At 39.4% G+C, this 72,089-nt stretch overlaps 1 protein-coding gene across 1 annotated transcript; it reads left to right on the top strand.

The window, feature by feature from the left end:
- The first annotated feature begins 20,398 nt into the window (after positions 1–20,398).
- Positions 20,399–61,769, top strand: OTOL1 (otolin 1). Its single transcript, XM_019967897.2, has 5 exons — positions 20,399–20,518; positions 50,079–50,447; positions 56,361–56,450; positions 59,417–59,488; positions 60,682–61,769. The coding sequence occupies exons 2-5, from the start codon at positions 50,087–50,089 to the stop codon at positions 61,578–61,580; spliced, it is 1,422 nt and encodes a 473-aa protein (XP_019823456.2). The 5' UTR covers positions 20,399–20,518; positions 50,079–50,086; the 3' UTR covers positions 61,581–61,769.
- Positions 61,770–72,089: the final 10,320 nt, after the last annotated feature.

Below are 72,089 nucleotides of genomic sequence, written 5' to 3'. Positions count from 1 at the left end.
TTACTGTCCAGTATAATAAAGATGCCCCTTTTTGGCTCAAATGTGACACATGTTTACTTCCCGTTATAAAAGACTTGGTATCCTTATGCTGAGGCTATTGCCCTGGTAATGCACTATACTTCACATGTAGGTATCATTTCATCTTCTGGATATCACATTGCAGGAATTGAGGCTTGGGGAACTAGCACAAATGATAGTACTCTGGCTGTTGCTATCACTCTGAGCAGTAGACGGTCCTTTGTCTCTGGCCTAGGAGTCTCATGTCTTCTACAACGTTCATCAGACTGTGAGAGACTAAGTATTAATTTATAGGTAGGTTAAAATCTCAGGCCCTTCTTGACACTATACATACTTTTTGCACTGAAGTGCATAATCTCAGGAAAGCTTTAAAGAAATGGGATAAATAACCAGCTGTATTGGATAAGGAAAACAAATAACTAAGCAAAATCTAACCAAAATACAACTTTCCCACCTTGCAAAACTGAGCTATTGTTAAGGGAAAAACAGATACGAGCCACTTGATGGTAACATCAAACAATTTATAGGGACCTGAATAAAATACAGAAATTGGAACACAATAGAATCATAACACATGGAAAGTTAAAAATTAAGAATTTGACTCAGTAAACTCCCAAAGAAATTTATGCCATTATACAGGCATCAATTCCTCTGCAGCCTCTGGAAAGAATAAAAAATGTATATTGTTAAGAGTGGTTGTTTCTGAAAGGGTGAATTAAGGTGGGAGAGAGATCTACTTTGTATGCTTTGAATTTTGTACCATCTTCAGGTAGTACTTATTTTTAAAATGTGTAAAATTTAATTTGAAAAGCTTTTAAAATGCTTTTTTAAGTAAGAAAGTATAAATTGTTTTTAGATTAAAAAAAAACCAACTAATTTTGCACAGCAAGTACTTTACCTTTTAAAAGATTTACTGAGGAAGCTATTTTTTTTCCAGGTTGGCTGGCAATTTGGTTTATGGAGATAAAAACGTCTTTACCAAAAAAAGACGTTTTATTGGAATGCTACTTTTGTTAAGAAAATTCTTCAGAATAGGCTCTTTCATTTCAGATTTGTAAGGGGAAAAAAAAAAAAAAAAAAAAAGCAACCCACCCATTGCTCTGCAGTAGCGGTATGAGGTTTCCTTAATCTGAGAATGCATGCATTGTGTTCTGTTTGGTAATGTCAATTAGATGTACGTATTTTACTTTTAAAAGAAGGAACAGAAATAGTTTTCCTAAAAGATATTCAGTCGGGACTATTAGTGCCCTCTATTTGGGTTTGTTAAGGATTGAATAACTCTGAATTTGAGATGGTCTCTTAAGGAGCATAGAGCTTGCTTTTTAGTTGTACTTCTGGGAAGTCTAGAGGGGGAATTCTGGTCAAGCTTGTAGCAATTGTGAGAGAGGTTGTTTTGGCCACAAATGTGGCTCATGCTTGACTGTCTCCAGCCCAACACCAGCAGAAGAACTACAGTAGGAGTAGCGAAGTGGGCATTTTTCTGGGTGGCCCCACTGCCACTGGCAGAAGCTGCAGGGGCTGCTGGACTGTCTGAGGAGCTCAGATAGTCATAACTGGGAATACACTCTTTAAGTAAACAATCCCAGGAGGGCCTAAGGAATATCTCAGGAATAGAATCCTGGGTTAAAGATAGGCCTCTTGCAATTGTAGAACACGAATTCTACCAGTAGTGTAAAGACCTTCCTTGTTACTCTAAAATGCTGAAATGAAAAATTTTGATTTGATTATTTACTTAAAACATGTTTAAATATGTTCAACATTTATTTTTTATTTTATTTTTAGACAAAATAGACATTTTTTACTTTATATTTTAGATTGGACTATAGTTGATTTACAACGTCGTGTTACTTTCAGGTGTATAGCAAGATTATTCAGTTATACATATAAATATATCTATTGTTTTTCAAACTTGTTTCCCATTTAGATTATTATAGAACATTGAGCAGAAATCCCTGTGCTATACAGTAGGTCTTTGTTGGTTACCAGCTCAATCTTTGGTAGTTTAATCATTGACAATATTGATAAAGTAGGAACTCTAGCTTGGGTCTAAGTGGGATTTGCCCAAAGTGACACTGAGGATTGGGAAAGAATGAGACAATTTTTCTGAAAACACTCAGTGAACAAAACGTAGGACATACTCTGCACTGACTGTAGTCGCTATTGAATTCATATTTGAGTCCCAAGTAATTCAGAAAGGCTGTGAGAAACATAGGAAGAGTAGTTTCAGTGAAAATTTCAAAAAATATTGAGGCCAATCCTGGGACTGCTTTGGAATCCTGCCAACAAAGGCAAATGGTAAGGAAGGACTGTTTCTGCCCCACTCTGCCTTAGACCCCTGCATAGTAAGTCTCCGAGAAAGCCAGTCAGCTCTGCTGTAAGCCTTACCAGTGTGTTCGTCTGTGTTCAGAACTTCCTCAAGTTGCTCACTTCTAAACTGAAGCTTCATTGAGTAATTTTCGGTAGAGTGTAAGTCATGTGTCTGAGTTTTCTGGTTTCTACCTTGAAGATGCAGGACTCTTAAGCCTAAAAATTTACAAAAAAAAAAAAAAAAAAGATAGACTCTTGTCAGAAAGCCTGTGTGTCCACTACAGCATGTACCCCCAAAATTAAGCTATGAGAGTTGAGTATTCTTATTTTAACATGCAAATAGAAATAGTTTTAAAAATGTTTTTGTGATAGCTACACATTACTTTAATGCATGCAGATAATCACCTGGACCAGGGGTTTTAAATTTAAAGCAGGATCCAAATATTTCTGGGGCTGTGTGGAAAATGTTGCGTTAGCACTAAGGAAAAGAAAATTGATGTGTCTAAGTATTTTGCTGAAAGTTTTAGCTTTTGTTTTAGGTTCAAGGGATTCGTTAACTAAGGAAATCACTCATTATACTCAGATAAACAATTCCAATATTTAATGGAGAATTATCTAACTTAGTTTCAATATATAATCATTAAAAGAGAATCAATATCTAATGGAAAATTATTGATTTTACTTTCAATAAGCAATCTTTAAAAGGAAAGAGAAATAGAACAGTACATACATCACCTAATTGGGGTGAGCTAACATCCAGACTTCAAACAGCACTGGGAAGTCCCATGTAACAGCAATCTGGAATCCCAGTTGGGAAAAGTTCCTGGGCAGCACATCTGCTCCTCGGGTGAGACTTCAAATTACAATTTTTGGGGTTCCAGTTTATAATTCCTGGCCACAAACTGATATCATCATTGATTTATGAGCAAATAGCAGCTCTGGTGTTACCTTAACCTGTTTGTTGTTTGTTTTACAATGCTGTTTGTTTTATCTTGTGAGTCATAGGGTTTTGTTAAGTCCTGGGTGTGGTTGGCCAGACCTCCTCCAAGGGCTTAACAATTCCAAGACCTGCTCCTTATCTTATCTGTAGTACCCTATGGCTTCCTGGTAACAACAGGTGTGCTCAGGGGCAGACGAGTTGTTAGGGCAGTGTCCAGGCAGGTCAGAAGCAAGGTCAGAGGCCTGCTTTGCTTTCTTGTCTCTGAAGCCTGAACAAGACTACTTCCATTTAATTTCCCTAAAAGCAAGGACTAAAAACTCTCTTGGGGGAGGAATTCATTCTTGAGATAAAAGTTGCCACTGACCATATATCCAGAGAAAACTCTAATTCAAAAAGATACATGTACCTCAATGTTCATAGCAGCACTATTTACAATACCTAACTTATATGCAGAGTACATCATGAGAAATGCTGGGCTGGAAGAAGCACAAGCTGGAATCAAGATTGCAGGGAGAAATATCAATAACCTCAGAAATGCAGATGACACCACTCTTATGGCAGAAAGTGAAGAGGAACTAAAAAGCCTCTTGATGAAAGTGAAAGAGGAGAGTGAAAAAGTTGGCTTAAAGCTCAACATTCAGAAAACAAAGATCATGGCATCTGGTCCCATCACTTCATGGGAAATAGATGGGGAAACAGTGTCAGGCTTTATCTTTTTGGGCTCCAAGATCACTGTAGATGGTGACTGCAGCCATGAAATTAAAAGACGCTTACTCCTGGGAAGAAAAGTTATGACCAACCTAGATAGCATATTGAAAAGCAGAGACATTACTTTGCCAACACAGGTCCGTTTAGTCAAGGCTATGGTTTTTCCTGTGGTCATGTATGGATGTGAGAGTTGGACTGTGAAGAAGGCTGAGCGCCGAAGAATTGATGCTTTTGAACTGTGGTGTTGGAGAAGACTCTTGAGAGTCCCTTGGATTGCAAGGAGATCCAACCAGTCCATTCTAAAGGAGATCAGCCCTGGATGTTCTTTGGAAGGAATGATGCTAAAGCTGAAACTCCAGTACTTTGGCCACCTCATGCGAAGAGTTGACTCATTGGAAAAGACTCTGATGCTGGGAGGGATTAGGGGCAAGAGGAAAAGGGGACAACAGAGGATGAGATGGCTGGATGGCATCACCGGCTTGATGGACATGAGTTTGAGTGAACTCTGGGAGCTGGTGATGGACAGGGAGGCCTGGCGTGCTGCGATTCATGGGGTCGCAAAGAGTCGGACACGACTGAGCGACTGAACTGAACTGAACTGAAGACATAGAAGCAACCTAAGTGTCCATCAATAGATGAATGGATAAGATATGCTACATATATATACAATAGAATATTAGTCAGTCATGAAAAGAATGAAATATTGCCATTTGCAGCAACATGGAAGACCTAGAGATCATCATACTAAGTAAAATAAGTCAGACAGAGAAAGACAAGTATCATATATTACTTAATTTAACAAAATAATATGAATGGACTTATTTACAAAACTTAAATAGACTCACAGACATAGAAAGTTGTGGTTAAAGAGTTTGAGATTAACATATATACACTACTATGTATAAAATAGGTAAACAACAAGAACCTATTGTGTAGCACAGTAGAGAGCTATCCTCAATATACTATAATAACCTATGACTGGAAAAAAGCTGAAAAAGAATACATATATATACACATATGTGTGTGTGTGTGTGTGTGTGTGCTAAGTCACTTTAGTTGTGTCCGACTCTTTGTGACCCTGTGGATTATAGCCTGCCGGGCTCCTTTGTCCCTGGGATTCTCCAGGCAAGTGAGTTGCCATTTCCTCCTCCAGGGGATCTTGCCAGCCCAGGGATCAAACCCATATCTCTTATGTCTCCTGCATTGGCAGGCAAGTTCTTTACCACTAGCACCACCTGAGAATAGACACACACATGCACACATGACTGAGTCACTTTGCTATGCACTTGAAACTAGTACAACATTGTAAATTAACTATACGTCAGTTAAAAAAATTTGCCATTGAGAAAGGAGAATTCTAATGCAACTTGTCTACATATTTAGATTTATCCCTCAGGCTAGTCCTCTTTGAGCTCATGTTTGAGTTCTGCATGGAGCAATAAAGAGAAACAGAAAATGTTTTACACTTAAATCTCTCTAAGACATCCAAGTGCGTGTACACAGCAGGGAACAGTATCTCCCCCACCTCACAATGCACCATCACCTCTGTGGCTGGAGGGCGAGCAGAGATGGGGTCCTTAGAGACTTGAAGATGGGGCACAGTGGGCCATGTAGGGCCCATAGGGCCACCTGGAAAGACATCCATGAGGAATCTTAGAAAAACTTAGGGGAGGGTTGTAGGACATAGATATGAAAGTAAGTAAAATATGAGTAACTACTTTTAGGAAGCTGGAGAAAAATCAGGTAATACACATTTCATTTTTGATTTGTCAGTATATTGTTGGGGTTGTGTTGCGGGTAACCAGGACTGTTTCCATATGCACACAGTCACTGCCCTGGTAGAATTCAAATAACTGAAAAAGATTTTCACTTTAATTGGTACCTTACAGAGATCAAATTGCCAACATCCGCTGGATCATCGAAAAAGCAAGAAAGTTCCAGAAAAACATCTATTTCTGCTTTATTGACTACTGCAAAACCTTTGACTGTGTGGATCACAATAAACTGTGGAAAATTCTGAAAGAGATGGGAATACCAGACAACCTGATCTGCCTCTTGACAAACCTATATGCAGGTCAGAAAACAACAGTTAGAACTAGACATGGAACAACAGACTGGTTCCAAATAGGAAAAGGAGTACATCAAGGCTGTATGTTGTCACCCTGCTTATTTAACTTATATGCAGAGTACATCATGAGAAACACTGGGCTGGAAGAAGCACAAACTGGAATCAAGATTGCCAGGAGAAATATTGATGACATCAGATATGCAGATGACACCACCCTTATGGCAGAAAGTGAAGAGGAACTAAAAAGCCTCTTGATGAAAGTGAAAGAGGAGAGTGAAAAAGTTGGCTTAAAGCTCAACATTCAGAAAACTAAGATCATGGCATCTGGTCCCATCACTTCATGGGAAATAGATGGGGAAACAGTGGAAACAGTGTCAGACTTTATTTTCTTGGGCTCCAAAATCACTGTAGATGGTGACTGCAGCCATAAAATTAAAAGACGCTTACTCCTTGGAAGGAAAGTTATGACCAACCTGGACAGCATACTGAAAGCAGAGACATTACTTTGCCAAGAAGGGGATGACAGAGGATGCGATGGCTGGATGGCATCACTGACTCGATGGACGTGAGTCTGAGTGAACTCTGGGAGTTGGTGATGGACAGGAAGGCCTGGCGTCCTGTAATTCATGGGGTCTCAAAGAGTCGGACATGACTGAGCGACTGAACTGAACTGAACCATGTATTTAAAACAAACACTTAGACATAAATGTATATTCATGATGGATGCATATTAGCAAAAATTAATTGATTTTATGGAGGGAAATTATAGATCTGTCAGATCTTAAGAAAATGTATGATATAAAAGAAACTGTTTTTAGTGTTTAAATTGAATTGCTGATATATTGCAATATTTCAAAAGTCCCTGGTGAGAGATTTGCCTATATACTTGAACTCCACTTTATTGAAAAAAATTCCAATGTTATAAAACTTGAATATTTTCAGGAAGCAAAAGCATTTTCAAATATAAGTTGTTCAAGGAACATTAGGTCTCTTATTGCTTGAATCAATGAGACAGAAGCTAAATGGCTTTAGAAAAAGGTCTGAAGCAACCAAAAAGATAATCTTTCTTTTTTTTCTGGTAGTCAATTTGAATGATTAACAAGTATAGTGAAATGTCTAGCTGTTAAAATTTGACTTTATTTACACATTAAATTACAAAATAGAAGGAAGCTCTCTACCATTTATATTTTCCACTATAAGGTTTATAATTTTACCAGAGTTGAAAACAAATGAATATTTTTGCAATGAGATTTTCAATAAGAGGGAGGATGAAACAAAACTTCATAGCAATTGAAATCTTATAAAGTATGAAATTAATTTCAAACTGGGAGTTTCAGAGCTCCATGCTACTGAGAAAACTTTAATTTTTAAATAGGTAAGTTTAAGAAAAGATTATTTTATTAAAAACAAAAGGCTCTGAAATCTGAAGATTTTCGGCTGTCCACTTACCAAGGGAAACTTTCTCCTTGAACTCCTTTCCTTTTGTGTTCACTCAAAAGAGTCAAGGTCACGTGTACAGACCTGTTACATGAGATACACATCTGAGAAGTAAAGGTCAGAGAGAGATACAGAGAACTAAAGCAGAAAGACTTTCTGGACTGGAGCCCAGCAGGGCAGATTTACTTGGAAAGAAAGAAAGCTGACAAGCTCCTTCAGGTCAGGGTCAGGAATATAATCTGTTTGGTGATGTAGCTGTTTTATAAAAGGAGCTTTATTCTAGGCCTTCATTGTTTTCCGCCTAATAAATTATTTTGAGTACAAATGTACCCCAAAGAGGAACTTAAAACATTTTATGAAGTCACTTGGTTTTATGTGTATCTATATATGGGGCTTCCCAGGTGGCACTAGTGGTAAAGAATCTGCCTGTCAATATAGGAGACACGAGAGACACGGGCTCAGTCCCTAGGTTGGGAAGATCCCCTGGAGTAGGAAATGGCATCCCACTCCAATATTCTTGCCTAGAGAATCCCATGGACAGGGGAATCTTGCGGGCTACAGTCGACGGGGTAGCAAAGAATCAACATGACAGTGATTTCGAGCTGCCTAGCCCACTCGTAAACCTGCGAATGAGAAATAAAGTAATGTTTTTGTCATAAAGCCACTGAGATTTTAGTGATGTTTGTTGTATACCTATATCATAGCTGACTTTTTAGTTTTCAAAGTTTGAAACCTACAGAAAAACAAAAGAAGGGCAGAATGAGCACCTGTGAGCTCTTCACTTAGACTCAACAGTTGTTAACATTTTATCATTTTTGTTTTTATCTTTCTTACTACAAGTTTTTGGGAACCATTGAAAATAAGTTGTAGGTATCATGATGCTTCACTAAAGCTAAATATTTTAACTTAGAGCTCTAAGAATAGGGACATTCTTGCAGTCAACTAAATTTGAACTAGATTATAAATGATTAAAAATCCTAATAATTTTATGTTGTGCATACTCACTTGCTTAGTTATATCTGATTCTTTGTGACCATATGGACCATAGCCTGCCAGGCTCTTCTGTCTGGGAATTTCTCCAGGCAAGAATACTGAAGTGGGTTGCCATTTTTTCCTCTGAAGGATCCTCACAACCCAGGGTTGGAACTCATGTCTCTGGTGTCTCCTGCATTGGCAGGTGGATTCTTTACCACTGAGCCACTGGGAAACCTAATTTTATCTTTAAAATTGCATAAAAAATAACCCAAATAAAGTAATCTTATACTATTGTCTGGTACTATAATACTATTGTCTTGGTCAGTTTGGGCTGCCATAACAAAATATCATGGACTGGGTAGCTTAAACAACAGAAATTAATTTTCTGGAGGTTGAAAATCTGAGAATAGGGTTCTGATGAGAGCTCTTTTCCTCATTTGCAGACAGCTGCCTTCTTGTGTCTTCACAGGGCAGAGAGAGAGTAAGCTCTCTGGTGTTTCTTCTCATATGAACACTAGTCCCATCCTGAGGGCCCCATCCTCATGATCTCATCTCAACTTAATTATTAATACTTCCCAAAGGTCCCAACTCCAGATAGCATCACATTGAGAGGTAGAGCTTCAATATATGAATTTGGCAGGAGAGAAGCATAATTCATTTCATAGTAACTACATAAGAAGTGATAAGAGTATTATAAGGGTTTGGTACATTAAAAGCAATCACAGCCAGTCCATAGTAAGTTGAAACTGTCCAACAACTTCTTGGAAAACATTATTTTCAATTTTTTAAATGTGAGTAAACATAATGATTTATAAATGCAGCTACATATATTTTATCAGCACTATTGAGGGCTTAGGCAATGAGATATTTTAAGCTATTTGAGTTTAGTGGTTCATAAATCCATCCAGTGCCAGCATGCCAGAAAGGGTGAAGAATTATAGGCTGGCATGGATTCCTAATGTGAGTCAGCATAATGCATGATGCCTACTGAACACTTTTAAATGAACTGGTGAAGACTTCTATGGTCCATGCTCCTATAAACTTCATGATCAAGGTTGCTTCTTGTACTTCAACAGTAATTATTTTGTTTACTCAGTCATGTCTGATTTTTTTGTGACCCCATGGACATTCTCCTCTGTCTATGGGATTTTTCAGGCAAGAATACTAGAGCAGGTTCCTTCCCCAGGAGATCTTCCTTATCCAGGGATAAAACCCATGTCTCCTGTTTGGCAGGCGGATTCTTTACCACTAGCCACCAGGGAAGCCCTCAACAATAAAGTCCTGCACAAATGTCAAGAAAAGAGGAAGGATAAAATGCACAGGTACATGTAGACTAGAAATGGAAAATAGTATAAAACAGGCTTATGAGCTGGGCTTTGGCACCACACAGAGCTGGGTTTGAATGCTGGATCTACCTCTCCCTGGCTGGTTCTCTTGGGCAAATTTCTTAACTTCTCTGTGCTCAGTTTTCTCATTTATAAAATGGGTATAACAGTACTTCCTCACAAGGTTTTACTTACTAGTAAATTAATAATTAAATACAGTGATTAATGTGTTAATATTTACAGCTTTCTATATAACCTTCTAACCACAGCAAACATGGGTCATTGCTCATTTAGTGTCTCTTCTGCTTTCTAAGGAGAAAGGCTGCTCAGGCAGATTTGGTAATAATAGAAGAAAAATAATAGAAAACCAATCAGAGCAGCAGGCCAATTACACTCCAGTAGGGGAATATTAGGCAACAATTAAAGAGATGAAGAGAAAAGTTATGTGTTCTTATGTGGAAAAATCTACATTTACTTTCATATACTTTATAAGGAAAACATCTACATCTACAAAGGATCAAACCTGCATCTCTTTTGTCTCCTACATAGGCGGGCAGGTTCTTTCCCACTAGTGGCCATCTGGGAAACCGCAAAACACCTACTTCTATATTTACTTAGTAGATCTAAACAAAACTATTACAATTTTGTTAGGTAAAGATATTTTAGAAGTATAATGATTTTAGGTATTTAGAGAGAAAAAGAAGTCTAAGTAACCCAAGAAACTACCTTTGTGACAGTCATGGTACCATTACTTCAACTTTAAACCATCTTCTACTGTTATTCATACACTGCCTATGAAGATGAGTCCAATTCCAAGGTATATTGCTTAGTGAAAGTAAGTTACAGAGAAAGATGTACCATGTGGGACTATTTATTAAGCATAAAGCAAACACAATTTTTTTTTATGAGTGGATATATGTATGTTCAGTTCAGTTCAGTTCAGTCACTCAGTTGTGTCCAACTCTTTGTGACCCCATGAACCGCAGCACACCAGGCCTCCCTGTCCATAACCAACTCCTGGAGTCCACCCAAACCCATGTCCATTGAGTTGATGAAGCCATCCAACCATCTCATCCTCTGTCGTCCCCTTCTCCTCCTGCCCTCAATCTTTCCTAGCATCAGGGTATTTTCAAATGAGTCAGCTCTTTGCATGAGGTGGTCAAAGTATTGGAATTTCAGCTTCAATATCAGTTCTTCCAATGAATACCCAGGACTGATCTCCTTTAGTATGGACTGGTTGGATCTCCTTGCAGTCCAAGGGACTCTCAAGAGTCTTCTCCAACACCACAGTTCAAATGTAGACATAGGATATAAATGCTTTAAAAGGTTGAAAGGATTCATATGTGATAACGGTGTTCCTCCTAGGGCAGTGGGAACAGCAGACAACAACTGAGGTGTTGTCTTCTGTAATGTTTTATGCATTTACAGGGCAAGTGTATTGATATATTACTGGTGTAATTAAAAATCTATGGAAAAAACACCTAGAGGAGACCAAGTCTTCCATTTTATAGAGAGGAAACAGATATTAATATTTGCTTGCCAAGGCTCTCAGAGAGCCTGATAAACTCAAAGGGAGACTTCCATGTGCTTGACTGCTTATTTCAGGGCAGTTTAGCTTTCCTCATCATGCCCAGTTGAACTCATCAGGCATTTTAGATGAGGTCAGGTGGTGCAGTGGTAAAGTGTCCACCTGCTAATGCGGGAGACACAAGAGACACAGGTTCGATCCCTGGGTTGTCAAGATGACCTGGAGTAGGAAATGGCAATTCACTCCAATATTCTTTCCTGGAAAATCCCATGGACAGAGAAGCCTGGTGAGCTACAGTCCATGGGGTCACAAAGAATCAGACACAACTGAGTGCACCCACATGCCTGTGGTCAGTCAGTTCAGTTGCTCAGCCATGTCCAACTCTTTGAGACCCCATGGACTGCAGCACACCAGGCTTTCCTGTCCATCACCAACTCCCGAAGCCTGCTCAAACTCATGTCCATCTAGTCGGTGATGCCATCCAACCATCTCATCCTCTGTCCTCCCCTTCTCCTCCCACCTTCAATCTTTCCCAGCATCAGGGTCTTTTCCAATGAGTCAGTTCTTTGCATCAGGTGACCAAAGTATTGGAGTTTCAGCTTCAGCATCAGCCCTTCGAATGAATATTCAGGACTGATTTCCTTTAGGATGGACAGGTTGGATCTCCTTGCAGTCCAAGGGACTCTCAAGAGTCTTCTCCAACACCACAGTTTAAAACATCAATTCTTTGGTGCTCAGCTTTCTTTATGGTCCAACTCTCACATCCATACATGACTACTGGAAAAACCATAACTTTGACTAGATGTGCCTTTGTTGGCAAAGTAATGTCTCTGCTTTTTAATATGATGTCTAGGTTGGTCATAGCTTTTCTTCCAAGGAGCAAGTGTCTTTAATTTCATTGCTGTAGTCATCATCTGCAGTGATTTTGGAGCCCCTCAAAATAGTCTGTCACTCTTTCCATTGTTTCCCCATCTATTTGCCATGAAGTGATGGGATCAGATACCATGATTTTAGTTTTCTGAATGTTAAGCTTTAAGCCAACTTTTTCACTCTTCTCTTTACTTTCATCAAGAATCTCTTTAAAATGCTGTGCTAAAGAATTAAAATGACCAAATGAACAAAAAAAAAAAAAGCTTTTTAGTTCCTCTTTGCTTTCTGCCGTAAAGATGGTGTCATCTGCATATCTGAGGTTATTGATATTTCTCCCAGCAATCTTGTTTCCAGATTGTGCTTCATCCAGCCTGGCATTTCGCATGTGGTGAAAGAAAGAAAGTGAAGTTGCTTAGTCCTGTCTAACTCTTTGCGACCCTATGGACTGTAGCCTACCAGGCTCCTCCATCCATGGGATTTTCTAGGCAAGAGTACTGGGGTGGAATGCCATTTCCTTCTCCAGGGGATCTTCCCAATCCAGGGATCGAACTCATGTCTCCTGCATTGTAGGCAGACGCTTTACTGTCTGAGCCACCAGGGAAGTGACAATGTGGTAGCCATAGGTATGTACATCCTCAAGCATCAGGAGTCAGTGGTTATGAAGAAAAGGCCAGCTGGGCCTGGGCTGGGATTCTCCAGGTAGTGGCTTGATTAAATTTGCAATATTAAATTTGTCAAAATTAAATTTGATTAAATTTGTCAATACCCAGGAGTAATCAAGACACCAGAAACTCTAAAATGAGGGACAGATAGCTTTAAGAATTCCTATTAATTTATAATGAGAAATGTAACCATCTGGGCTGCTGGGATTTGTATCAGCCTGACCACAGTCTACTCTCCAAGCCAGCAGGCTACAGGGGAAGCCAAATGATAATTAGAAACCCACTCTGTAACTTACCACGAGTGATCACTATGTCAGATTACTTTAAGCATTAGGGTCAACCCATTCTCTCTGAGGGCAGAATGAGGAAAGACTAAAGAAGCCACTCAGTCCCCATCGTTTGAATGTGGTGAGTGTGGAATCAGAAGGAGAGGATTCATATTAATCAAACATTTCCTGGCTCCTGGTTATGCTAACCAGCTGCATCCAGCTCATAATGGGGATCAGGTTATTAAAGGGACTGGAGTACTGAAGTCCCATTGACTTAGGCTCCTTGGACTTGCCTGGATGGGATCCCAATTCTGCTTGTGCCTTACAAACTCCTTTTTCTATGTTCTGATGGTAGATCATTGCTCTTCTGTAGCACCTGTCTTAAATGTATTAGTGCATTCAATCATATCACCATTCTGCTGATCTGGGATTTAGTTTGGTTTTCTTTGTATCTCTGTTCTGATCTGTTTTGTATTGCTCCCATGGTCTCAGAGTTTCTGTACTTGGGATGCTCTTGGATTATTCTCTGATGTCCTCCTTCTCCACATTCCAACTGCAGCAGCTTAAAAGTCAGCCTGTTAGAAGGACCTTCCCTGAGCACTCATTCTAAAGAAGCCACTCAGTCCCCATCATTTCACTTTATTTTAGCTTGTGCATAATGCTCAAGGGCTTACTACTATATGATATTTACTGTTTCTAGCTTTGTGTTTTAATTTTTGGTTGTCTCTCCCATTAGAAAATAAACTCCATGAACGTAGAAACCTTGTCAGTCTTTCTCTCTCTCTATTCCCAGCATCTGGAACAGGATCTGGCAAATAATAGGTTCTCATGAAAGCTTGCCTGCTTCTTTGCTGAATGAATGATCTCTCATGAGACCACTATTGCTTTTGTAATTTGTAAGTTCTCAGGAACATCTTATTGCAGTCTCAAACAACATGACACAGTTATCTTCTTAGAAATGAACTTGGCCAAGAATCTACAAGTCTTGGTCAATCCTCAGTGGGTGTGAGGCTCATGCAGTAAAGGGGAAGGTTGGAGAGAATGTTCAGAAATGTCACCCAAGTGATCATTCTCCTGCAGTGAAGGCTCACTCAACAGTGGAAGTAGATGTCTCTAAATACTCAAATAATGGATAAGAGATTCTCCAGAAAACTATGGCATTTACTAAGCAAGAGAATAGTTTGACACATTGGTGCCATGGCCTTAAAGTATTAGGATGAAAGATAATCCTGTAAACAAAGGGGAATGGCAGACAAGGTCAGTCCAGTGAAGAGCTAAGGCTTTAATAGTCCCAAGATATTTGCATTTCATCAGATTTCAGAGCCTTTCTTCAGAGTCAGAAAACGCCACCCCTCCCCTCATCATAGGGTACTCGTCTCTCATTGGGTAGGGGCAAATCTCAAAAGGAATAAAACAGACCCCTGTATAATGGTGAGGGAGACTGATTTTCTAATGGGCTGTCCAGGAGAGAGGTTACTGATAAGGAACCCATAAGGTAGGTGACGATTATAAACATTGATTTATTTTATCTTTATCGGCCTTTTGTGGTAAGATTCCAGGCATAAACAGTCATGCTGACATAATTTGCTTCATGGAAATTAGAACATGAATAGACATGATAAAAGCGTGCAATTGGTAGAAGGCAGTCTTTCCTCTGCTGTCTCAAATGCAATTTTTGTATTGATTTTTGAAGTGTGGAAGGTTGTGGTATGGAGTATAAAATCATTCTTAATTTTAAAGTCACTAAGTTTGTCAGTATCTGTGAGATAAGTATAATAAGTAAATTCTAAATGGAGATGATAATATATTGATATTACTGGGGTTAAGCTACATATTTTTTGTTCCATGTGATATTTAACTCCCTTTCAGAGATGAAGGTCTTAAAAATCAGGTTTTGTTTATATTACCATTCTGTAGTATATCTTCAGTTAAAATGATGTAGGAAGTTGTATCAAAAATGTGGTTTCTATCATAACAATTGTATGGTGAGGAGAAAAGATAGCTTGCTTTTAAAAATATGTTTTGCCTGTTGTATTTTAGGGAACAATTATGAATAGTAATAAAAACTTCATACACATTTAACTCTTCTGATAGAATTAGTGGAACATTGTATTTCTAGATCTGCTGGTCATTTTATTTTCACTCCCTCTGTAAAGGATTTATAATTCATGAATAAGAGTTAACTGCCAGCTTAAACTTGACTTGAGGGTTTTTAGGACAGAAACTAATTTTTATATATTATGTTTTTCCTAGCACTGTTTTAGGTAAATCATTGTGGCCATCTGTTTGGATATTAAATATTATTTGCATTTTTGAAATTACATAAAGATCTCTGTCATTTATTTTTCTAATTTGAAGAAGCCAATTTTTCTAATAACATATCTGCATTAAAAAAAGAAATACTATGCTTCTGTGAAAATGAAGTCAGGCAAGTCATTAAACAGAAGAAATCTTAACTGAAGATCTTTCTAAGAAATAATTTTGTCTCTGAAATTCATATTTAATCATTCCTCTTCTTTTCTTTCTCCTTAAGTCCACTGGCAGAAGTCTAAAATGAAACAAATTGCTTTATGTTTTAATCTTTAAAAATACAATTAACTAGAGATATACAAAATAGATACAAAATACTTAAAAAAGCCAAAGATAGGAAAGAAGATATTCAATTCAAACATCACATCCTTTATCCCATATCTTTTGTTGAATGAAAACTGGACACTTGTCTGCTTTTTTCAACTTCTAGGATTGATGAGATATTAAGTAAGAGTCCATACTAAAAAAGAAACTTTATTTTCATTTGTGTGATACCTACTGTAGTGATATGACATTTACTATAATTTAGTCTTGCTGGATCGCTTATAAGATTGAAATCTAAGGGCTTTGTATAATCTCCTTCCGAGTGTTTTAATTGACATTCTGCTATAATGAACCCCACAGACCGTTACCTGGCTAATTGCTTGAGTTACAGTGCTTATACAATGCCATTCTTTGTCCTTGGTCTTTTGGGGTATTAAATAGCATGGCTGTCCTGAAAGAGGAAGTGACTGCTGGTGTGCATGTGAAGCATTAACTTCTTGGTAGCTTTTTCAGGGACAGACTCTCTTCTGTTCTTCTCTGGGCTGATACCAAACCTGATGATTATCAGAGATCCCTGTTATTCTGGGATTCTCAGCTCTTCCTAGGAGAGTCCTTGACCTCTAAAGGGTCTTCCAGAGCCACTACCACAGGCAGAGCTTTCCATGACCTGCCTCTCAAGTCCTGGATCAGGTGACAAAATAAGGATGAAACAGTGTTTAGTGGTATGATTAGACAGGATTTGTTAGGAAAATAGTTTTAATACTTTAGAACTAGGGCTTCCCAGGTGACTCAGTGGTAAAGAATCTGCCTACAAATGCAGGAGATGTGGGTTCAGTCCGTGGGTCAGGAAGATACCCTGGAGGAGGAAATAGCAACCCAGTTCAGTATTCTTGCCTGGAGAATCCCATGAACAGAGAAGCCTGGTGGGCTACTGTCTCAAAAGAGTCAGACACAACTTGGCAATGAAACAACAACAACTTTAGAATTAGAAAAGTGTTGATCACCGGCTCATCTAGTCCAAACTCATTGTCTTTTATTTATTTAATTTTTAAAAGCAGCTTTATTTAGATATAAATCACATACCATAACACTCATCTTTTAATGAACACAATTCAGTGATTTTTAGTGTATTCAAAGTTGTGCATTCATTTACCACTGTAAACTTTTTAAAAAATTTACTTATTTTTTAATTGAAGGATAATTGCTTTACAGAATTTTGTTGGTTTCTGCCAAACATCAATATGAATCAGCCACAGGTATACATATGTCCCCTGCCTCTAGAACCTCTCTCCCATCTCCCTCCCTATCCCACCCCTCTAGGTTTTTACAGAGCCCCTGTTTGAATTCTCCAAGTCATACAGCAAATTCCCATTGGCTATATTTTACATATGGTAATGTAAGTTTCCATGTTACTCTCTCCATACATCTCATCTTCTCCTTCCTTCCCCTCCTGCCTTGTGTCTGTAAGTCTGTTGTCTATGTCTGTGTGGTAGACTGACTTGCCCCCAGTCTCTCACAGTTGTTAGTGACCTAGGTTCTTGGCTCCATTTTGTGGAATTAACAGGATCCAGATCCATGATAAAGTCTTAGAAACTAATGCCAAATTGTGGAGTTAGAGCAGAGCAGGAAAGTGCTAGTATGAACATGTCAGTATGATCTGGAAGGATGTAATGTGGCTAATATCCTTGTTTCCTGCCTTTATTTGGCCAATGGTGTGGGCCAGTGACAATGGCCTTATGAGTGATGAGGAGTAATTAAGGGTTTTTCAAGAATTTTTGGAACTGTTTCGGAAGCAGAGTAAGAACCATTACCTACAGGCCTAGATTGACTTCTCCTGGTAACTTCTGATTACAATGTTTCTATGAGGCCCATGCTAGCCTTGATCTAAGAGGCTAGGCAGCTCTAATACTAGTTCAGATTCTAGTTGGCATCATAGAGACTGATACCTTTGGTTATAGATGTAATGTCTGTTGGCATGCACAAACTTCTGGCTTTCCTAATGTTGTTTGTAAGACAATCAGAACACTGGAATAGGTTTGGAATTCTGGATTTAAAACATAAAAAAGGAGATCTGAAGCCCTGCAATTTCTTCAGAAATTGGAGACAAATGGAAGTTTTGCAACTGGAAATCTTTTTTTTTTTTTTATAATAAAGCATTTATTTCATGCCATATCATTCATGCCAAATATATTTACTTTCAGATTTGAGTTCCCTACATATGAGCATGTGAGTAAGCTGATAAAAAGATTAACACAGATCTTTTAAGACTGAGAAGCAAGGCAATCAGTAGAAGGTAATCTACTACTGATGAAAAATTTAATCTATCCTGTTATCTGAAAAACACCTTTTGCTTCAAAGACAAATTCCTTTTCTTTCTTTCTTTTTAAATTGAAGTATAGTTGATTTACAATGTTTCAGATGTACAGCAAAGTGATTCAGTTACATATACATATATGTTTTAAGATACTTTGTCATTACAGGTTATTACAAACTCCTTTTAAATCCTTCAATCTGCTAGATTCTGTATCATGAAGCTTCCCTAGAACCTCCTCTAAGGGAACCTCTGGCTAATTTTCAGGCATACCTGATGCAGCAGGAGTGAGTTGACTCCCACACCTTTCCACAATTCCCTACTGAAGAACATTCCACAACAGACATTCTGCTTGGTCTCCAGAAAGGGGAAGTGGTTTGCTTAGGTTTGGTTATACTGATTTAAATGGGTGTCTAAATAACTCATGTTAAGGATGTGGAAACATTTAAGTGAAATCTCTACTTCGTGAAGAAAGTTTCTAACATGGAACCCCTTTTGGCTCCACCACAAATTTTGGTTAACATCTCAGAACTTATGGGCATGGGTAAACTTTAAGTTCAGTTTTTCAGTAGCAACTTTGATAGAATTATTAACTGCCAGCAGGACCAACTCATAAACAAGTAAGTGAACAAATCAATCATATTTGGACCCCATTGCTTTTTTAAAAAAGAATCAATGGACTTTAAAAAAAATAAATGAACTTTATCTTTTCTAGTAGTTCCAGTTTTACAGAAAATTGAGCAGCAAAAGTACAGGGTCCCATGTACTCATCTCCTCACCCCCATACACTGTCATTGTTGTTCAGTCACTTAGTTGTGTCTGACTATTTGCAACCCCATGGACTGCAGCACGCCAGGCTTCCCTGTCCTTCACCATCTTGCTTGCTGTTGGAGCTTGCTCAAACTCATGTCCATTGACTCAGTGATGCCTTCCAATGATCTCATCCTCTGTCATTCCCTTCTCCTCCTGCTTTCAATCTTTCCCAGCATCAGGGTCTTTCCAATGAGTCAGCTCTTCGCATCAGGTGGCCAAAGTACTGGAGGTTCAGCTTTGATTTCCTTTAGGATTGATTGGTTTGATTTTGCAGTCCAAGGGACTCTCAAGAGTCTTCTCCAACACCATAGTTCAAAAGCAACAATTCTTTGGTGCTCAGCCTTCTTTATGGTCCAACTCTCACATTCATACATGACTACTGGAAAAACCGTAGCTTTGACTAGACAGACCTTTGTTGGCAAAGTAATGTCTGCTTTTTAATGTGCTGTCTAGGTTTGTCACACACTGTAACTCACTGCCTTTTACAATTAGTGGAAAGTATCTGTCTGCAAAGCTGGCTCATTGTCACCCATCCAGTCACATTGTCCCTTTTCTTACCTCCTTTCTCTTTCTCCATAAAATAGGAAAACCACTATAGCAGACACACTCATAACCAATTGAGTTTGTTTAATTTGAAAAATTTTTGTTGAAAGGCATCAGTATACAATAAATATAATTACCAGGACAATTATCAATGTTATAGCACCAGACCCAATATTATGAGTAATATTTTGGAACCATCTTTGAGGGCCTAGTCTAGATAATTGATCAGCTAGCTGTTTAGTTAAAGTTTTCAAATTATTGGAAGAGGGCAGACTTTTAGAGAAGGTTTTAAAGACCTTTTTTTTTTTTTTTTTGGTTAACAATTGTATATTTAGGGAAGCATCATCATGTATGTCTTGTAAATGAAATTGGATTTGTTTCTAGTTGTAGGCACTGTAGTTAAATCGAACAGGAGTAATACAGAATTGAGTAGAATTTTAATCACATTTTAGTGTTACTTTTTTTTGTAAATCTATTCATTGATTTCTGACCCATTTGATGGCTGTTTTTAGTTCCTGTATTTTATCTTGAATTTTCTCATCTATCTGAGCCTGAGTGGCCCACATAGTATGAGCATCTTTGGTCCAATTTTGAACACAATTTTGTGTTTGAATTGAGGTTTGTAAAGCAGTGTGTGTGACATGGCAGTAGTGCAGATGGCTGTCAATCCTAAAATGCCAGGAATTAACCAACCAGTGAATTGTTTAGATCGCCTGAGTAATTTAGTGAGTCGTTAGGAGGCAAGTCCTGCCATGGGATCCTCCTCCCAGGGTCGCTGGAGATTTACTGGTAACCACAGATTATGTCGAGACTGAAGAATCAAAAGGGACTCATTTTTCAAAGAAATAGAGGAATTAAGACAAGTATACAATTTGCAATCTATATAAGTCACAGAACGTAAAGTCTTATTAAATTGCAAGTTCCCTACAGCAATAACAAAAGGAAGGGGAACACAAGCTTGTATGAAATATGAATGATTATAACAAAAGGAATAGTTACTATGACTATGGCTGGTCTCCACGAAACATCCAGTCTAAGTTCCAAGTTCTTCGGTGTTTGTAGCAAGTTTCTAGATGTCCCATTGTTCAAGCCCAATCTGTTTATCAGGATGATTTGAGGGCAAGGAGGTGCCATTTCACGGTCAAGCCAGCCAAGAAGTCCTTTGTCATGGTAATGTTTCATTGTAGTATTAGTAACCTTTTATATTACTTGAGTAGCATAATCATCTACAGTGTTGTTAATATCATCTGAGCAGTTAAATAACCACATACCATGGGGTCCCCAATCAACAATGGTGTAATTGGCCATAAACATTAATTTTCCTGATTTAGCTTGACATCTGTCCCAATGAACAGGAGTATATTTAAAGTTCTTATATGTAAGCCCTTTGTATAATGATTTTTGTATTTTTCCTAGAGTTTCAGTATTGCTGACATGGTTCTCATAGAAAGAAAGGGCAGTAAACAGTCCAAGAATGTCCAAAAATTCTTTTTTGGAGGCAGAACGAAAGCCCATGTTTGTCAACTGACATTAAGGCATAGTTCTGCTGGACCTATGCATAGAAGAAGGACTTCATAACCTAGAGAAATATTAATTAGTCTCCCTTCTTCCTCAGGATGAGAGGGCCCCTCCAAGCTCCAAGGAGGAGGCATATATAGTGAATCATTGGTGGATATGATAGGTCCTTTATCTGTCCATTCTACAACCTGCAGTAAAGGAGGGTTAGGTATATAGGCCCAATAAGTATGATTAATTAATTTAGCTTGAGTAGGAGAGCAAAAGCAAGCAAAGCAGCATAGCAACAAAAATATTTTCCAGATTCCGAGGCATTTCCTGTTGAGAAATCAGATTTTCAGCTTGATTAGTAAGGGTTTTTATTTGCCCCCAAGTAGGGAGATCATGAGGTCGGTAACGTCGAAGGTGGTGTTTCTTGGAGATTTTCAGAGCCGCCATGGCCTGTATTGAAATTTCTTCCTCCCAGGGGTTTTTTGGTTTCATCTTTATTTTGAACACCGGAGGCTCCCTTGGGGTGGATCTTCTGAAGAGAGAGCCAGGGGAGTTCGTTGTATCCATCTTGAGAAATACAAGCATACCCCTTTCCCTGTAAGATTAATTTTCCAGATTTCCATTGTTTAGTTAGCCTGTCTTGATACCAAATGGGCAGAGGAAGAGAAGTGTCCTTTAATACCTCGAAATGTTTTTCTGCTCTTGTCAAGATATCTCCTTCTGGTAAGTTTAAAAAATTTAAAACAAATAAAGGTATATTAACAATAGTTATAGGATTAAAGAATATCTTGCCAGCCTCCAATTAAAAATAAATAAATAAATAAAAAATAGCCTCCAATAAAAAAAAAAAAAGAATATCTTGCGTTGGAATCTAGTAAAGTCTGCTCTGGATAGGGAAGATAGAATAGTTTCTGTGTATTCCCCCTTTTTAAATTTTTTAATTTGTAGTTTTAGTGTGTGATGTGTTTGTCTATGTCTTGTGTTTGTGGATTATAAGTAATGTCTGTAATGTTTGATAGAAAAAAGATTGTAAAAATTGTTTGAATTTTTTAGAAGTATAAGCAGGGCCATTGTCTGTTTTTATGGAACTAGGTGTTTTTATTATTGTAAAGTAAGCTAACAGGTGGAGAAGGCAACGGCACCCCACTCCAGTACTGTTGCCTGTAAAATCCCATGGGTGGAGGAGCCTGGTAGGCTGCAGTCCATGGGGTCGCTAAGTTGGACACGACTTCACTTTCACTTTCACTTTTCACTTTCATGCATTGGGGAAGGAAATGGCAACCCACTCCAGTGTTCTTGCCTGGAGAATCCCAGGGACGGGGGAGCCTGGTGGGCTGCCATCTATGGGGTCGCACAGAGTTGGACACGACTGAAGCGACTTAGCAGCAGCAGCAGCAGCAAGCTAACAGGTGGGTTATAAGGTGTTGTGTAGCTTTACCTCGAAGAGGTGTGGCCCATGTGAAAGAAGAATTTGTATCAATACAGACATGTAAAAAAGAAGATGGAGAAAGTTTAAGGAAATGAGTCACATCTATTTGTCATAATTTATCGGGTTGTAATCTTTGAGGATTGATATCTTGTGTAATGGGTCGAAGATGTAGGGGTCTACAAGTAGAGTAATTGTTAATGATTTTTTTAGCATGCCGGTATGGAATTTTAAAAATCTGGTGTAAGGAGCCAGCATTATCATGTAATAGAGTATGTTGTTTTTTGGGAGTAGCAAAAGAAACAAGTTTATCAGCTTGTTTATTACCATGAGTTATTGGACCAGGAAGGCCAGAATGTGTTTGAATATGAGTAACATAAATGGGGAAAGTGTGGTCCCTAATAATGGATTGTAATTCATGAAAAAGTTGTTGGACAATAGATTGATTGGAATTTATGGTAGAAGTTTTTATATTTTTTAATAAAAAAAACTGAATATGAGGAGTCAGAATCTATATTAAAAGGGTAAGGATATAGGTGAATAACCTGAATAAGAGCATATAACTTATTTTGTTGAGCATAATTAAATTTAGTAAAAGACTTTATATTTTTTTGAAAGACCAAAATGAAGCTTTAATGTTTTTAGTCCCAAGGCTATGGTCTTTCCTGTGGTCATGTATGGATGTGAGAGTTGTACTGTGAAGAAGGCTGAGCGCCGAAGAATTGATGCTTTTGAACTGTGGTGTTGGAGAAGACTCTTGAGAGTCCCTTGGACTGCAAGGAGATCCAACCAGTCCATTCTGAAGGAGATCAGTCCTGGGTGTTCATTGGAAGGAATGATGCTAAAGCTGAAACTCCAGTACTTTGGCCACCTCATGCAAAGAGTTGACTCACTGGAAAAGACTCGGATGCTGGGAGGGATTGGGGGCAGGAGGAGAAGGGGACGTCAGAGGATGAGATGGCTGGATGGCATCACCGACTTGATGGACGTGAGTCTCAGTGAACTCCGGGAGTTGGTGATGGACAGGGAGGCCTGGCGTGCTGCGATTCATGGGGTCGCAAAGAGTTGGACACAACTGAGCGACTGATCTGATCTGATCTGATATAGAAAACATCAGCTTGAGGTATAGGTTGTGATGTAACAATGTGAGAGATAATAAATTTAGTATTTTTGAAGAAAGTTTGAAGTTTATTAGAAGGATAATGAAATGATATTAAAAAAAGTAGTCTAAGAAGTCTATTTAAAAATCAGTAGAAGTTTGTAATGTATTTTCTAATTGAGCTTTATTAATAGGTAATACAATTTTATGGGGATTGGAGTCAAAGTCTTAGTTTTATTTTTTTCATTGATAATTATTAGAACAATTAAATCAAGATAGGGTGTAAGTGACTTCGTCTCTCTAAAATGGGTATAGATCCATTTTATTGGGTGTTCTTGTTGGGCAAGAAGTCTGGTAGGGGAATGGAAAGAGGGGAGTATAAACAACTCTAAAGGCAATTTAAGTCTAATACGAGTAAGAAATTGTTTTTGTAATTTATTTTGTACTAAATAGAGTTTATCTCATGTCTTTTGTGAAAGTGAATGAGGGCTATTTAAATCAGAATCTCCTTTCAAAGTATTAAATAAATTATTCAGTTGATAATTTGTAATGTCCAAAGAGGGTATAATCTAGTTGATATCACCTAAAAGTTTTTGAAAATCATTTAAGGTTGATAATTTATCAACACGAATTTGTGTTAGTTGGGGAGTAATATGTTGTCTATTAACAATAGATCTTAAGTAATGATAAGATGTAGAGGTTTAAATTTTTTTAGGGGCAATAATTAATCTAGAGTCTTTTAAGCATCGTTGAGCTATATCAAACAGATATTCTAAAACAGATGGAGCCGAAAACAATATATCATCTATATAATGAATAACAAGAAAGTCAGGAAATTGTTTTCTCATAGGTTCAAGGGCTTGGCTATATAATATTGACATATGGTGGGAGAATTTATCATTTCTTGAGGCAATACAGTCTATTGATATCACTTATGAGGCCCGATATGATTAGGAAAAGGAAGAGAGAAGGCAAATCTTTTTTAGCCTACAGAGTGTAAAGGTATAGTAAAAAAGCAGTCTTGTAAATCTATAATAATAATATGTCAGTTTTGAGGAATAGTGGTAGGTGATGGAATTTCTGGTTGTAATGTACCCATAGGTTTTATAGATGTATTAACTTTTTAAAGGCCTATTAAGAGATATCATTTGTTAGATTTTTTTTTAATTACAAAAATGGGAGAATTTTAAGGGGAACAAGATTTTCCAATATGTTTTCATTTTAATTGTTTATCAATAAGTTCCTTAGCAGCCTTTAGTTTCTCTTTTATAAGGGGCCACTGCTCTGTCTAAATAGGCTCATCACTTTTTCAAATTACTTTAATAACTGTATTGTTTGTTAAGTGAGCAGTGACCCCTAGGAAAAATGTGGAATACATATTTGAGCTTGTCATTGTATAAGTAAATCTCTTTTTATTAAATTAAGGGGTGCATCTATCACATAAGGTTGTAATGTTGTGGGCTGGCCTTCTGGTCCCTCACATGGATATATTTGGACACTTTGATAAACTTCTTGTGTTTTGGTTTGAGAAACTGCTGTAATCTGGCAAGAAATTTTCTGTATAGGCCAAGAATTGGGCCATAAATGTTTGGAGATAATAGTAATATCAGATCCAGTATCAAGAGGACCAGAAAATTTTTTGCCATTAATTTTGATATTTATATTTGGTCTTATTTGATATAATTGATTCAGAAAACTAAGATCATGGCATCTGGTTCCATCACTTCATGGCAAATAGACGGGAAACAGTGGAAACAGTGTCAGACTTTATCTTTTTGGGGGGCTCCAAAATCACTGCAGATGGTGATTGCAGCCATGAAATTAAAAGATGCTTACTCCTTGGAGGGAAAGTTATGACCAACCTAGATAGCATATTGAAAAGCAGAGACATTACTTTGCCAACAAAGGTCCATCTAGTCAAGGCTATGGTTTTTCCAGTGGTCATGTATGGATGTGAAAGCTGGACTGTGAAGAAAGCTGAGTGCTGAAGAATTGATGCTTTTGAACTGTGGTGTTGGAGAAGACTCTTGAGAGTCCCTTGGACTGCAAGGAGATCCAACCAGTCCATTCTAAAGGAGATCAGTCCTGGGTGTTCATTGGAAGGACTGATGCTGAAGCTGAAACTCCAATACTTTGGCCACCTCATGTGAAGAGTTGACTCATTGGAAAAGACTTGGATGCTGGGAGGTATTGGGGGCAGGAGGAGAAGGGGACGCTAGAGGATGAGATGGCTGGATGGCATCACTGACTTGATGGACATGAGTTTGGGTGAACTCTGGAAGATAGTGATGGACAGGGAGGCCTGGCGTGCTGCAATTCATGGGGTCGCAAAGAGTCGGACACGACTGAGTGAACTGAACTGAACTGATGTCTATAAGGATTGTTTTTGATCTGTACTGTCAAATCCATCTGTCTGCATATCATCAGAGAAGTTAATAGAAATGTAAGGTAAAAGAAGTAATTGAGCAATTTTATCCCCCTTATTAAATTGTCATAATATCTGAGATGACATCATAATTTAAATTTTTCTCTTATAATGTGAATCAATTACTCCAGGGTGAACAGTAATTTCTTTAGAAGTCAGACTGGATCCGCCAAGTAAAAGACTGAAGGTTTGTGGGGTAGGGGTCCAAAAAGTCTGGTAGGTATTTTAAAAGGGACTGTTTGAGGAAAAAGGAGAAAATCATTTACAGCTGGTATATTGACAGTAGCACTGTTGGATGTTGAGGATTTGAGGGAAAAGATGGAGTTTGTCCCTGGTTTTTGTTGATGGGGACCTGGGGAATCCCCAGTTTGGAGTTGCCAGAAATAGGCTTTTCTTCAACATCATATTTAGACTGGCATTTTCTGGCTCATTGTACCCCCTTATGGCAACAAGGGCAAATTCTTGGAGGTTTTTTAACAGTTTTAATTTTTGTATGTGTGTTTTTTAGGACAATCTTTTTTAAAATGTGTTTTATCTCCACATGTAAAACATCTTTCATTTTTCTTTTTAAAGGCAGCAGCTATTGTTTTAGCTAGTATTTGCATTTTTTGAGTTTTTGATCTTAAATTGTGACAAGCCTTTAAATAGTCAATAACAGTCTCAGTCTCATGAATTGGAGTGATAGCTCTTTGACATTTTTGATTTGTATTCTCATAAGCAAGCAGTTTTTTTTTTTAGTTGTCTTTTGGCTTTTTCTCTGATAACACTATGGGAAATAGCAATTTTCAATATAGCTAAAAAATCAGCATAGGCTTCATTAGGTCCTTGAAATATTTTTGTGTAGTTGCCTTTAGGTTTTTCCTAAGGAGTAATTTGACCCCAAGCTTCAAGGGCAACTTTTAAAAATTGTTCATGTAATAAGGGAGGGCATTGTATTTGGGCTTCCACCTCATCAAACTGTCTTGTACTGGTTAACATTTCAAAAGTAATTTGGTTTTGGGGAGCACCAGCTCAAGCATTAGAATTTGCACGATCTTGGGCTACATCCTGAAGCCATATTGTCCACTGAAGATATTTTTCTGGCTTAAGAAGAGCATTTATCAAAAGTCGTCAATCATAAGGAACAAAATTTCCAATAGAAGATGTCCTAGTGTTTAAAAGATATTTAGTAAAGGGCGAATGAGGGCTGTACATGGTTACAGCTTTTTTCATTTGTTGTATGTGAGAAAAATAAATGTCTTCTTATTGAGGTATAATTTGTCCTTGAGCGTTAGGATTTCTTAAAACAGGAAACGTGGAAAAGCCATCAGCCTCAGAGACTTGAGATTGTAAAGCCAACAATTCAGAAAGCCTTTGTCATGAAGGAGAATGAGTAGATAGTGGTTTTTCATAAATACGAGTGTGAGCTAAAGGCTTATCATTGTCATCAAGGAAAGTACTGTCAGCCTCAGAAGAGTTATTATCAGAGTCATTTCGTCTTAGAGTTAAGAGGACTTTTGGTTTGGCGCCCATTGTAAGAAGAGGAGGAGCACTTGGGGCAACCGGAGCAGTGTTGGTGGGAAAATTTTGAAATATTTTATGTTGTTCTAATTGGGACTTTTGTAAAGTTTCATCATCTAATTTATATTCATGTAACAAGTGTTTTGCCTGTTGTCAAATATTGGAGGGGGGGGGCGGCTAGAATTTCCTTGAAATGGCAAGATTACAGCCTTAATGAGGGCCCATAAGGGCTAGAGATCTATTGGAATATTTTTTTCCCATCTTGTGGCTCATTTAACACTTTTTAAAAAACCTGGTTCCAGGGATTATGTTCGATTACCATTTGGAGACAAGCCTCTATCCGCTGATGTGAAAATGAGAGTCCTTGAACTTTAAATAAATGATGAAGCAAAGTAGAAAAGCGGTGGGGCTTTCCAACCATTTGTCCCATAACCTCACACTTACCGACCTTAGTAGGTCCACAGTCACTCCGTCCGCTTGTCAAGGGTGTACTCCAGGTCCCTGTTCGGGCGCCACTTGTTATGGCGTTCTTGACAGACCAGAACTTAGGGACAGGAGTTGACAAAAAGAAGGTGAAGAAAAGAAGGATGTGGGGGACCCAAGTCTCTAGTGGAACAAGTCATATATATAAGCACACGCCGCTTTAATCATAGTGGTGTGTGCTCTTGTATATGGTTATACAAGGAAGGAAGTCATATATAAGCACACGCCACTTTAATCATGGCGGCGTGTGCGAATATACGGTTATACAAGGAAGCTTTATGCAGAAAAATAAAGTTGAGCAAAAACACCAAAACCAAATGCATAACAACAGTAACTAAGGGAATAACAATCGTTATAGGGCCATAACAACAGCAACTAGGGGAATAACAATCGTCACAGGGCCAGAAGACAATCCATGTATTGGAAATAGGAACATGAATAAGTAGTTTCACAGAAAAGTAAAAGGTTACTGAAAGGAATCTATGAATGCATTCCATCTCATGACCTCAGTCCTGAGAATTGTGTGCAGCTCTGCTCATTCCAAATAGGAAAAGGAGTATGTCAAGGCTGTATACTGTCACCCTGCTTATTTAATTTATATGCAGAGTACATCATGAGAAACGCTGGACTGGAAGAAACACAAGCTAGAATCAAGATTGCTGGGAGAAATATCAATAACCTCAGATATGCAGATGACACCACCCTTATGGCAGAAAGTGAAGAGGAAATAAAAAGCCTCTTGATGAAAGTGAAAGTGGAGAGTGAAAAAGTTGGCTTAAAGCTCAACATTCAGAAAACTAAGATCATGGCATCCGGTCCCATCACTTCATGGGAAATAGATGGGGAAACAGTAGAAACAGTGTCAGACTTTATTTTGGGGGGCTCCAAAATCACTGCAGATGGTGACTTCAGCCATGACATTAAAAGATGCTTACTCCTTGGAAGAAAAGTGATGACCAACCTAGATAGCATATTCAAAAGCAGAGACATTACTTTGCCAACAAAGGTCCGTTTAGTCAAGGCTATGGTATTTCCAGTGGTCATATATGGATGTGAGAGTTGGACTGTGAAGAAAGCTGAGCGCCGAAGAATTGATGCTTTTGAACTGTGGTGTTGGAGAAGACTCTTGAGAGTCCCTTGAACTGCAAAGAGATCTAATCAGTCCATTCTAAAGGAGATCAGCCCTGGATGTTCTTTGGAAGGAATGATGCTAAAGCTGAAACTCCAGTACTTTGGCCACCTCATGTGAAGAGTTGACTCATTGGAAAAGACTCGGATGCTGGGAGGGATTGGGGGCAGGAGGAGAAGGGGACGACAGAGGATGAGATGGCTGGATGGCATCACCGGCTTGATGGACGTGAGTTTGAGTGAACTCCGGGAGTTGGTGATGGACAGGAAGGCCTGGCGTGCTGTGATTCATGGGGTCGCAAAGAGTCGGACACGACTGAGTGACTGAACTGAACTGATGTCTATAAGGATTGTTTTTGATCTGTACTGTCAAATCCATCTGTCTGCATATCATCAGAGAAGTTAATAGAAATGTAAGGTAAAAGAAGTAATTGAGCAATTTTATCCCCCTTATTAAATTGTCATAATATCTGAGATGACATCATAATTTAAATTTTTCTCTTATAATGTGAATCAATTACTCCAGGGTGAACAGTAATTTCTTTAGAAGTCAGACTGGATCCGCCAAGTAAAAGACTGAAGGTTTGTGGGGTAGGGGTCCAAAAAGTCTGGTAGGTATTTTAAAAGGGACTGTTTGAGGAAAAAGGAGAAAATCATTTACAGCTGGTATATTGACAGTAGCACTGTTGGATGTTGAGGATTTGAGGGAAAAGATGGAGTTTGTCCCTGGTTTTTGTTGATGGGGACCTGGGGAATCCCCAGTTTGGAGTTGCCAGAAATAGGCTTTTCTTCAACATCATATTTAGACTGGCATTTTCTGGCTCATTGTACCCCCTTATGGCAACAAGGGCAAATTCTTGGAGGTTTTTTAACAGTTTTAATTTTTGTATGTGTGTTTTTTAGGACAATCTTTTTTAAAATGTGTTTTATCTCCACATGTAAAACATCTTTCATTTTTCTTTTTAAAGGCAGCAGCTATTGTTTTAGCTAGTATTTGCATTTTTTGAGTTTTTGATCTTAAATTGTGACAAGCCTTTAAATAGTCAATAACAGTCTCAGTCTCATGAATTGGAGTGATAGCTCTTTGACATTTTTGATTTGTATTCTCATAAGCAAGCAGTTTTTTTTTTTAGTTGTCTTTTGGCTTTTTCTCTGATAACACTATGGGAAATAGCAATTTTCAATATAGCTAAAAAATCAGCATAGGCTTCATTAGGTCCTTGAAATATTTTTGTGTAGTTGCCTTTAGGTTTTTCCTAAGGAGTAATTTGACCCCAAGCTTCAAGGGCAACTTTTAAAAATTGTTCATGTAATAAGGGAGGGCATTGTATTTGGGCTTCCACCTCATCAAACTGTCTTGTACTGGTTAACATTTCAAAAGTAATTTGGTTTTGGGGAGCACCAGCTCAAGCATTAGAATTTGCACGATCTTGGGCTACATCCTGAAGCCATATTGTCCACTGAAGATATTTTTCTGGCTTAAGAAGAGCATTTATCAAAAGTCGTCAATCATAAGGAACAAAATTTCCAATAGAAGATGTCCTAGTGTTTAAAAGATATTTAGTAAAGGGCGAATGAGGGCTGTACATGGTTACAGCTTTTTTCATTTGTTGTATGTGAGAAAAATAAATGTCTTCTTATTGAGGTATAATTTGTCCTTGAGCGTTAGGATTTCTTAAAACAGGAAACGTGGAAAAGCCATCAGCCTCAGAGACTTGAGATTGTAAAGCCAACAATTCAGAAAGCCTTTGTCATGAAGGAGAATGAGTAGATAGTGGTTTTTCATAAATACGAGTGTGAGCTAAAGGCTTATCATTGTCATCAAGGAAAGTACTGTCAGCCTCAGAAGAGTTATTATCAGAGTCATTTCGTCTTAGAGTTAAGAGGACTTTTGGTTTGGCGCCCATTGTAAGAAGAGGAGGAGCACTTGGGGCAACCGGAGCAGTGTTGGTGGGAAAATTTTGAAATATTTTATGTTGTTCTAATTGGGACTTTTGTAAAGTTTCATCATCTAATTTATATTCATGTAACAAGTGTTTTGCCTGTTGTCAAATATTGGAGGGGGGGGGCGGCTAGAATTTCCTTGAAATGGCAAGATTACAGCCTTAATGAGGGCCCATAAGGGCTAGAGATCTATTGGAATATTTTTTTCCCATCTTGTGGCTCATTTAACACTTTTTAAAAAACCTGGTTCCAGGGATTATGTTCGATTACCATTTGGAGACAAGCCTCTATCCGCTGATGTGAAAATGAGAGTCCTTGAACTTTAAATAAATGATGAAGCAAAGTAGAAAAGCGGTGGGGCTTTCCAACCATTTGTCCCATAACCTCACACTTACCGACCTTAGTAGGTCCACAGTCACTCCGTCCGCTTGTCAAGGGTGTACTCCAGGTCCCTGTTCGGGCGCCACTTGTTATGGCGTTCTTGACAGACCAGAACTTAGGGACAGGAGTTGACAAAAAGAAGGTGAAGAAAAGAAGGATGTGGGGGACCCAAGTCTCTAGTGGAACAAGTCATATATATAAGCACACGCCGCTTTAATCATAGTGGTGTGTGCTCTTGTATATGGTTATACAAGGAAGGAAGTCATATATAAGCACACGCCACTTTAATCATGGCGGCGTGTGCGAATATACGGTTATACAAGGAAGCTTTATGCAGAAAAATAAAGTTGAGCAAAAACACCAAAACCAAATGCATAACAACAGTAACTAAGGGAATAACAATCGTTATAGGGCCATAACAACAGCAACTAGGGGAATAACAATCGTCACAGGGCCAGAAGACAATCCATGTATTGGAAATAGGAACATGAATAAGTAGTTTCACAGAAAAGTAAAAGGTTACTGAAAGGAATCTATGAATGCATTCCATCTCATGACCTCAGTCCTGAGAATTGTGTGCAGCTCTGCTCATTCCAAATAGGAAAAGGAGTATGTCAAGGCTGTATACTGTCACCCTGCTTATTTAATTTATATGCAGAGTACATCATGAGAAACGCTGGACTGGAAGAAACACAAGCTAGAATCAAGATTGCTGGGAGAAATATCAATAACCTCAGATATGCAGATGACACCACCCTTATGGCAGAAAGTGAAGAGGAAATAAAAAGCCTCTTGATGAAAGTGAAAGTGGAGAGTGAAAAAGTTGGCTTAAAGCTCAACATTCAGAAAACTAAGATCATGGCATCCGGTCCCATCACTTCATGGGAAATAGATGGGGAAACAGTAGAAACAGTGTCAGACTTTATTTTGGGGGGCTCCAAAATCACTGCAGATGGTGACTTCAGCCATGACATTAAAAGATGCTTACTCCTTGGAAGAAAAGTGATGACCAACCTAGATAGCATATTCAAAAGCAGAGACATTACTTTGCCAACAAAGGTCCGTTTAGTCAAGGCTATGGTATTTCCAGTGGTCATATATGGATGTGAGAGTTGGACTGTGAAGAAAGCTGAGCGCCGAAGAATTGATGCTTTTGAACTGTGGTGTTGGAGAAGACTCTTGAGAGTCCCTTGAACTGCAAAGAGATCTAATCAGTCCATTCTAAAGGAGATCAGCCCTGGATGTTCTTTGGAAGGAATGATGCTAAAGCTGAAACTCCAGTACTTTGGCCACCTCATGTGAAGAGTTGACTCATTGGAAAAGACTCGGATGCTGGGAGGGATTGGGGGCAGGAGGAGAAGGGGACGACAGAGGATGAGATGGCTGGATGGCATCACCGGCTTGATGGACGTGAGTTTGAGTGAACTCCGGGAGTTGGTGATGGACAGGAAGGCCTGGCGTGCTGTGATTCATGGGGTCGCAAAGAGTCGGACACGACTGAGTGACTGAACTGAACTGATGTCTATAAGGATTGTTTTTGATCTGTACTGTCAAATCCATCTGTCTGCATATCATCAGAGAAGTTAATAGAAATGTAAGGTAAAAGAAGTAATTGAGCAATTTTATCCCCCTTATTAAATTGTCATAATATCTGAGATGACATCATAATTTAAATTTTTCTCTTATAATGTGAATCAATTACTCCAGGGTGAACAGTAATTTCTTTAGAAGTCAGACTGGATCCGCCAAGTAAAAGACTGAAGGTTTGTGGGGTAGGGGTCCAAAAAGTCTGGTAGGTATTTTAAAAGGGACTGTTTGAGGAAAAAGGAGAAAATCATTTACAGCTGGTATATTGACAGTAGCACTGTTGGATGTTGAGGATTTGAGGGAAAAGATGGAGTTTGTCCCTGGTTTTTGTTGATGGGGACCTGGGGAATCCCCAGTTTGGAGTTGCCAGAAATAGGCTTTTCTTCAACATCATATTTAGACTGGCATTTTCTGGCTCATTGTACCCCCTTATGGCAACAAGGGCAAATTCTTGGAGGTTTTTTAACAGTTTTAATTTTTGTATGTGTGTTTTTTAGGACAATCTTTTTTAAAATGTGTTTTATCTCCACATGTAAAACATCTTTCATTTTTCTTTTTAAAGGCAGCAGCTATTGTTTTAGCTAGTATTTGCATTTTTTGAGTTTTTGATCTTAAATTGTGACAAGCCTTTAAATAGTCAATAACAGTCTCAGTCTCATGAATTGGAGTGATAGCTCTTTGACATTTTTGATTTGTATTCTCATAAGCAAGCAGTTTTTTTTTTTAGTTGTCTTTTGGCTTTTTCTCTGATAACACTATGGGAAATAGCAATTTTCAATATAGCTAAAAAATCAGCATAGGCTTCATTAGGTCCTTGAAATATTTTTGTGTAGTTGCCTTTAGGTTTTTCCTAAGGAGTAATTTGACCCCAAGCTTCAAGGGCAACTTTTAAAAATTGTTCATGTAATAAGGGAGGGCATTGTATTTGGGCTTCCACCTCATCAAACTGTCTTGTACTGGTTAACATTTCAAAAGTAATTTGGTTTTGGGGAGCACCAGCTCAAGCATTAGAATTTGCACGATCTTGGGCTACATCCTGAAGCCATATTGTCCACTGAAGATATTTTTCTGGCTTAAGAAGAGCATTTATCAAAAGTCGTCAATCATAAGGAACAAAATTTCCAATAGAAGATGTCCTAGTGTTTAAAAGATATTTAGTAAAGGGCGAATGAGGGCTGTACATGGTTACAGCTTTTTTCATTTGTTGTATGTGAGAAAAATAAATGTCTTCTTATTGAGGTATAATTTGTCCTTGAGCGTTAGGATTTCTTAAAACAGGAAACGTGGAAAAGCCATCAGCCTCAGAGACTTGAGATTGTAAAGCCAACAATTCAGAAAGCCTTTGTCATGAAGGAGAATGAGTAGATAGTGGTTTTTCATAAATACGAGTGTGAGCTAAAGGCTTATCATTGTCATCAAGGAAAGTACTGTCAGCCTCAGAAGAGTTATTATCAGAGTCATTTCGTCTTAGAGTTAAGAGGACTTTTGGTTTGGCGCCCATTGTAAGAAGAGGAGGAGCACTTGGGGCAACCGGAGCAGTGTTGGTGGGAAAACTTTGAAATATTTTATGTTGTTCTAATTGGGACTTTTGTAAAGTTTCATCATCTAATTTATATTCATGTAACAAGTGTTTTGCCTGTTGTCAAATATTGGAGGGGGGGGGGCGGCTAGAATTTCCTTGAAATGGCAAGATTACAGCCTTAATGAGGGCCCATAAGGGCTAGAAATCTATTGGAATATTTTTTTCCCATCTTGTGGCTCATTTAACACTTTTTAAAAAACCTGGTTCCAGGGATTATGTTCGATTACCATTTGGAGACAAGCCTCTATCCGCTGATGTGAAAATGAGAGTCCTTGAACTTTAAATAAATGATGAAGCAAAGTAGAAAAGCGGTGGGGCTTTCCAACCATTTGTCCCATAACCTCACACTTACCGACCTTAGTAGGTCCACAGTCACTCCGTCCGCTTGTCAAGGGTGTACTCCAGGTCCCTGTTCGGGCGCCACTTGTTATGGCGTTCTTGACAGACCAGAACTTAGGGACAGGAGTTGACAAAAAGAAGGTGAAGAAAAGAAGGATGTGGGGGACCCAAGTCTCTAGTGGAACAAGTCATATATATAAGCACACGCCGCTTTAATCATAGTGGTGTGTGCTCTTGTATATGGTTATACAAGGAAGGAAGTCATATATAAGCACACGCCACTTTAATCATGGCGGCGTGTGCGAATATACGGTTATACAAGGAAGCTTTATGCAGAAAAATAAAGTTGAGCAAAAACACCAAAACCAAATGCATAACAACAGTAACTAAGGGAATAACAATCGTTATAGGGCCATAACAACAGCAACTAGGGGAATAACAATCGTCACAGGGCCAGAAGACAATCCATGTATTGGAAATAGGAACATGAATAAGTAGTTTCACAGAAAAGTAAAAGGTTACTGAAAGGAATCTATGAATGCATTCCATCTCATGACCTCAGTCCTGAGAATTGTGTGCAGCTCTGCTCATTCCAAATAGGAAAAGGAGTATGTCAAGGCTGTATACTGTCACCCTGCTTATTTAATTTATATGCAGAGTACATCATGAGAAACGCTGGACTGGAAGAAACACAAGCTGGAATCAAGATTGCTGGGAGAAATATCAATAACCTCAGATATGCAGATGACACCACCCTTATGGCAGAAAGTGAAGAGGAAATAAAAAGCCTCTTGATGAAAGTGAAAGTGGAGAGTGAAAAAGTTGGCTTAAAGCTCAACATTCAGAAAACTAAGATCATGGCATCCGGTCCCATCACTTCATGGGAAATAGATGGGGAAACAGTAGAAACAGTGTCAGACTTTATTTTGGGGGGCTCCAAAATCACTGCAGATGGTGACTTCAGCCATGACATTAAAAGATGCTTACTCCTTGGAAGAAAAGTGATGACCAACCTAGATAGCATATTCAAAAGCAGAGACATTACTTTGCCAACAAAGGTCCGTTTAGTCAAGGCTATGGTATTTCCAGTGGTCATATATGGATGTGAGAGTTGGACTGTGAAGAAAGCTGAGCGCCGAAGAATTGATGCTTTTGAACTGTGGTGTTGGAGAAGACTCTTGAGAGTCCCTTGAACTGCAAAGAGATCTAATCAGTCCATTCTAAAGGAGATCAGCCCTGGATGTTCTTTGGAAGGAATGATGCTAAAGCTGAAACTCCAGTACTTTGGCCACCTCATGTGAAGAGTTGACTCATTGGAAAAGACTCGGATGCTGGGAGGGATTGGGGGCAGGAGGAGAAGGGGACGACAGAGGATGAGATGGCTGGATGGCATCACCGGCTTGATGGACGTGAGTTTGAGTGAACTCCGGGAGTTGGTGATGGACAGGAAGGCCTGGCGTGCTGTGATTCATGGGGTCGCAAAGAGTCGGACACGACTGAGTGACTGAACTGAACTGATATCTATAAGGATTGTTTTTGATCTGTACTGTCAAATCCATCTGTCTGCATATCATCAGAGAAGTTAATAGAAATGTAAGGTAAAAGAAGTAATTGAGCAATTTTATCCCCCTTATTAAATTGTCATAATATCTGAGATGACATCATAATTTAAATTTTTCTCTTATAATGTGAATCAATTACTCCAGGGTGAACAGTAATTTCTTTAGAAGTCAGACTGGATCCGCCAAGTAAAAGACTGAAGGTTTGTGGGGTAGGGGTCCAAAAAGTCTGGTAGGTATTTTAAAAGGGACTGTTTGAGGAAAAAGGAGAAAATCATTTACAGCTGGTATATTGACAGTAGCACTGTTGGATGTTGAGGATTTGAGGGAAAAGATGGAGTTTGTCCCTGGTTTTTGTTGATGGGGACCTGGGGAATCCCCAGTTTGGAGTTGCCAGAAATAGGCTTTTCTTCAACATCATATTTAGACTGGCATTTTCTGGCTCATTGTACCCCCTTATGGCAACAAGGGCAAATTCTTGGAGGTTTTTTTAACAGTTTTAATTTTTGTATGTGTGTTTTTTAGGACAATCTTTTTTAAAATGTGTTTTATCTCCACATGTAAAACATCTTTCATTTTTCTTTTTAAAGGCAGCAGCTATTGTTTTAGCTAGTATTTGCATTTTTTGAGTTTTTGATCTTAAATTGTGACAAGCCTTTAAATAGTCAATAACAGTCTCAGTCTCATGAATTGGAGTGATAGCTCTTTGACATTTTTGATTTGTATTCTCATAAGCAAGCAGTTTTTTTTTTTAGTTGTCTTTTGGCTTTTTCTCTGATAACACTATGGGAAATAGCAATTTTCAATATAGCTAAAAAATCAGCATAGGCTTCATTAGGTCCTTGAAATATTTTTGTGTAGTTGCCTTTAGGTTTTTCCTAAGGAGTAATTTGACCCCAAGCTTCAAGGGCAACTTTTAAAAATTGTTCATGTAATAAGGGAGGGCATTGTATTTGGGCTTCCACCTCATCAAACTGTCTTGTACTGGTTAACATTTCAAAAGTAATTTGGTTTTGGGGAGCACCAGCTCAAGCATTAGAATTTGCACGATCTTGGGCTACATCCTGAAGCCATATTGTCCACTGAAGATATTTTTCTGGCTTAAGAAGAGCATTTATCAAAAGTCGTCAATCATAAGGAACAAAATTTCCAATAGAAGATGTCCTAGTGTTTAAAAGATATTTAGTAAAGGGCGAATGAGGGCTGTACATGGTTACAGCTTTTTTCATTTGTTGTATGTGAGAAAAATAAATGTCTTCTTATTGAGGTATAATTTGTCCTTGAGCGTTAGGATTTCTTAAAACAGGAAACGTGGAAAAGCCATCAGCCTCAGAGACTTGAGATTGTAAAGCCAACAATTCAGAAAGCCTTTGTCATGAAGGAGAATGAGTAGATAGTGGTTTTTCATAAATACGAGTGTGAGCTAAAGGCTTATCATTGTCATCAAGGAAAGTACTGTCAGCCTCAGAAGAGTTATTATCAGAGTCATTTCGTCTTAGAGTTAAGAGGACTTTTGGTTTGGCGCCCATTGTAAGAAGAGGAGGAGCACTTGGGGCAACCGGAGCAGTGTTGGTGGGAAAACTTTGAAATATTTTATGTTGTTCTAATTGGGACTTTTGTAAAGTTTCATCATCTAATTTATATTCATGTAACAAGTGTTTTGCCTGTTGTCAAATATTGGAGGGGGGGGGGGGCGGCTAGAATTTCCTTGAAATGGCAAGATTACAGCCTTAATGAGGGCCCATAAGGGCTAGAAATCTATTGGAATATTTTTTTCCCATCTTGTGGCTCATTTAACACTTTTTAAAAAACCTGGTTCCAGGGATTATGTTCGATTACCATTTGGAGACAAGCCTCTATCCGCTGATGTGAAAATGAGAGTCCTTGAACTTTAAATAAATGATGAAGCAAAGTAGAAAAGCGGTGGGGCTTTCCAACCATTTGTCCCATAACCTCACACTTACCGACCTTAGTAGGTCCACAGTCACTCCGTCCGCTTGTCAAGGGTGTACTCCAGGTCCCTGTTCGGGCGCCACTTGTTATGGCGTTCTTGACAGACCAGAACTTAGGGACAGGAGTTGACAAAAAGAAGGTGAAGAAAAGAAGGATGTGGGGGACCCAAGTCTCTAGTGGAACAAGTCATATATATAAGCACACGCCGCTTTAATCATAGTGGTGTGTGCTCTTGTATATGGTTATACAAGGAAGGAAGTCATATATAAGCACACGCCACTTTAATCATGGCGGCGTGTGCGAATATACGGTTATACAAGGAAGCTTTATGCAGAAAAATAAAGTTGAGCAAAAACACCAAAACCAAATGCATAACAACAGTAACTAAGGGAATAACAATCGTTATAGGGCCATAACAACAGCAACTAGGGGAATAACAATCGTCACAGGGCCAGAAGACAATCCATGTATTGGAAATAGGAACATGAATAAGTAGTTTCACAGAAAAGTAAAAGGTTACTGAAAGGAATCTATGAATGCATTCCATCTCATGACCTCAGTCCTGAGAATTGTGTGCAGCTCTGCTCATTCCAAATAGGAAAAGGAGTATGTCAAGGCTGTATACTGTCACCCTGCTTATTTAATTTATATGCAGAGTACATCATGAGAAACGCTGGACTGGAAGAAACACAAGCTGGAATCAAGATTGCTGGGAGAAATATCAATAACCTCAGATATGCAGATGACACCACCCTTATGGCAGAAAGTGAAGAGGAAATAAAAAGCCTCTTGATGAAAGTGAAAGTGGAGAGTGAAAAAGTTGGCTTAAAGCTCAACATTCAGAAAACTAAGATCATGGCATCCGGTCCCATCACTTCATGGGAAATAGATGGGGAAACAGTAGAAACAGTGTCAGACTTTATTTTGGGGGGCTCCAAAATCACTGCAGATGGTGACTTCAGCCATGACATTAAAAGATGCTTACTCCTTGGAAGAAAAGTGATGACCAACCTAGATAGCATATTCAAAAGCAGAGACATTACTTTGCCAACAAAGGTCCGTTTAGTCAAGGCTATGGTATTTCCAGTGGTCATATATGGATGTGAGAGTTGGACTGTGAAGAAAGCTGAGCGCCGAAGAATTGATGCTTTTGAACTGTGGTGTTGGAGAAGACTCTTGAGAGTCCCTTGAACTGCAAAGAGATCTAATCAGTCCATTCTAAAGGAGATCAGCCCTGGATGTTCTTTGGAAGGAATGATGCTAAAGCTGAAACTCCAGTACTTTGGCCACCTCATGTGAAGAGTTGACTCATTGGAAAAGACTCGGATGCTGGGAGGGATTGGGGGCAGGAGGAGAAGGGGACGACAGAGGATGAGATGGCTGGATGGCATCACCGGCTTGATGGACGTGAGTTTGAGTGAACTCCGGGAGTTGGTGATGGACAGGAAGGCCTGGCGTGCTGTGATTCATGGGGTCGCAAAGAGTCGGACACGACTGAGTGACTGAACTGAACTGAACTGCTCCTTCCTGTTTCCCAGGAACTGATAAGGAACAGAAGGCCCTTGAGAAACAGAAAACAACATATAGGATTACTTAAAAGTAAACGTTCCCTGACACACTCAGAATCCCTTGGGAGAGAAATAAAAATTGATGAAATAGAGTAGTGAGAATTTTTTTTTTGCCTTTGCCTAATGCCATCCTTAAAGGTTTGATTTGGTTTTTGGAGATGTGGAGCCAGGGCTTATTTTCACATCAAAATTTAATGTATGTTTATAACTAGTCTACTCACCCCTGTGGGTGAGTTTGCTTTTCCACCAACCCGTCACCTTCAATGATTACTTCGTTCTCCCTTAGCTTGCTCCCAGCTCTCCAAAATACCATTCCTTCTCTGCACCCAATTCTATGTCATGGACCTCGCCTGTGACCTAGAACATTCTGCTTCCTCTCATACTACCTGGAATTAATACAGACTGTGCAGAGAAGAGGAGTAACTGAAAAAGTGGTGGCACGCACAGAGGGGAAAAAAGTAGTCACATTCACTGATGGACTTTTTTTTTTTTTTTTAATGGTGTTAGACTCTGAACCAAATCCACTTCCTTTTTGTTGTTGTTGCTCAGCCCCTTAGTCGTGTCTGACTCTTTGTGACTCCACAGACTTCAGCATGCCAGGCTTCCTTGTCCATCACCAACTCCCAGAGCTTGCTCAAGCTCATCCCCATTGAGTTGGTGATCCCATCCAACCATCTCATCCTCTGTTGACCCCTTCTCCTAATGCCTTCAGTCTTTCCCAGCATCAGGTTCTTTCCCAATGAGTCAGATCTTCCTTTTATCCAACTGAAAAATGCTGAGAATATGTTTTTTATTTTACTGCACACTGTTAAATACAAGAGGCATTTAACTTAGAAGGTAATGTTATGCTCAATGTGCTTAATAAAATTGTAAAGGATTCACTTATTTTCACACTCTTGGAGAAACAGTCTCCCACTGGATAATGGAAATTATGATGCTTTTGTTGCCTCTCTTGTCACAAAGAGATGAGCAAGGCTTATCAGAGATGATTAAAGTGACACTTAAAAAACAAAGTGGGGAAATAGGAACCTGTAGTTGCAAAGTTTCTCATCCTTCCTTTTGATGATTTGCAAAGTTTTCAGACTCAAAATTTGAGCTCAAGGAGGCTTGCCTGAGTTTGCTGAAAGCATCCAGGCAGGAGAAAACAGCTTCTCAGAAATTCTTCCTAATTTACCCTTGTGGGTGCAGAGGATTGAGAGCTCAACACCTGGTATCTTAAAAAGCAAAAGAGGAGATTGTTTGATGGATGTGGCTCTTGAGGAAGGAGAAGAAAGCAGTGGCAGCAACTGGCTCTACCTATTCTCCTTTTTCTGACATCCTTATATACCATACCCTATTTTGGGACCTTCTTCCTTGGGGTAACATGCCTAAAATGAGTGTGATGTTAATGATCCCTCTTGGCTATGGCTCCTGACTCACAACTCTACTTTTGGTTACTTGTTTAAGTGGGGAGGTCCTAGGAGCCTGCCTGGGAACAAGTCCTGAAGTCATCCTATTTCTTGACTGGGTCTCAGGCCACTCACAACGCTTCTTCTTTTCTGTCCATTCCTCAACACAGGAGGAGCCCCTCAGAGGAACATCTCAAGCTTTATCAAAGCTGAAGTTGTGGCTGAGATCTCACTTTACTCCTAAAATCCACTCAGGGAATCTGGGAATTAATTACTTTGGTATTAGGGAGACAAAATTTAACAAACGCCATTTTTATGCAAGCATTTTTGTCTTGGTTGTGCTGCCCAGTACAAAATTATCTCTGATTCATTGTTATTGTCTAATTTAATCTAAAACCTTGGCCAGTAATTAAACCTCACCCTGTATTTCTAAAGGAAAATAATATTAGTCATATTCCTTAGGAGATTTCCCATGCATAGATTCATACTTTGCTTTCTTCTTATGCTCATTTTCTTGAAGTGATATAGTAAAACCACAATCCTAAGAACCTCCTAGAGTCTAAATAGGAAGTTAAATTCTAGATGAATTGTTAATAAGTTACATGATACACTTTTCACATAGATATTAAAGTAAGAATTATGTTCCAGAGTGGGTTGGCCTTTGAACTGTGAATTAATGTCAACACATCGTTGCCAGCCACCCTTATCTCTTTTTGTCAGAACTGCAGCAACCCCCATGCGCTTTTACTGATCATTGTTTGACTCACATGCAATCATCCTCTGCACGGCAGCTAGGTCTCTCCCCTGCTCTCACTTTCAGTGACTTATTACAGCTTATAGGATAAACCCCAAACCCTTATGATGGACAACATAAGTGAACAAACTAAATACATCTTGGGTAATCGCACAGCCTCTCTCTCACTCCATACAGTCAGGGCCTCCTGGCCTTCCTTCTCTCTCTTGTACAAGGCACACCTGTTTCCTGCTGCTTGGAAGGTTCTTCTCCTTGATCTTCTTGAGACTGACTGCTCTGATTTGTCACTGCTCCTTCCTCAGGCCTTCTTTTTTTTTTTTTCATTTTTTTAAAATTTTATTTTATTTTTAAACTTTACATAATTGTATTAGTTTTGCCAAATATCAAAATGAATCCACCACAGGTATACATGTGTTCCCCATCCTGAACCCTCCTCCCTCCTCCCTCCCCATACCATCCCTCTGGGTCGTCCCAGTGCACTAGCCCCAAGCATCCAGTATCGTGCATCGAACCTGGACTGGCATCTCGTTTCATACATGATATTTTACATGTTTCAATGCCATTCTCCCAGATCTTCCCACCCTCTCCCTCTCCCACAGAGTCCACAAGACTGTTCTATACATCAGTGTTCTATACATCAGGCCTTCTTATCTTAAGTACCACTTTCTGAGGTAGGCTTTCTCTAGCCACCTGTCTGAAACAATTTTTCCTTGTCGTGCATACCCACTCAGTCATGTCTGACACTTTGTGACCCCATATATTGTAGCCTACCAGACCTCTCTGTCCATAGGATTCTCCAAGCAAGAATACTGGAGTGGGTTGCCATCTCTTTATCAAGTAACCCTATTTATTTCTTCGACAGCACTTATTACAGTCTGAAATATTGAATTTTTTATCATCAGATGTTTATTACTCCCAGTGGAGTGCAAGTTTTATGGGAGCAGATATTTTGTTCTGTAACTCCTTCATTTAGTATGTCTATACAGAAAGGGTGTTTAATAAACATTTGCTGACTGAATTAAAGGATGAATGAATGTGAAACATGGATATAAGAAGGAATACATCATGGAATATTGGTCATAATGAAATGTTGTGAGAAACTAAAATGTTCACACAGGAAAGGAATGTTATACACATAAAAGTCCATCTTATAATCTTATATAACTATACAAGTGTCAGAGAGGAATAATTCTCTGCATAAGGTTAAAAGATCATTACTGTTACAGCTCGGCTGCATATTCACACCTATCCATGTGCCTAAAATTATTTCAAAAGCTTTCATATTTATACTGGAATCAACATTCAAGAATGCACCTGGGATATATCCTTGTTGAGGATTATATATTCTCAGGCTCAGAACATTGTGGAGGATCTTTTGACAAAATTTTTGCGGATATAATTTGATCCAGCTAGTTTCTAAGAGGTTAAGATGTTGTGGATGGATGAGGAGTGATTGGGTTAAGAAAAAGAATATCCTGTTTTGGATATAAAACAGGCCAAGAATTTATATTAAGAGAAGTAAATTTATATTAAGAGAATTTATATTAAAAGCAAATGGAGAAAAAAGAAGAAGAATATAGCAGGATTTAGTCTGGGACCACTGTAGGTGTGTCAGGCAGAGGGGGATTTGATACAAGTAATTAGGTGTTCATGCCCTTGTTGAAGAGGAAGGAGCACAGGGCAGAAGGACTGCCACTAGCTCTGTGGTTTGTTACCAGCCTTTAGAGAATCAGAACTTTGCAGCCACCTACATGGAATCATATAGGCAGGGAATCATGTTGTTGTACCAGAAAACAGTGCAAAACTTCAATTCTGCCAAAGTCCACAAGGTCACTAAAAGGTCTTCCACATCCACACAAATGTTTCTCACTGGCAGAGACTAAACTGGATCCTTGATGGAAAAAGATTCTGGGAAAAATGATTTTCAGACTTTGAGTCCCTGAGATAAAAGGGAGACCATAAAAAGGGATGGAAATGGTGCCAAATGCCAATCTGGAACAGTATGAGAACAGGAAATACTTGTCATTGCTTTAAAATACTATTTCTGGCTAGTTAATTTCATTACCTCTAATCCTAACTAAAAATAATAGCCAACAGTAACAACTAAGGACACTGTTTTAAGAGCGCTTCATGCATTATACATTAAGTCTCACTGTACAAGATTTCTCTACTGTTATTATCTCCATTAAAAGACAAGGGGCCAAGACTTTGCTCCCAATCAAACAACTCATAAATAGATCTGAATCCTGTACTCAGTTCTCACTGTCTACAAAGCCAGTGACTTTTAGTCCTTATACTATATTACTTGCTAGTCATTGATTAAATTTATTTAAATTCATGGCCCTAGTGTCAACATAAAACTTTCTAATCATCTTACAAATACACATTATTAAGTTGGTATAAATATATAACTTAAATTTCCACTTGTTTTTGGAAAAGAACTAATACATCTTTAAAGATCATCCTCCTGAACATAGGCACTAACTTAACGAACACAGATTTAGAAGAAATGTAATGTCCCTTGTATTTACAATGAAATTTTATGATATGAATTCATTTTCATACATTGATAAAATTTTGTTATAAAACCACATCACAGAATCTCAAGGTTAGATGCACATTCAAGGTTGAAGTATCTTTGAATGAGTGATAGTCGCTCAGTCGTGTTTGACTCTTAGTAACCCCGTGGACTGTAGCCTGCCAGGCTCCTCTCTCCATGAATACTGGAGAATCTTTAAAATCCTTTCTAATAGGATCTCGGGCTTCCTGGGTGGCTCAGTGGTAAAGAATCTGCTGGCAGTGCAGGAGCCACAGGAGATTCGGGTTTGATCCCTGGTTCGGGAAGATCCCGCGAAGGAGGGCGTGGCAACCACTCCAGTATTCTTGCCTGGAGACTCCCCATGGACAAAGGAGCCTGGTGGGCTACAGTCCATAGGGTTGCAAAGAGTCAGACACGACTGAAGAGACTTAGCAAACAAGCCCATAATAAATTTCATCAAGGGATGGCCCAGTTTCTGCTTAAGAACTTTGAATGGGGGCAACATCCAGGACCGTGGGGGCTGATTGACAAGGGGGAGGAGCATGTAGGATCCCTGCTGCTGGGCAAAGGTAAAATGGGGCTGCCTGGAAGCTGCTTAGTCATTTTTGTCTCAGTTGTAGCAATATAGTGTTAGCCTAGAAGCTGGAACTATTGGTAACAGTTTTTGCTACCTAATCTTTCCCAAACTCACTCCATGGTTTACAGATTATAGTTTGAGTGTCTGTGGTGGATTCAAAACAGCCAAAGATTATTTGGCTCTTCTTCCAGTGAGAGATGGGGGTCTATGCCCCTTCTTTTGGAGTCTGGCTGGCCTCTATGACTGCTCTAATTAGCAGAATTCAATAAAAGTGTTGCTTCCAGTTCTCAGGTACAGCCTAAGGAGACTGGCAGCTTTAATGTTCTGGGAGCTGTCTTTTTGGGAACCCTGAGGTCTGATTGATGAAATTTGACAATCTTGAGCCTAGCATGCTAGGGAGACTATTGTGATTGATGAGCTCAGCTTCCCCCCCCCGCCCACCCCTCCACTTTTATTAAGGAACTGAATTTATAGTGAAGTCTCCCTGCACTAACCCATGCATCAGCTGAATACTGCTGAGTGACCTTAGTTGATGCTTCATAGAACAGAAGAATCATCTAAATAGTGAAAATCACTCAGTTGTGTCCAACTCTTTGTGACCCCATGGACTACACAGTCCATGGAATTCTCCAGGCAGGAATACTGGAGTGGGTGGCCTTTCCCTTCTCCAGGGATCTTCCCAACCAAATTCCTGACCTGTGACTTTATGAGTTCTGGTAAAATGGTTAAAGTCACTGAGTTTGAGGAACTGTGTAACACAGTGGTAGATAACTGGAGCATATCTGTGGGATCAGTGAGGGTTGTCCAATCTAAATTGGCTTCAACTGGTCTCACCTGCATTCAGTCACATGTCTGTGGATCAGGTGGGGACTTTCATCCAGATTGTCTTGGGCTGGAGCAGCTTACCTGGGCCAGCTCTGCTCTGTGTGTCTTTCATTGTCTTTTGTGACAAGCAAGCTCAGCCATGCATATCCTTCTCATGGCAAAGGCCAAAGTGCAAGACAGCAAGTAGAAACATGTAAGGGCTCTTGAAACTTAGACTTGGAAATGGTGCCCTGTTATTTCCACCTCATTCTACTGGCCAAAGTCACATGGCTGAACTCAAAGTCAAAGGATTGGAGTATAGACCTCATTCTTCATGGGAGACCGTGAAAAACCTATATAGCAAAGAGTATGAGTACAGGGAAGGATGGGAGACAATTGGAGACAATAATGCAATCTACTACTTCATTTCAGTTTAGAAAAAATTTATGGGATACATATTGTCCTAGGCCCTGGGGACATAGAAACAAAAGAGACGCAACTTTCTACTCTTGAAATGCTTACAGTCTGGGCAACTTTCAGGAGGAGTAAAAGGGCTTTTACTATATTTATGTTAACTGGGGAACCTCAATCTCCTTTTAGATCTTTGCTTCTAACCCCTCTGTTAAGATTTATATCTATGTTTATCTTCAGACTTAGCATTTAAGTCATGTTTTTTGTTCTAGTGACTTAGAGTTTGGTCAAGTGCCCTCACTTGCTAGACTCATTGTGAAGGTTTTGCGGGCTGGTTTTCGTGTGTTTACACAAATATGAAAACAATCTATAGTTAAAAGGAAATAATATCTGTGCACCATCAGTCAGGTTGCTATCAGCACTTTTGGAAAGGGATTCATGTTTTCCTCATCTCCAAGTTCTTAGGGAGCCTCATCAAATCTTCAAGTACTGATGACATTATCCTTTAATATCTACATTTAAATTGGGAAGCAGGAAGCCACATTACAAGGAAGATACTTATGAGGACAATCCACACCCTCAGTCAGGGACACCAAACACCTTCCCAAAATTGGTTAGCTCTGTTCTTTCCTTTCTGTGGACCTTTAGCCTCTTTTTGGATGGGCTGTGCTCCCCTCTGTAACTGCCCCACACAAGTATGTTCCATGATCAGAGCCAGACATCTCATCTCTCTTCTTCCTCATGTCTCCCATTAAGTTCCCATTTCTTGTTTGTGAGAAACCACTTTCTCCCACTGCAGGGCCTTAGGTGGGCTCTGTGAAGGGCCTAACTCGGCTTGTTGTGCAGCATCTCTGATCACTCATTCATCCCCAGGCAGCCCAGCACAGCAAGGAGTGGTTGGGTTGATTTTGGAGTCAAATGGATTTAGGTTTTAATCCCAGCTCTGCTCCAGACTAATACTGTGATCTCAGGCAGGCTACTCAACCTCTCTTTGCCTCAGTTTTATAATCCATTATGTGGGCATAGTAAATCTTACTTTTCATGGTTTATGTGTGATGTAATTATAATAATAATTATAAATTGCCTGGAAAATGCCTGTCATGATCTCATTGTTAGTTTTCTCCCTTCCCCCGTTCAACAGCTATCTCTTATTTGCCACCTCAGGACTGGTTTACCAAGGGGCTATCATAACATGTTTTCAGGATCAAAAATAACTTGCTGTGCCAAGGAGAATAATACAGATATATTTCAGTGAGGAAAAAAAAAAAAACCCTGGTTATTTCCCTATATAACCTCATTTGCTTAAAAGAACATAAACAATGGCAGAACATTAATACAGCATTTTGTAAACTCGAATTATTTTTATAGCAAAGTGGTGAGAAAATTGAAAGTGTCTAGTATTTCACTTTCCATATTTTGTACTTTGGCTTTTTGCCATGTTTGGATATTTACTGCAGACAGGATCCTTACTGATTTTATTTATCTTTATTTGTATGACCCAGCACAGTTCCTGACTCTTCTTAGATGCTCAAGTAAATGTTTGTTGAACAAATGAATGTTTCATTGAATGCAATTGTATGAACTCATGAAAGTTGAATTGTATTATATCTAAGCAGAATATTTTTGTGTCTGGTTTTGGCTGGGGCTGGGTTTAGCTGACTGATGCACAGTGACCACGTGTATGTGTTCAATCTTACAGGGATGGGGGAAGAAGGGGTGCAAGATCTGTATTTGGAGAGATGCTTTATAACCATCTGCTCTTCACACTTTCCTCTTTGCTTTTGTAGTTTCTTATCTTTGCTACTAGATTGTCAACCCCCTGAGGGCAGAAGCCATCCGTTCAGTTCAGTTACTCAGTTGTGTCCAACTCTTTGCAACCCCATGGGCTGCAGCATGTCAGGCTTCCCTGTCCATCACCAACTCCTGGAGTTTGCTCAAACTCATTCCATTGAGTCAGTGATGCCTTCCAACCATTTCATCCTCTGTCAGCCCCTTCTCCTCCTGTCTTCAATCTTTCCCAGACTCAGGGGCTTTTTCAGTGAGTCAGTTCTTTGCATCAGGTGGCCAAAGTATTGGAGTTTCTGCTTCAGCATCAGTTCTTCCAATGAATATTCAGGACTGATTTCCTTTAGGATGGACTGGTTTGATTTCCTTGCAGTCCAAGGGACTCTCAAGAGTCTTCTCCAACACCACAGTTCAAAACCATCAATTCTTTGGTGCTCAGCTTTCTTTATAGTCCAACTCTCACATCCATGCGTGACTACTGGAAAAGCCATAGCTTTGACTAGACAGACCTTTGTGTCCATAACAGAGGCCATAGCTTAGTCTATAGTATCATATCTCACTACATATAATTTCTCAGTGCTTGTAACACTGTTAGTATTCAGTTAATGTTGGTTGAAAGGATAAATATAGTAGCAAAAGCAGCTTAAAAGAAGGTTCGCATTTTTGGATCTTTATATAATATTGGAAATACAGCATCCCTTATCCCTTCTCATCTGCTTTGATTTATATCTGTCTCCTCTAGTGCTCTTTCATTGATCCTACCCTTGGATTTATTGTCCTTTAATCTCATCTGTATAAATATCACATGATTTGTGGGGAAGGGTGGAGGCTTTGATATTAAACAGACCTGGATTTAAGTTCTGAATTAATAACTCGCAGATTGTGTGATCTTGATAAGGTACGTAAGCAATTAGTACCTGTTTTCTCATCTGTGAAGGTGAGTATGTCACCTGCCTGGCAGAGCTGCTTTGAGAACAGATTGGATTGATGAATGTAAGGTGCCTACTCTTTGTAGGGCTTCTATACACAGTAGATGTTACTATCTGTATTTCCACTCTCTTTAGTCTCTTACTATTTATCCTAATCATGCCTGCCTTTTCTGTTCAGAAGCCATGCATCTCTAACCCTGGCTATCTGTTAGCAGTCACTGGAATGCTGGGAGTTTTGCGGAATGGAATACTATGATCAAAATTTCATTTCATTAGGAACCTTATGTCCCTGTGAACATTGATAAAAACTTTAATAAGAATAGCCACTATTTGGCTTTTTAAAATAATACAAAGAGAAATGTGAGTTTTCAGAAAAAACCCCTCAAATTATAAAGCAAAGAATCAGAGAGTTAAATGACATGTGAAGAATATAAAGATATAGCATATATTTAAATTTATGACTTTTCATTCTCTCTCTCCATTTATTACAACAGATTCCAAAAGATTGCTGTCACAACAAGACTATTTTCCTGAGTAGATTTAAGGACACTTTACCAGGATTTTTTTCTTGAAATAATTGAGTTTGCTGAAATAAACTATTCAGCTCAATATTTTTCATCTCCCTCTAACATGAATGCATTTGATTCCTATAAATCTGAGTGAGATCAGTCAGGATTTTATACTTATTTGTTTTCCACAGAGTATATGAGCTAGTAAGAATATATGTTGCATTTATTATAGATCATGTTTTCTATTTGGCAAGATGATTTGAATGATTGAGAGCAATATTTTAGCACATGTAACAGTAGGAAAACAACCAGAAAGGAGAATTGAAGCAAATGTTCCTTACAGTGAGTACTTTAAGTCAATAAAATATTCTGTTGTGATTGAAGCATATGTTTACATATAAAATAGATAAATCATTTAGTATTATGCATACTGTTCATTCTTATGGTTCATTTATGTATATATATCCCTCTCATATAGGTATATATCTATATCATTTAGTCTTTTCATTTGGTTCTCACATGATATGTGTATATATTCCCATTGTATCTTTCAGCCTCAAACATGTGGATGTTTTCTTGGTTTTGTGCCATTTTTATTATTTTGGTTATTGCTAGTATGGACGCAGTAGCCAAGACCACACCATACACCAAATTCACGAAGAAATCTGAGGGAAAAGAGATGCCAAAGGGCCCAAAGCCATCCAGTGGCCTACCTCCAGAAGAAGGAGCCCCCTTCAGAGATGCGGCTGAAAGGGCAGAGCCAACCCCTGACCCCTTAGTCCTCGATTCTGCCTTTGATGCTGCCACTCTCTTCCCCTCCGAAAACCTCACTCTTGACACCGCTGATTTCTTCTTGAATTGCTGTGATTGTTGTTCATCTGGACCGGGGCAAAAGGGAGAACCGGGACAGACTGGAAAGCCAGGTATTTGAAAATACACGAAGCCATATATTTCCCACTTGTACAAACTTAGCGTTGAGAGGTAGTGGATTGGTGGTGGAATTGCCCGAGGGTTTCTACACCATCATGCCAGTGGGGCAAGCCTAGGTGTAACATTGTGACAAATGCAACGGGTTCTGTTGCCCAGTGTGCTAAGCAGAGTCACATGTGCAGCTATTAATATTAAAATGAAATGAGATTAAAATTTCAGTTCTTCAGTCACACTGGCCCCATTTCAAGTGCTCAGCAGCCACAAGTGGCCAAAGAGCAGCACAGATTCAGAGCATTTCCATCGTTGCAGAAGGTTCTATTGGATGGTGCTGGTCAGAGCAGAGACTGAGCCTCCCGACAGTAGACTGGTATGTGGTTCTTCCAGTTATGCAGTCATCTCATTAGTGGCTCATGTAAAAAGGTGACGTGAAAGTTCTGTGGTCTAGTGAGAATGAGTACTGACTGATGGATTTTGGGAGTGCTATTTGTAGTTAGGATTAGCAACAGAATACCTGTGAGGCGGAGAATAAAGGCAGGATTCAGTGTGCTTCTCATTGAAATTCTGAGGCAGCACTGTCTCCTTGCCCAATAGTCTTCATTGAACATCATGGTTAAATATTTCAAAGTTTCTAAATGTCTTTAATGCATACAGTACGAATATACTCTCACTTTTATTGTACTACGTTTCAGCTTTCCCATGTCCTACAGCAGTAAATTCAAGGTAAAAGTGAGACCAGAATGTCAGTTTCAAATCCACTATTCCCTGACAGAATTACATATAAATATTTGTTGTGTCTTGCCTGAAGGATTTAAAGTCATAGAATCAGAAATTCCACATCCTCATTAAGCTTTTCATTCATTTCATCCTATTGCAGATACCTTTTGGGAAATGTGATCGGTGTTTATGCAGAGGTGAAATTGAAGGGGAAGGGAGCTGGGTAGGAGTCTGGGGTCCCGAGATTTCAGAGTTGCCACAACATTACTGGCGACCTAATGAGACTAAGGAAATTATATTATTTACCAGGGTTTCTGTCAGTATCAAGCCTGGCTGGAAAGCTGCTTGGGGGGAGTGGGAGGTCAAGTAAACACAGCTGGTTGCTAAACTGTTTTCTAAGGCTGTAACATCCAGGACTTTTGTCTTACACTGATGGATTTAGCTAGGCTGTTCTCAGAGCTGAGACTCCAAATACCCAGGACATATATTCTAAAGGTGTGCCACGTTATTGGACTGCCTGGGGCATGCATATATCTTAGTCTGACTAGCTCTGCCATAGACAGACTGCTTGAGAGTTCAGAAGGTCAAGCTGTCACGGTCCTACCTTGGGGAAACTTCATTAGCACTCCAAGTGTCAGTTTCTAAAATAGTAAAATGGGATAAGAATAATGGCAGCTTCATGGAGTCGTCAAGAGAACTGAATGAGGTTATATACAAGGTCTCAGTGTGATGCCTAGAATAGACACATGCTCAATAAACTGTGTTTATTTTTCTGGTTAGCTGTAGTAGGAGTCTTTTCTTATCCTGTGCAATATTCTGAACCTGATAGGATCCTGTTTTTGAGATTCATAGATATTTTTTCTAGCTTTACCAGTGTTTCAAAAACATTGTTTTCTTGTACTATTTATTTGTTTAATTGAAGCATAGATGATTTGCAGTGTTGTGTTAGATTCTGGTGTATGGCAAAGTGATTCAATTTATATATATATAAATGAAAAGAAAAAAGTGAAAGTGGGAGTCACTCAGTTCAGTTCAGTTCAGTTCAGTCACTCAGTCGTATCCAACTCTTTGTGATCCTCTGGTCTGTAACCTACCAGGATACTCCACCCATGGAATTTTCCAGGCAAGAATACTGGAGTGGGTTGCCATTGCCTTCATCAGGGGATCTTCCCAACCCAGGATTTGAACCTGGGTCTCCTGCATTGCATGCATATTCTTTACCATCTGAGTTACCAGAGAAGCCCATATATGCATATTCTTTTTCGTATTTTTCCATTACAGTTTATTACAGCATATTGAATATAGTTTCCTGTGATACATAGTAGGACCTTGTTGTTTATTTACTTTATATATACTAGTATATATCTGCTAATCCCATACTCTTAATTTATCCTTCCTGATTCCCTTCCCTCTTTGGTAACCATGATTTTGTCAAAAACATTGTAGTAATGTGTAATGTTTAATGTTGTATAAAAACAACATTAAACAAACTTGAAGATGAAAGTAAATCTGCTCAAACCCAACTATTTATTTTTTTCGTTATCTGTTAGTTCTTGGTCACATGAACACACATACATTACATATATCACATTTGTATCATCTACTGTGATATAAGTAATAACTGTAGATTTTAAAAAGTCATGAACCTAATTTTACAGTTTCTGAATGAAAGTATTTTGAAGTATACAGCTGTATCTAATATCTTGCAAAGATAAAATTCCATTTGAAACTTTTATCTCCAGCTTCTTTCATTAATTCAGTTATGATAATAGCTACCTATCACTGTTTCCATTGTTTCCCCATCTATTTGCCATGAAGTGATGGGATTGGATGCCATGATTTTAGTTTTTTGAATGTTGAGTTTTAAGCCAGCTTCTTCACTCTCCTCTTTCACTTTCATCAAGAGATTCTTTAGTTCCTCTTCACTTTCTGCCATAAGGGTGGTGTTATTTACATATCTGAGATTATTGATACTTCTCCTGGCAAGCTTGATTCCAGCTTGTGCTTCATCCAGCCCTGCATTTAGCATGATGTACTCTGCATATAAGATAAATAAGCAGGCTGACAATATACACCTTAATGTACTTCTTTCTCAGTTTGGAACCAGTCTGTTCCATGTCCGGTTCTAACTGTTGCTTCTTGACCTGCATACAGATTTCTCAGGAGGTAGGTTAGGTGGTCTGGTCTTCCCATCTCTTTAAGAATTTTCCACAGTTTGTTGTGATCCACACAATCAAAGGCTTTAGCTAGTAAATGAAGCAGATGTTCTTCTGGAATTCTCTTGCTTTTTTCTGTGATCCAATGGATGTTGACAATTTGATCTCTGGTTCCTCAGGCTTTTCTAAATCCAGCTTGAACATCTGGGAGTTCTTGGTTCACATACTGTTGAAACCTAGCTTGGAAAATTTTCAGCATTACTTTACTAGCATGTGAGATGAGTGCAATTGTGTGGTAGTTTGAACAAGTCTTTGGCACTGCCCTTCTTGGGATTGGAGTGAAAACTGACCTTTTCCAGTCCTGTAGCCACTGCTGAGTTTTCCAAATTTGCTGGTATTCTGAGTGCAGCACTTTAACAGCAATATCTTTTAGGACTGGAAATAGCTTAGCTGGAATTCCATCACCTCTAGTAGCTTTGTTCATAGTGGTGCTTCCTAAGGCCCAGTTGACTTTGCACTCCAAGATGTCTGGGCTCCAAAATCACTGCAGATGGTGACTGCAGCCATGAAATTAAAAGATGCTTGCTCCTTGGAAGAAAAGCTATGACAAACCTAGACAGCATATTAAAATGCAGAGACATTACTTTGTCAACAAAGTCCATACAGTCAAAAATCTGATTTTCCAGTAGCTATGTATGGATGTGAGAGTTGGGCCATAGAGAAAGTACAGCACTGAAGAATTGATGCTTTTGAAATGTGGTACTGGAGAAGACTCTTGAGAGTCCCTTGGACTGCAAGGAGATCAAACTAGTCAGTCTTAAAGGAAATCAATCCTGAGTATTCATTGGAAGGACTGATGCTGAAGCTGAAACTCCAGTACTTTGACCACCTGATTCGAAGAACTGACTCTTTGGAAAAGACCCTGGTGCTGGGAAAGATTGAAGGCAGGAGGAGACGGGGACAGCAAAGGATGAGATGGTTGGATGGCATCACTGATTCAATGGACATGAGTTTGAGTAAGCTCTGAGAGTTGGTGGACAGGGAAGCCTGGCGTGCTGCAGTCCATGGGGTCATAAAGAGTCAGACATGACCGAGCTACCTACTGTGTGCCAAGAACTCTTAAGCACTTTATTGTTTCTCATCTTTGTAGAAAATGTTTAAAATATTATTACATGTCAGTTGATGATTTAATTGCATTTCAGAGAATTTTATGTAATTCTAGAGGTCATGTAACCTGAGAGTGTTCAACTTGGAATCAAACTAAATTTTTGCAGCTTCCAGCCCCAGCTGTTCAATTAAGTCTAGTCTTCTGTTATTTACACTAAACTAACCATGATGTCGGAGAAGGCAATGGCACCCCACTCCAGTACTCTTGCCTGGAAAATCCCATGGATGGAGGAGCCTGGTGGGCTGCAGTCCATGGGGTTGCTAAGAGTCGGATACGACTGAGCGACTTGACTTTCACTTTTCACTTTCATGCATTGGAGAAGGAAATGGCAACCCGCTCCAGTGTTCTTGCCTTGGGAATCCCAGGGACGGGGATCCTGGTGGGCTGCCGTCTATGGGGTTGCACAGAGTCGGACATGACTGAAGTGACTTAGCAGCAGCAGCAACCATGATGTAGATGGAAGAGTAGCCCCAGTACCCCTTGTACTCTGCAGACACTTGCTTTGTGCTCCCTGTGCCAAACTGGACACTGCCCTTTATCATTTCCCTCATGACCACATTAGGCATTTGGGTGTCATGAAGAAGGGGGTCATTGCACAGTGACTGACTGACCTTGCTTGCTTCTGCCCCACTCCACCCTCCCATTTATTTTCCATTACTTTCCTTTCTGCTCTTCCTGCTTTTCTAGACAGAGGAGCTTAACCACTGTTTAAGTGTGCCTTCAGCCTTAACCTCTGTTGCAAGCAATTTATTAAAGTGCTTCATCCAAACAAATACAATGTTCTTTCAAAAAGGAAATTCGACAGATTGAATATAATTTTCTGCATTCCATCAGCATTAATTATAATAATTAAGATGAAAGATTACAATTTAATTGAGTGCACTTATCTATAGGGTTAACTTTCAAAGAAACTGGCCACAAATTATTCTAGTCAGGGGTTGCAAAACAGTTCCTATGCTTAAACAAGGCTGGAGTTGTAGGAAGGATAATTGTCTTTGGCCTGGGTCTATGTGTGGTCCAGGTAAGTGGAAGGGATCCAGGCTGCTGGGACAAGCAAGGAACTAGTGATGTTATGAACCCCGCACCATCTGCCCCTTGGCCTTCTTTACCCTGATCGCTAGGTCTGTTCATGGTCTTTTCCATTGCTGTTTTTCCCGAAATACTCATCTTTTCTTTTTGGTCTTGGAAAATTCTAATTTGTTCATTGTGTCTTAGCTTAATGCCCCTTTTTTCCCCAGGATGTCTACTCTGTTCCCATAAGTTAATTTTTTTTAACCACAATCTACAATAGGAACTTCTTCGTTTCTTCACATTGCTAACAGCAGTGTAGCCATTTCTATTTATTTTTGTGGTAATTTGCTCACGTTTCTCTTTTATGGGCTCTCAGCTCCATGGGGGAAAAGGGGCTGCTGGAATGTTGATGGCTGATTCCTGACACCTAGCTGGATGCTTGATGTATAGGACTCTGCAGTAGTTCCTGAGTCAATGAATAAGAGAAGGAATGGGAAAACCCACAGTGCTAGGTATTCTGGTTTTACTTCTTATTTGAAAGTGCAGTCCACATGAGCTTAATAGTCAGGTATTTTGTTCCTATTGTTTGATATAGTACTGCTTCTCTGAATCATTTGATCACTGCCATGAATTCAGTGACAAGTACTAATGGGCTCAATTTATCTATTCAGGTAGTGCAAAATTGCAAATCAGACAAAAATATTGTCCTTAGAACTCTGTAATAGTTTATTTTCACCCAGATCTTATCATTACTACACTGACAGTCATTGGCATCAATAAAGTGACTGCTTTTTTTGAACTAGTGAATTTCAAAAGAGAATTTTCCTGCCCTGATGGTTTTTAAATCTCATTTCCAGGTTTTAAGGGAGAGGCTGGTAATATAGGGATCCCAGGGTCACCAGGAATTGTTGGACCCCAAGGTCCAAAAGGCCAGAAAGGAGAGAAAGGTAGGTGATTATATTCATTTCATGTTGAAACTCAACAGATGTTCTGCATCATTTTTAAGAAGAGCAGCTTGCTAAGAAAATACCAGCTTCTTGCAGGTGGATCAAGTTTTTAAAATGTAAAAACTTGGTAAGACATAGTGTGAGTTACATTTGATATTAAAATGTTAACTTTATAAATAGCCAATTGAGAATTTTAAACTTGCCTGGTAATCTCTCTTTCACAATACACACACACACACACACACACACCTTTCCTATTTCTCATAGTCCACCTGGCTGACCCAGTGACTGGGAGCCACAGGGCATACACATTCTGGGGAAGTGTACTTTTCTTTTTTTTTTTTAATTAGCCAACAGCTTGAAGTTTGCAGGGTCTTAATTCCCTGATCAGGGATCAAACCCATGTCGTCTGCAGTGGAACACAGAGCCCTAACCACTGGACTGTCAGAGAATTCAAGGGGATCTTTTCCTATATATTCCCATTTGAGTTCTTCTTTATGATGCAAATTAACTTCCTACTAGATAAAACTAATCAGAGCAGGCAATCCTCTAGAATATTCCATTTAGGCAAATGGCCTACCTGCTAAGAAAAATATGACATATCCTTTAGCTCACCCTCAAATCAGGGGTGTGTCAATGGTGGGAAGAAAACTGAATTAAAATAGAAGACATCAGGCTAATTGCAGTGACCTTGGACCCATCACTTTACCTCACCTGGATATTGAGGGACTAGACTATATATTTCTTTATACTCTGTTTAAAGAAGATCTGTTGTTTTGTGTGCTTTACTAGATCTTTTCCAGCTCAGAAATTCTATAATTCCATAGATTTATCAGCAAAGAGGGTGTCCTGCCCAGGGAAATCCCTGGCTCTGTAAGTGCTTTGAGGTATTGAAGGAAGGTTACAGATTCATTGGGACATTTAGAAATTCCTCAGGGAATACCACCAGCCTGTAGAAATACCATCTATCCATCAAGGTAAATGTTTTAGCCTCAGTGTCACATGTCAAAAAATCTAATATCATCTATACATCACACTCTGCATGGCTCAGGAACTGCCTAACTCATTTCTAGTAGAACATTCAGTGAAGTAATTACTCAAAAAAGATGCTAAGGTAAGAGAGAGCCACTTCACACTTGTCAGTTAGGCGATTTTCATTCTCGGAAACATTTAATCCTTCTGTGGCTGAATTATGTTAGCAGAAAGCTCTGTGAAATAAAGATGAGTGATGAACTTCCCCAGTGATTCATACATTTGGAAGTTAGACTTCTGCAAGTAGAAGAAAAAAACAGGGAAGTATTGTAAAATAAAGTTCTTAAGAATATGCTTCTGATGAAGGATCAAAAGTAGAAATTCATTTAGCCAGTCTATAAAGTGACAACTGTACTTTCCTTTTACTTCCACTTAACTTGGACTCTTGCTTAAGACTTACAGTGAAAAAAAATAAATGAGTAGTATGACTGCATTTTGGATAATTTTATCTGATTGAGTAAGTTCATTGTAAGTAGTTAAACTCTTTAAATGAACTCAAGAATCAGAATAACTGTGCAGTGAAGGTCAGGATATGAATATTGACAAGGACTGGGAATAGAATTATTCCTTCACTTCCATTCATAGTTATGTTCCCTTGAAAGGTACACAGAATTTTCCTGATGGCCTATGGGTTAATTTCCAAAATTTAAATTTCATGTGGAATGATAATGGAGGAGCCATTATCAGTTACTTAGAAAACTCTGCTGACTGGCTTATGGTGGGGGCGGGGGGTGGATTTCTCTAGCTAGTCTTATGAAATTTGGCTGAGTCTCTTCTCATGACTTTTAATTTGGTTTAGGGTTTCTTTTTTCCTTGCAAAAATGGAACAAAATATGTTGGTTATATCATAAATAATATGGCTGGCAAATTGATGCCAACCAATATTATATACAATCATGTTTGACTCTGTACAGATTTCTAAACTTTTTCATGCCTACGTTTCTTCTGTGATAAAAGTGTTGACAAAAATATCTGCTCTATCTTTCTTGATGGGAAATGCTACAGACTTTTGGAAATGAAAAACGTCCCAGGTGATGAAATGTGCTTTGTTATGTGAGTTTCTCTGTTATATTAGAGACTGTTTTATTATCAAATAAATGTTAATATTATATTTAAAAAGGTTGAAATGTAAAAATTCATGGTAAGAGTTTGGAACATTACATGGTGCAAAGTAAATGCTAAGTGAGAGTTAGTTATTGTTATTACTATTATTTTTGCTATTATTTACAATTAAAATAAATCTAGAGTGGCTGTACTATAATATCTTTGGCCTTTGGCCAGGCCCATATAAAAGTTCATTTTGTGGTAATACAGCAAATATCTAAACCCCTGGATATTTTAATTTTTTTCAAACATGAATTTTCAGTTTTATAATTTGCCCAAAGATCATATGAAAAACATGCAAACAAAAAGAAAATCAGCTTTTCCTTGATGCTCTATGTATGTCAAGGACAATATTTTTTTCCTAAGTGGGTTTTTACCACAAATAGTTTTAGCTGATTGCAAAATGTTGTACTCTGTGTCAGCTTATATAGTGCATGGCACTATTTCTCAGACATTGTGAGGAATATAAAAAAGAGGACTTTTTAACTGTCATTCAAAATTCATAATAGGAAGCACACAAACACAGACATATATAATGTAAAGCAGAATATCATGAGTTTTGTATGAGATCTGAAAAGCTACAAGATTGCTGAGGCAAAAGCTGAACTCTGATGAAGAGATTTGGCACTACCTCCAAATCCTTTAAATGGCTTACCATCAATTGGAATAAAATGTTCCTAATGATGCTCAATGAATTCTTTTCCCATATTGTCTTTACCTTTACACATTTTGATAAAGGAAACAATGGAATGTGACACAGGTGTGAAATAGATGTTAGTTATATCATGGTTAATATAGCTGGAAAAAAGCTAATCTTGGTATCATTTTAGGATTCAAGGGAGAACGTGGAGACCAAGGAGCAAGTGGAGTTCCAGGATACCCAGGAAAGCCTGGAGAACCAGGTAGCTTATCAGTTCAGTTCAGTTCAGTTCAGTTGCTCAGTCATGTCCGACTCTTTGAGACCCCATGAACCACAGCATGCCAGGTCTCTCTGTCCATCACCAACTCCTGGAGCCTACCCAAACTCATGTCCATCGAGTCAGTGATGCCATCCAACCATCTCATCCTCTGTCATCCCCTTCTCCTCCCGCCCTCAATCTTTCCCAGCATCAGGGTCTTTTCAAATGAGTCAGCTGTTTGCATCAGTTGGCCAAAGTATTGGAGTTTCAGCTTCAACATCAGTCCTTCCAATGAACACCCAGGACTGATCTCCTTTAGGATAGACTGGTTGGATCTCCTTGCAGTCCAAGGGACTCTCAAAAGCTTATCAGTATATCTATTGTGTGCGGTCACATGTGTGGTATAGCCTTTAATTTTCTTCCTGTTTGTATTTAAAGTTATCAAGGAGGTCAAAGGGAAATATAAATTAATAATCTAATAATTCAGTGTACTGATTGGTGGAATGTCACCAGCACTAGTTTGGGAGTCTGGAGATGATAGAAGTATCTGAGCTCTGCTCCTCTCTCTAGCTGTCCTTGGGGAAAAGATACCTCAATCTTTCCGGGTTGAGGTTCTTTCCCTGGAAGATTTGATGGGCAATGTGGAGATGTATGAGAATAGCTGGATTGGACCAAAACGCAAAGTGTAATAGAACACAATGGGCAACTATAGTTCTAATACTGCCTCATCTTAACAGTAAATACACAATATCTAAGTATAAGCTATTGCTTTTCAGTAGCGTTAGCTCTTCCCCTTATGAGAGAGTAGCTTTATTTGAATGATTCAGTGTAAGAGTCTCCTCTGCGCCGCCATTGCTCAGGGGAGAACCAGACTTCCAGTTCCAGTTAGGAGGTTGTATTTCCTTTTGTGAGCTCTCTGATAATAGCCTCAGCTGGTAAAGAACCTGCCTGCCAATGTAGGAGATGCAAGAGATGCAGGTTTGATCTCTGGGTCAGGAAGATCCCCTGGAGAAGGAAATGGCATCCTAGTCCAGGATTCTTGCCTGGGAAATCCCATGGACAGAGGAGCCTGGAGGGTTACAGTCCATGGGGCAGCAAAAAAGTTGAACACAGACTGAGCACGTACATACACTGATAATAGCATCCTGGTCATACCCTATGTGAGCCTTAACCATGATTTAAATTTTCCATTTCAGGTGGAATTGGTCCTAAGGGGGACACAGGAAACATTGGCCCAACGGGAGTGAAAGGACAAAAAGGCTCGAAGGGGGACACGTGTGCCAATGGTACCAAAGGAGATAAAGGAGACAGAGGGCCTATAGGAGCACCAGGCTTGAATGGAGAGCCTGGTGCCAAGGGAGAGAAGGGCGAAGTGGGGGACAAGGGCTACTCTGGAGATTCCGGGGAGAGGGGAGAAAAGGGAGAAAAAGGCGAGGAGGGCATGAAAGGAGAGAAAGGCAGCAAAGGAGATAATGGAATGGAAGGGAAAAGTGGCTCAGATGGCCTTCCTGGGGTGCCAGGTGATCCAGGAGTCAAAGGAGAAAAGGGAGAGTTGGGAATTCCTGGTCTCATGGGACCCGTGGGACCCAAGGGCGAGCTGGGGAGCAAAGGGGTCAGGGGGTCGATCGGGAAGAAGGGTTCTCGGGGCCTCAAGGGCTCCAAGGGGGAGCAGGCCAGAGTCCCACGGTCGGCTTTCAGTGCTGCTTTATCCAAGCCCTTCCCTCCTCCCAATGCCCCTATCAAGTTTGATAAGGTTCTCTATAATGACCAAGGGAATTATAGCCCTGTCACTGGGAAATTTAACTGTAGTATTCCTGGGGCCTACGTTTTCTCCTACCATATCACCGTGAGGGGCCGACCTGCTCGGATCAGCCTGGTGGCCTGGAACAGGAAGCAGTTCAAGTCCAGAGAGACGCTCTATGGCCATGAAATAGACCAGACCTCTCTCCTCATCATCCTGAAATTAAGAGCAGGGGACCAAGTCTGGCTGGAAGTTTCAAAGGATTGGAATGGGGTGTATGTCAGTGCTGAGGATGACAGCATTTTTACTGGGTTCCTTTTGTACCCAGATGAAAACCCTAGCATTTCACCATGATCTTATGTCTTCAACACTGTAGTTTGGGTTTAGTAGAAGTCAAGTAACATTGGGTAGTGCTGTTGGAAAAAATAACCTTTGTTATTTTCACGATTATAAAAATAATACAGAAAAATTAAGAAAAAATGATATCACTTAGGTTGAATAATTCCTATTTTAAGACATCACCTTTAAGAATATTTACACATAGTTGAGAGCATGTATCTATTAATTTTGTAGCTAGGTTTTTTCATTTTAGCATTATAATGGCATTTCTTATGTCCTTTAAATAACAATATCTGTATATAAAATATGAAGATTTATAATAAATATATTCTTACTAAATATTTCCTATATTTCATAAAAATGTATATAACTCTTTTCTTTGTGAATATGAGGCTAACAGCTAACATACAGTGGGCAGATATTTCTCAGAAATTTCTAATTCTGTTGGGAGGATTGCCTGCCAATGAAATGGAACTAGTCCCATGTTAGTTTAATTCAGGGTGAAAACACAGAAAGAATAATAAAGACTAGCTAAAGTATCTTTAAAATTAATCACTGTGTAAGTGTTTGCTCATAAAAAGCCTGCATTATATGGACTTGTGTGTTGGGTAAATGGTAAAAAGAAAGTTGATAAAGATATTGCTCATTATAGCAAAGATCCAACCATTCATCTAATTATTGTGCTTAGAAGAATTAAATGACCCCCCAAAAGATTCCAGAGGAAAATTAAATCATTATTGATCTAAAATTTCAGTCCTTTCTTTATGGAAGAACATTTAATTTGGATAAATTCTTTGGCTTCATTATCATCTCTAAAATAATTAATTCTGGTTATTCAGTAATAACACTGCTGGAACAGGTGAGTATTGGGAATTCATTTGCAATGTGACTATTTAATACTGTGAATATATAATAACTTAGCAGCCTCATTTTTTTAAAGAAGTGAATTTATTGACTCTAAATTTAATTTGGTTTAATGAAGGCATATAGTTATACAGATTTGCAAATCTTGGTGGTCAGATCAGGGACTGGGTGATGGTGGATTTTTTGGCCTTGCTTTGCCAGATAAACTCTGAAAAACATAATTCATTTTTGATAAGTGTTTCCCAAACTATGTTCAGAGGAAAACCATTACTGGAAGTTGTTATTATGAGCTACTGCAAAGAATGGATTCTGTGTCAAACAAATGTTGAAAATCTTATATTCTGTCTCCCTCTTAAAGGTTCATAAAGCATGTGAGTGTAGTCCCTGACATTCCCACAGAAAAGAAATTTGTTTAATTTAACTTATCCAATGATCCTATACTTATTTTGAATACAGAATTCATCAAGCAACATCCCGTGGAACAGCATTCTGTAAGATGCCAATTTTGGAAATACTGCATTAGTTTCTCATCCAAAGATTACCCAGCAGGCTGGGGTAAAGTTTACTCTCAAGAGTTTGCCCTTCCTTCAGCAAATTCTTCTCTATTTAGATTGTAATATTGCTTTAACTGTGGCTTTGCACACAAGAGGGGGTAAGAATTTTCAAGTGATTAAAATAGTGATACTTGTACTTAGAATTATCTTTTCCAATTTGAGGATGGGATAGTGAAGAGATTCCAGGAACTTACAGTTTTGTCTCTCTGTATGCTCTTATAATAAAGCTAGTGGATGTGATTGAATTCAGGTAGAACGATTCAAAACCTTAAAGGATGATGGCATCAAGGTGTTGCATTCAATATGTCAGCAAATCTGAAAGACCCAGCAGTGGCCACAGGACTGGAAAAGGTCAATCCTCATTCCAGTTCCCAAGAAGGGTAGTACTAAAGAATGTGCTAACCATCGGACAATTGCACTCATTTCCTATGCTAGTAAGGTTCATGCTTAAAATCTTGGATGCCAAGATTCAGCATTAGGTGAACCAAGAACTTCGAGATGTCCAAGCTGGATTTAGAAAAGGAAGAGGAACCAGAGATCAAATCTCCAACATTGGCTGGATCATAGAGAAAGCTAGGGAATTCCATAAAAACATCTACCTCTGTTTCATCAACTACGCCAAAGCCTTTGACTATGTGGATCATAATAAACCATAGAAAGCTTTTAAAGAGATGGGAATACCAGACCATCTTACTTGTTTCCTGAGAAACCTGTATGTTGGTCAAGAAGCAACAGTTAGTACCTTGTATGGAACAACTGATTGGTTCAAGATTGAGAAAGTACGACAGGGCTGTCATCCTGTTTATTTAATCTATACACTGATCACATCATGAGAAATGCCAGGCTGGATGAGTTATAAGCTGGAATCAAGATAGGTGGGAGAAACATCAATAACCTCAGATATGCAGATGATACCACTCTAATGGCAGAAAGTGAAGAGGAACTAAACAGCATCTTGATGAGGGCAAAGGAGGAGAGTGAAAGAGCCAGCTTAAAACTAAATATTAAAAACCTAAGATCATGGCATCCAGCCCCATTACTCCATGGCAAATAGAGGGGGAAAAGGTGGAAGTAGTGACAGCTTTCCTCCTCTTGGGCTCTAAAATCACTGCAGATGGTGACTGCAGCCATGAAACCAGAAAACATTTGCTTCTTGGCAGGAAAGCTAGACAGTGTGCTGAAAAACAGAGACATTACTCTGCCGACAAAAGTCCATGTAGCCAAGGCTATGGTCTTCCCAGTGGTCACATACAGTTGTAAGGGCTGGACCGTAAAGAAGATGGAGCACTGAAGAATTGATGCCTTCAAACTGTGGTGCTGGAGAAGACTCCTGAGAGTCCCTTGGACAACAAGGAGATCAAGCTAGTCAATCTTAAGGGAAATCAACCCTGAGTACTCAATGGAAGGACTGATGCTGAAGTTGAAACTCCAGTATTTTGGTCATTTGATGTGAACAGCTGACTCATTGGAAAAGTCCCTGATGCTGGAAAAGATTGAGGGCTGAAGGAGAAGAGGGCGTCAGAGGATGAGGTGGCTGGAATGCATCACCAATGCAATGGACATGAACTTAGGCAAACTTCGGGAGATGGTGATGGACAGAGAGGTCTGGCATGCTGCAGTCCGTGGCTTTGCAAACAGTCAGACACAACTGGGTGACTGAACAAAATACAAAGTGATCTTGTAGATATTTTTAAATTTATGCCATCTCCATCTTTGGGTTGGAAGGACTTGGGGAGGCTGAGAGCCAACTAGCTGAGGAAGATGCAAGAGGAACCACATCAAAGGATGTGATGTAAAAGGCAGCTGGGAAGAGGGCCAGTAAGAGAGGAACAGTTCACATGGAGGCTTTATGATATCCAGTCGTGTCTTGCATGTGTGTTTGTGATAAACATTTTATAGGTCTTTAAGCCTGAAGTTAAGAGTTTGGGGTTAAGATCCAGGATTGGTGGTTAGTTATGAACTTTTCCGGAGAAGGCAATGGCACCCCACTCCAGTACTTTTGCCTGGAAAATCCCACGGACGGAAGAGCCTGGTGGGCTGTAGTCCATGGGGTCGCTAGGAGTCAGACACGACTGAGCGACTTCACTTTCACTTTTCACTTTCCTGCATTGGAGAAGGAAATGGCAACCCACTCCAGTGTTCTTGCCTGGAGAATCCCAGGGACGGGGGAGCCTGGTGGGCTGCCATCTATGGAATCCCACAGAGTCAGACACGACTGAAGTGACTTAGCAATATGAACTTTTCCCAGGGCATCCCAGCTCTTAGCCTTAGGGATGGCTTTGGGAGGTGGCTTCTAGGTTCTTTATGCCTCTCTCTGCTACAAGAATGGAGAAGTGGCACAGCAGTGTCCCTTTCTTTCAACTATACCATGTCTCCCATCCTTCAGAAGCACAAAAAACAAAGTGGATCTCCCCAGAGTATTAAACCACTGAGAATTAAACTGCATCTCTGGCTTAACATGACAAAACAAGCTTCTGAAAGTCTCCCCAAGCTGCCCTCCCACATCCTGATGTAACTCACAAAATGACAAGTTTTCTGGAATTGAACAGGCCAAAAAGCTTGGGTCATGTGATTTTTTTTCCCTTTCACACTTAAATCCAATCTGTCAGGAAATCCTCTTGGTGCTTTCTTCAGGAAGTATCAAGAATTTGATGACTTCTCATATCTCCTTTGCCATTACTCTGATCAAAGCACCATCATTTATGACCTTGATTTTCTTTTTTATTGCAATAACCTCCAAATTGGATTTATCTAAAACACAAGGGGTTCAGGGCTAAAATAAAAATTGTACCGAACATAATAAATATTTAAATGTTATGAGTCAATCTAACAAAATTATTAAAAATATGTTCTATCCTCCTACTTTAATGTATATTCTTATGTTGAAAAAGTAAAAAACAATGAATGGTTTTTATTTGACCAACAGTAAGCAAAACATCACAGATGATTGAATTACTATTGTGTGTGTGTCTGGGTGTTCTATGAGTGGGAATGTGATATTTGGTTGAGTACAGAAAGAGTTTACCTCGTGAATTACTATATGTTTATCCTATACGTGTTTTGGGCTTCTCTGGTGGCTCACATGGTAAAGCATCTGACAGCAACGCAGCAGACCCAGGTTCAATCCCTGGATTGGGAAGATCCCCTGAAGAAGGGAATGGAAATCCACTCCAGTATTCCTGCCTGGAAAATCCCATGGACAGAGGAGCCTGGCGAACTACAGTCCATGGGGTCACAAAGAATTGGATATGACTGAGCAACTAACACTTTCTCTTTCATAGATGTTATTTTTAAAACTTTATTTCAGTAAAATATATGCTTTCACTATTAAGATTTACACATAGTTAATGTTCTATTGACAGTTTTATCAAATTATACCACTCTTGTTGAATCATTGCATTTTATAGATTCAGTTCAGTTCAGTTGCTCAGTCGTGTCCGACTCTTTGCGACCCCATGGACTGCAGCATGCCAGGCTTCCCTGTCCATCACCAACTCCCAGAGCTTTCTCAAACTCATGTCCATTGAGTCAGTGATGCCATCCAGCCATCTCATCCTCTGTTGTCGCCTTCTCCTCCTGCCTTCAATCTTTCCCAGCATCAGGGTCTTTTACAATGAGTCAGTTCTTCGTATCAGGTGGCCAAAGTATTGGAATTTCAGCTTCAGCATCAGTCCTTCCAATGAATATTCAAGACTGATTTCCTTTAGGATTGACAGGTTGGATCTCCTTGCAGTCCAAGGGACTCTCAAGAGTCTTCTCCAACACAATTCAAAAGCATCAATTCTTTGGCGCTCAGCTTTCTTTATAGTCCAACTCTTACATCCATACATGACTACTGGAAAAAACCATAGCTTTGCCTAGATGGACCTTTGACAGTAAAGTAATGTCTGTGCTTTTTAACATGCTGTCTAGGTTGGTCATAGCTTTTTTCCCAAGGAGCAAGCGTCTTTTAATTTCATGGCTGCAGTCACCATCTGCAGTGATTTTGGGCCCCCCCAAAATAAAGTCTGTCACTGTTTCCATTATTTCCCCATCTATTTGCCATGAAGTGATGGGATCAGATGCCATGATCTTAGTTTTCTAAATATTGAGTTTTAAGCCAACTATTTAACTCTCCTCTTTCACTTACATCAAGAGGCTCTCTAGTTCTTCTTTGCTTTCTGCCATAAGGGTGACGTCATCTGCATATCTGAGGTTATTGATATTTCTCCCGGCAATCTTGATTCCAGCTTGTGCTTCATCCAGCCTGGCATTTTGCATGATGTATTCTGCATATAAGTTAAATATGTTGGGTGACAATATACAGCCTCCTTTCCCGATTTGGAACCAGTCTGTTGTTCCATGACCTGCATACAGATTTCTCAGGAGGCAGGTCAGGTGGTCTGGTCTTCCCATATCTTTAAGAATTTTCCACAGTTTGTTGTGATCCACACAGTCAAAGGCTTTGGCATAGCTGACAAAGCAGAAGTAGATGTTTTTCTGGAACTCTTGCTTTTCCGGTGATCCAGTGGATGTTGGCAATTTTATCTCTGGTTCCTCTGCCTTTTCTAAATCCAGCTTGAACATCTGGAAATTCATGGTTCATGTATTGTTGAAGCCTGGCTTGGAGAATTTTACATAGAAAAACTATACAAAAAAGGTCTTCATAACCCAGATAACCATGATGGTGTGATCACTCACCTAGAGCCAGACATCCTGGAATGCGAAGTCAAGTGGGCCATCACTACGAACAAAGCTAGTGGAAGTGATGGAATTCCAGTTGAGCTATTTCAAATCTTAAAAGATGATGCTGTTAAAGTGCTGCACTCAATATTCTAGCAAATTTGGAATACTTAGCAGTGGCCACAGTACTGGAAATGGTCAGTTTTCATTCCAATCCCAAAGAAGGGCAATGCCAAAGAATGTTCAAACTACTGCATAATTGTGCTCATCTCACATGCTAGCAAAGTATTGCTCAAAATTTTATAGATCAATTTTAAAAAATTAATTTCAATTCAGTTAGGAGACACTTTGTTCGGCTGAACTAGCAGTGGGAAATGAACCACAACTTCTACATGTTATGTTCAGGTACTGTAATTGAGGCTCCAGATAAACATTATCACTGTTGTAAACAATATTTCAAAATATTTAAATTTCATCCTGTAAACTATGATCACTTACATTGCCATTTTCATCATCTCTTTAAACAGTATTCTAGAATCTAGCTCTAGGATAAATTTTTTTGGACCTGAACAAATACAAAATTTGAGAGATATGAATTGTTCAATTCTTTTTGCCATTAAGTATGCAACTGCTGCAAGCCCTGGCCATTTGTAACTATCTCAAGAATGATGAACTGGAACACAAAGGGAAGCAAGGAAATGGATGCTCAGCACAACTTAGACATAATATGTTACTATCTATGGTATTTATGCTCTCCAAGAATAAGATAGTAAGTGATTTTAAATTGTAGTCCCATACCTTGCTGCTTTTCCTTGTTTTACTTTTCTCCACTACATCTAATACTTTATATATTTCACATACTGATTGTGTTTATTTTCTGTCTTCCCAGTAGAAAGTAAGTTCCAGGAGACCAAGGGGTTTTGTCCCTTTATTGCCCTCTCCGCAGCGTCAGCATATTAAACACGTGTTCAGGGAATAAAAGCTGATGGGGCCCAAGTTTATGCAGTGGTTATAAATGTCTCCACAAGGTGGCGCTCACATATTATCTTGCTTTTGGTTTTCCAACGTGATTTAAAACAATGACAAACTACTGGTTTGTTGCAAAGTAAATAAAATGGTGACTCAGATTTCATAATGAAGAAACTGGCTTTGTGAAGTACCATGTTTTATGTTTCACAGTGATTCAAAGAGCTACACAATTTTCCCCTCTGGGGACAGGGGACTAGGGGGCAGTTCCATGACGTTGCTGTGAGGAGTTTGGAACCATAGCAGGGGGAAGATGTCTCCTGTTGCTGGATATGCTTCTCCTTCTGAGTGGGGTCTGATCTGTTTTTATCTCACCCCAGCCCCAAATGGATCATCGAGTCCTGGAAATTACTATCTTCTATAGCTGTGAACCCACCTATAAAATTGTTTTTAAATGAGGCAAGAAGACTGCCAGTCTTTAAGATTTAAGATGTTGTAAGACTTGGAAGAAGGATTTAGAGAGAAGGAAAAATTAAGAGCAACTCAGTGGGAAGTGGGGCAGACGGGAGAGAGAGACTTTGGAAATCATGGAGTCATAGAAACTTTTATTTCCTAGGTCCCAACAGTGCGCTTTACATGTCTAAAATGCCATACGTGATAGATCATGTGAGGAGACTGAAGTTTGGGGCTATTAGGCAATGTGCCAGAGGACACCTTTCTGGCGGGTGGTGGAGTAAGGAACCCACACTGTTTAAAAAAAAAATTATTGAAGTATAATTGATTTACAGTGTTTGTTAATTTCTGCAGTTTAGCGAAGTGTTTCAGTTATACATATAATCCTTTTTCATTATGCTTTATCACAGGATATTGAATATAGTTCCCTGTACTATATTTTCTATTTATCTATCCTATATATAAAATTTTTGGGCCTCCCTCATGGCTCAGATGGTAAAGAATCTGCCTGCAATGCAGGAGACCTAGGTTCAATCCCTGGGTTGGGAAGATCCCTTGGAGAAGAGCATGGCAACCTGTGCCAGTATTCTTGCCTAGAGAATTCCATGGACAGAGGAGCCTGGTGGGCTACAGTCTATGGGGTCTCAAAGGAAAAATCAGACATGATTGAGCAACTAACATTTTCTTTCGCTTATGTAAAACTTTGCTCCTGCTAACCCCACACTCCCAACCCTTCCTTGCTCCACCCCTCTCCCCCTTGGTAGCACAAGTCTGTTCTCTATGTCTGTGACTGTGTTTCTGTTTCATGGATATCATGAACCCACACTCTTAACCAAAGGAGCAAAGCAGAATTTACTAAAAAGCTTGACTGGTAAAACCTGGTATTGATATAATGGGGAAAAGGATGGTAGTAGCCCAGTTTCTCAAGGCTATCACCCCAAGGGAAAGGGCATGAAAAGGGGACAAGGATTCACTCAAGAGGAACAAGAGTATGTCTTCTGTAAAACTGCAGATGGAGCCTATGGGGTTTACTGATAATGGAATCTGTAGTTGGGTGCTCTGTTCAGCTTAGTGTATACTCCATGTGAATTTGATGGGAAAATTTAGTAGAAGCGTTTGATTGTTCTAGGAACTAGAATTAAAGTGTATTTATTGTTGGTTGAAGTATAAGATTTCTATTGCTTCTAAAAGAGATGACATGAAAAGTTTGCATGTTCAGGGTTCCTTCCCTCGAAGGTAGGAAATTCATGGAAGTCATCTCCCCTGTCTTGAGCTTGTGGATGGAGCTCAGAAGGCAGAAGACTCCTTTTACTTCCTGTGTAGTCATGCATTGCCTTAGGGTTAGTGTGGGCCAGACACTGTGTTTGGTACTGAGGATAAGTCATTGACCACAATTGAGCGGGGGCAAAACCCCTCTGTCTTCATAGACCTTATAAAGAAAAAGAATTTAAAAAATATATAAGCTATTAACTGTATATTATGTCAGATGGTGATAAATGGTATGGAGAGAAATATGGTAGGAAGAAGGATTGGGAGCTGCTGAGAGGGACTCATCTTATTTATGTTTGAGTTGTTGTTGTTGTTGTGTAGTCCCTAAGTCATGTTCAACTCTTTTGTGACCCCATGGACTGTAGCCCGCCAGGATCCTCTGTCCATGGGATTTCCCAGGCAGAAATACTGGAGTGGGTTGCCATTTCTTTCAGCAGGGGAGCTTCCGAACCCAGGGATCAAACCCACATCTCCTGCACTGCAGGCAGATTCTTTACCACGGAGCTACCTGGGAAGCCATCTTATTTATTTTATAAAATTAACTTTTATTGGAGTATAGTTGCTTTACAATGTTGTATTAGTTTCTACTGTACAGCAAAGTGAGTCAGCTAACATACATTATTTCCCCTCTTTGGATTTCCTTCTCATTTAGGTTACCATAGAGCATCGAATGGAATTCCTTGCACTATATGAGAAGTACTTAAGATAGTGTTCAGAAAAGTCTTCATTGAGTTGTAACATTTGAGCCAAGATAAGAAGCAGGCAAAAGAGCAAATGGTGTGAATTTGTGAGTAAGCAGAGGGAACACAAGGACAAAACCCCTCAGGAAGGGGCTTGCCTGGTGAGGAGACCAGTGTAACTGCAGAAAGTGGGGGGTCAGATCAGAGAGGCAATGGTGCCACAGATTGTGTAGGAGTTGGAAGCTATAGTAAAGATGAGACTTTTACTCTAGTGTAAAAGTGAGTGTGGCTCACAAGGAGGTCCACTACCCAGACCTTCTTTAAGGAAAATCTAGGTGCCCGTTGAGGGGACTGTGCTCCTTCAAGGTCTGCTCAGCTGCAGAGTGGCCTCTTTTGGGGTTATACCCTTCCTGGGTGGCCTCATCCTGGTAAGCAAGCAGGTTGAGTGAACAAAGGCCCCGCTGCCTCAGCTCTTGGTGATCACCTGTGTTCCAGACTCTCTGCTGCCTAACTGGGGCTTTGCCAGGCCTTCCTCACAGTTCAGCTCCTCCCTGCCCAGGTCTGCCTTCTTTCCCTGCCCTTCACAGGGGTTGATTCCTGAGAAACATCTTGCACCTCAAATTCTCTCTGCACATCTGCTTCTGGAAACCCAACCTGTGACCATGAGATGGAAAGTGTGAGAGACAGTGATAAAGGTACAGTTTTGTGGACTGCTGTTCATTGTGTGCTCATACAGATGCACATACCGCGCCCCCCTCCCCACTCCCGACACACACACCGTGTTCTGAGCCAGGGCTGAAAGAACTGATTAGGTAATTAAATAATGTTTTCAGAACACTACTGGAAGCTTTGAGCATGACATTTAGGTCCAAGGACCCCCTGCTGTTGGACTGTGGTGATTAAGTCCTTGGACTCAGGAGCAGGAGGCACTGGGTTAGAGTTCCATTTACCAGCTATGACCCTGGACGTGATGCTTAGTCTATCTGTGCCTCAGTTTCCTCATCCATGAACTGAGATGTTGGTGTTAGAAGTGAGTTTATATTTGCTAAACTCTTAGAACTGTGTCTGGCACATAG

This window comes from Bos indicus, chromosome 1 (genome assembly GCF_029378745.1).
Source record: "Bos indicus isolate NIAB-ARS_2022 breed Sahiwal x Tharparkar chromosome 1, NIAB-ARS_B.indTharparkar_mat_pri_1.0, whole genome shotgun sequence".
In the NCBI taxonomy this organism is placed as follows: Eukaryota; Metazoa; Chordata; class Mammalia; order Artiodactyla; family Bovidae; genus Bos; species Bos indicus.
Note: the sequence above shows the minus strand (reverse complement) of the source record. Positions and strands in the feature narration are given on the sequence as shown.

Excerpts from the sequence above, each read along its gene's own strand:
- OTOL1 (XM_019967897.2), top strand. The coding sequence starts at position 50,087 with ATGTGGATGTTTTCTTGGTTTTGTGCCATTTTTATTATTTTGGTTATT. Across the intron at positions 50,448-56,360 it reads GGGACAGACTGGAAAGCCAG|GTTTTAAGGGAGAGGCTGGT; the intron begins GTATTTGAAAAT and ends TCTCATTTCCAG. Across the intron at positions 56,451-59,416 it reads AGGCCAGAAAGGAGAGAAAG|GATTCAAGGGAGAACGTGGA; the intron begins GTAGGTGATTAT and ends GTATCATTTTAG.